A 66,498-nucleotide genomic window follows, 5' to 3' on the forward strand; every position below is an offset into this window, starting at 1 on the left:
AAGATATTTTATCTATTGATTATAAGACGTACTGGTAATGTGGCAGAGCAATTGTGAAAATATTTTCGGATAAAAGGGATCGATGAAGATCATGTAGGTGAATTCCAAAGAGAGATATATAGCAATGTCTACGGTAATCACCACTCTATTTTGTTAATCATCAACTAATATGCTCAAGATTCTTCAATGAAGAGATTCGTTTTGGTTTGTACTTTTATCTTGAAATTTAAATTCATTAACCTTTGACTCACAGCGTGTCACCGTAGATTAGAATTGTAATCACAATGTATGCTGAATGTACATTAATATTCTAAATGGAGTTTACTTGACAGTATGAAACCCCATCCAATCTGATACGGTGCTCACAAGCATAAGCATCTTGAGATTTTCCCTTTGTTTAGACATATTCTAGATTTTTTTTAATTACTGTAATTTGGGTATAATTTTTATGCTATTTAATTTATAGCTTCTTTAATTACTGTAATTTGGGTGCATTCTTCATTCTATGTAATTAACTACTGTACTTTATATATTCTTTAATTACTGTAACTGGGTATAGTTTCTATCTTGTCCTTGTTTTGTTTTTTTTTTAATAATTTTGGATGTATAATCATTTCTTAATTTTCCTATGTATCAATTTTCTTCGATCTTGTATTTTATTTGGTTGATTTTCATTTTTCCTATGTTTCAATTTGCTCCTTTGATCTTGTGTTTCATTTGGTTGATTTTCATTTTATACTGTGTGTTTTCTATTTGTATATCAATTGTTTGTAGTTGTATGATTGAAATTTGATTGTAATATATGTTGTTGAAGGTTTCTTTTGATCGTGCTTTTTTTTTCACATGAATAGAGGAGAAGTAATTTTCACAATGTATATACAAATTGGGCATTGCTGTGTTGGAATGCTATGTTATGAATATATTTAAAATCTATTGATCCGTACTCTTGGACCTTGGTTGTGTTAGAACATTAATCACACCTGACCGTATGACGGGGATAGTCGGCGTAGAGCGGCTATAGTCGGCGGATTTAAGTAGATAATAAATAGCAGTAAGTGAATAGCTGTAGTGAATTTTGTATAAATATATGTGTATTGCAATGTAATGAATAAGCTCATTCCATGAGTCTTCAAGTTTCTGATATGGTATCAGAGCAGGCGTGAGGCTGAGCGAGTCGTTGTTGTGTTCAAGTCTTTAGTCTCTAATTTGGTATTAGAGCTCAGGTGAGCTGTGTTTGGCCAGGGTCGCGAGTGCTCCTTGATGTGAAGTGAGGCGTGAAAGCCTAGGAGTTTTCATTTGAATTGTTGTAGCACAGAGGAGCAAAGTTTGTAGTGGCTATTGTTTGATGAAGCTCTCAAAACTCGGGCAGGGAAAGTGTGGTGTGCATCCAGGGAAGTGAGAGGCAGAGCTGAGAGGTGCTATTCTAAGAGTGGTGCTATTCTGAAGTCAAAGCTCGCTAGAGTTTAAGGAAAATTTAAGCCTAGCTGATATGTCTATCTTTTTAGACTTTTTTTGACAATGATCCTTTCGATGATCATTTTCTCAGGAACCCATTTGGGTTTGGCAGTATTTTTGAGTTCATTGACAAACAGTGTCATGTTGTTGAGGATCATGTTGTTGAAGAAATCACTCCTAGAAGTTTTATTGACTTTGCTTTCAAGATGACTGCGATTGTGGAGGATACCACCATGGATGTTGTTCCGAGGCCACTCATGTTCGAGGATGAGTGCATTTTGATAGCTCCTCATGGAAAATGGCAAGAACATGAATTAGATTACCTTGTTCAGGATCTTGCATTGCATCCAAATCCAGAAGAGGTTGTTGACGATAAGTACGTAAGCAAAGAGCAAAGGAATTTCATAAGGAAACCCAGAAAGGTGAAAATGAAACTGCACCAGCAAAGGAAAAGGAACAAGCATGGACCCTTTAATAAAAAGGCAAAAATGAAATGTTTTGTTGTAAGCCTAGCTGAGACTTAGACCAGCAGGCAAGTTAAATTTTAGGCCGTCGTGATTAAGGGGAGGTGTTAGAACATTAATCACCACTGACCGTATGACGGGGATAGTCGGCGTAGAGCGGCTATAGTCGGCGTGTTAGTCGGCATAGAGCAGCCATAGTCGGCGGATTTAGGTAGATAATAAATAGTAGTAAGTAAATAGCTGTAATGAATTTTGTATAAATATATGTGTATTGCAATGTAATGAATAAGCTCATTCCATGAGCCTTCAAGTTTCTGATATGGTATCAAAGCATGCGTGAGGCTGAGCGAGTCGTTGTTGTGTTCGAGTCTTCAGTGTCTAATTGGCTGTAGGGTGGAAAAATAATAATCGCAAATGTTTGCTGAGAGGAGACATGTTGAAAAACAAAATTCAATTTGGTAAAGCTTTTCATCTGGCAAGTTACAATATTATGTCATTTTGTTGTTGTTGTTAAATCTGATTTTTGTGTTATCTTTCAGATGGACAGAAGAGACTTAATTTTTGTTGTTGATATATAAATTATTGGTGGCTGCGTTTTCTGTTCAGGAGAATTGAGAGGGATATTGTTTCTGAGGAGGAGCATTGCATGTAACTGTGAGTGGTTTTTTGAATGTTACTTGTTTGATTGAACTATGTTTTATAGCCTGTGAAATTGAAAGCCTGTTTTAGATGGTGTTCTTTTTTCTGAAGTTCCGAAAAGTTAATTCAAGTGAAATTTGCCAAGAAATGTTAATTCGAATGATTATTATTGAAATATAATTTATCACTTCTGATCTTTGGTGAGCAATTCTATTTTGTTTGAAGTACTTTTAGGAATAAATAAATATTAATTCAATAAATTACATAAATAATCTACATAGCCGGCCAGAATAGAAAACGGGAAGTTTAGCGTGGCTTTGTGGTGTGAAGGGAGATATACTGGTTAGCGTACTTCCAGAAATCTGACGATATTTATTCCATTTCAAGTTTTCCGAAATTATTTTAGAAATTAAAACAATAGAACTAGCTGTGTAAAATTCATAATGGTAGGGCTTCTTCTTATTTGCGCTGGGAGATCAGCGGTGATTTTAAGAATCTGGACTAGAACAGTAAAGGCCAGATGCTTTCCACAAGAAAATGTTTGCATGGGTCGTTGGGAGACTCTGCTGGTACGGACATCGGAAAAAGCGGTTCCCGCGTGTGCATTCATCTAACAAGGGAGTCCTTCTTAAGATATGTTTGATAGCAACTCACAATGAGCGATGGCAACACCAAAATAGATAGATATGTTTTAGGATGAAATATGCAGCCCTTTTTCCGTGACTACATGTTTTTAGGATGGAATGTCCACCCCTTTTTAAATGACTACAGTAACATGGGTAAATTTTTATTTGAAAAATTATCTAAAATTATTTTTAATTACACCCCCACTCTATAGTCATATGTTGTTCATAATATAAGTAAATCCATCCAGGGAGTTAATTCTTAATTCCTTGGGTTTAGCTCCACAGAAACATGGATGCCTCCCCCTGCCGGTTTATAGTCCTGGATCACTATGGGGATGACCTATTTGATTCTTCTGTTGGGAACATTAACAATAAGATGATACTTCGAGTATTTCTCAAAAAAAACAAGATAAATATTGTAAATTTGTTTTTTCCCATTATTAAATTTATTTTTTATATAAATATTTATAATTATAATAATTTTTATACTATTGTTTATTAGTAATTATAAAGAATTTTCATTCACCAAGTTTGTTTCTAACTTTTTATTGTACTGGTGTTAAAATTCTCAAGGTTATAAAGGGTATATAAATATTAATAAGAATAATAAATTTACAAGATTGTATATTATTTTTTTTGAGATTTTGGATTATTGATATTTTTAACGCATGGCTTGAGTAGCTTTTACCTAAAAGGTATTTAAGCTCTAAATCACTTGGAATTAGGCCACACTATTAGATCACACCAACCTTTAGCATGGTTGAATTTCTGCCTATAAAATTTTAAATCAGTAACACATACACTACAAAATACCTTAATAGAACAACATATAACCATCTGCTGTACACCCTGTAAAATAAAAAATTATATATTTAAAAAATAATAATAATATATTATATATTGATAAAAATATATAATACAAATAATATTAACATTAAAATTAGGAGATTTTTACTATTTACTATTATAAATAAAAATAACAAATAAACTAACTATTTTATTATGTTTCGAGTACACGCTTTCGATTACCATTAGCTTTCATTTTGTCATCTCAGTTGATTAGTCTCGTACAGAAGTAATAATAAGGGGTAGGAATAATAATAAGCAGCCCATGTTCTTTATTTTTTTTCCCAAACTTCCATTTTTGTTTTTACATTCGTTTCTTCATCATTAAAGAAACTTTGGATGATTCACTGTATACAGAGACTCTTTTACTCCTGAAGTACAAAATCTCAAATGCCAGGCTGGTGTCAAGTTTTATATGAAATTATAATTGTATATAGTGATATAGGTTATGGAGGGTCGTTTATATGGAATTGACATAATTTTGTGGTGATATTTAGAAATTTTTTTGCTCACTTGCAATGATTTTACAGACTCTGGAACAATTTTCAAAATTCCTTGCAATTTTTTAATAGCTCTAACAAAAAGCTCCAGAATTTCACATTAGAATCCAAAATTCTTCACAACTTTTTAATAGTGTTAACAAAAAGCTTGCCAGCAAAATTTCTTTCAAACCTAAACCTTTATCAAACCAAAAACAGAGTGAGAGAGGACTACAGAGCCATCACTTTATCATTTGATGTCCTAAAATTTTGGGAAAACTTCCCAACTTCTCATTGGTAATGAGAAGCCTTGATAATTGGAGAACATATGGCAATAGATCAACCTATTAAACATAAGTTTAACATTTGTACAATCTTGCTTATTCACTGGGTATATATATGACAATTAATCTCTGCATTGACAATGCTTGAACCTACATTAGGAAAGAAGGTTTCCGCATCTCGAATCTTCTATAAAATACGTCATTGTGATGTGTAATGCGTCTTAGCTTAGAACTTGCTAATGATGTTACAACTTTTCATCAAATTTCTATAAGCACATGATTCTCTGAGTTCCATAGAACTTGCTAATGATGTTACAACTTTTCATCAAAGTTCTATAAGCACATGATGCTTTGAGTTCCATATTAGTCTACTGGAGATAAAAGTATGATACTATGAGCACTTTTCATTAAAGTTCAGATGCTTTGACCTCCATATTAGTCTAATGGAGATAAAAGTATGATGAGATTTTGTGGCAGATTTCTTGATCCTAAAAAGAATTACTCTTAGCCATCTAACTTTATATGTCTACCTCGAGCACATATATATCAGTTTGTTAATTAACTTAGCATGCATATATACAGAAATTCAAGGTTATAGATATCTCACTAACATGATTTCTTTTAAGTAATTGATAATGATAATCCACTAATTAATGACAATGACAATTATGAAGAAGAGAGAAAGAAAAGAGAATAGACTCATTAATGAATCGATCCATTTCTATGCAATTGCAGCTACATCCCAGGTAATTTACTTCTTTATGCTTTGGAATTTCTGTTGTTCTAAACATCATAGGCGTTGCTACTAAAAGGAATTAAAACTCAATAAATTTGTAAGAAGTATTTGTAATGTGGCAGAGGTACCGTGAAAAGATTTTCAGATGAAAGGGATCGATGAAGATCACGATCTCATGTATGATGTAAGTGAATTCCAAAGATCTGCGATAATCACCACCCTATTTTGTTGATCATTAATTAATATGTTCAAGATTATTCAATGAAGGGATTTAGGTTAGTTTGTATTATATCTTGAAATTCAAATTGAGCTGTGCTACACAAATTGACCTTTAATCCGCAGCCTGTCATGTAGATTGTATTGCAATCCCAATGTATACCGAATGTATATTAATACTTTAAATGGAGATTTCTTGATGATGTGAAACACATCCATCCTAACAAGGGGCACGAGAGCATAAGCATGTTGGGACTTTTGTTTGCACACATTTTAAATTTTCTTAATTAAAAATAAATTAGGTATAATTTATTATAATTCTTAATTAGGTATAATTTATTATAATTTTCTTGTTATTTAATTACTGTTTCATGATTTACATATTTTTTAATCACTGTAATTTGGGTATAATTTTTCTTTGTGATATGTATTGCTTTTCTGTATATATAATTTTGATGTGAAATTTTTTCCTTTCGGATATGTATTGCAATGCATGCCAAATGTAGCTTCCTGGATGATGTGAAATCCCATCCAATCTAACAATGCACACAAAAGCATAATCATCTTGAGATTTTCTTTTGTTTTCATATATTCTAGATGTTTTGTTTTTTTACTGACTGTAATTTGGGTATAATTTTCATGCTATTTAACACCGCGCACACATGCACAGAAGCATAAGCATCTTGAGATTTTTTTTGTCTTCACTATTTAACCTGATCAACTTTGACTCTATCCTGAGTCAAGTTTACTTAATATTCTAGTCTTTTTTTTCACTGACTATAATTTGGGTATAGTTTTCATGCTATTTAATGACTGTTCCTTAATTACTGTTCTATAATTTATATATATTCTTTAATTACCCTAATTTGGGTATAGTTTCTATCTTGTCCTTGTTTTGTTTGTTTTTTGTATTTAAATATTTTGGATGTTCAATCTTTTTTTAATTTTCCTATGTTTCAATTTTTATTTTTATTTTCCCTTGTTCAATCATCTTTGATCTTGCATTTAATTTGGTTGATTTTCATTCTATATTGTGTATATCAATTGTTTGTATTTTTATGGTTGATTGTAGCGTATGTTGTTGAAGGGATTTTTTCTTGATCTTGCTTTTGTGTCCACATGCATAGATGAGAAGTATTTTCACATGGATATACAAATTGTGCATAGCCATGCTGGAATGCTATGTTGTGAATATATTTAAAATCTACTGATCGGTATTTTTGGACCTTGGTTGCAGGGTGGAAAAATAATAATTACTGAGAGGAGACATGTTGAAAAACCAAGTTCAAATCGGTAAGGTCTTGTCTTTTGCAAGTTACTATGTATATATGTTTGTTTGTTTTTTTATCATTAAATCTGATTTTTGTTATATATTCTTTCAGATGGATAGAAGAAAATTAATTTTTGTAGTTGATATATAGATTGTTGGTGGCTGCGCTGGTATGCCATTTTCGGTTCGAAAGAAATTAGAGGGATATTGTATCTGAGGAGGAGCATTGCCTGTAACTGTGAGTATTATTTAAATGTTACTTGTTTGATTGAATTATGGTTTATAGCCCGTGAAAATGGAAGTCAGTTTTACACGGTTTTTTTCTATGTTCCGAAAAGTTAATTCAAGTAAAGTTTTGATGACCCTGAAATTTGCCGAGAAATGTGACTTCGCATGATTATTGAAATATGCCGAGATATGTTCGTTTCATTTTGTTGAATTTGTTTACAGCGTTATTTTTCCTATCCTCGGCCCGGAAAAATATGCGTGCAACAAAGAATCTGGTGCATACGAAGGCTGAGATCTGTGACGCCTGATCCAGACCTGAGTTGTTAAAGATCGCACGCGTCGTTTTGTCAGAGTGATTCTTTTGTTCGTTTTAACGAGGCCTTCAACTCTTTATCTCCAAACTCTTGTTGTCCGTTATTGTTGTCAAGGCCGAAGCCCTAGTTGTCGTGGATCATCGCTGCTAGTTGCATTTAACGTTGCGGATTATTGATTTGCAGAAATTTTTAAAAGATCAGGGTTGTGCATGCATTGTTTGCAGTTTTATTCATTTCACTAAATACAGGGGTGGCATGAAAATTGTGTCTCCGCGTAAAAGATTCAATCCAGTGGGCGTGAGAGTGAATGAAATAGCTAACTATTTTATTCACCACTTATTCTATTATGAAGAGTAAAGTGTGTATGACTTAAAGGAGATATGAAGAGTAAAGTGTGTATGACTTAAAAGGAGATATAAAGGATTAAAGAATTTTTTTATGGTAAATTTTTATGGGGAAATGAATTTATGAGGTTGTTTTGTTAAAAGCAATTAAGAAAATAAGTTTGTCAATGGTGAAAAAGTTTTGTTGGAAAGTGAAATTAACTTATGGTGTGAATTGGTGAAAAAGTTTTTTTGGAAAGTGAAATTAACTTATGGTGTGAATTGATGTGAATTGATGTAGGTTTTTTTTTTTTTTTTTTTTTCAATTTTAGTTGGTGGTTCTTAAATTAGAAGTCCTTATGTCTGAAATATCAATTTTTGTGTGTTAATAAAGTCAAGTTGTTTGATCAATTTTTAAACACATTTACTATCCAGACCTCCATCTTAGCAACTCAAAGATAGCTTAAAGCCAAATATCTCACATAGGATGGTTGGTCCATAGGATTGTACATTACTTCACGACCCTTATAGTGGAAGCTCTGACCAGCAAAGTGTCAATATTGTTGATCTTGCAATGTTCATCAATGATGGTAAGAGGCCGTTATGTTTTAAATGGAGGTCAAGTGACAGCTCGAAAATGTAGTCGTGAAATAGCAGTGTTTGCCAGATTAATGTAAGTGTGTCAATATTGTTGATCTTGCAATGTTCATCAATGATGGTAAAAGGCCGTTATGTTTTAAATGGAGGTCAAGTGACAGCTCGAAAATGTAGTCGTGAAATAGCACTGTTTGCCAGAGTAGTGTAAGCCCTGATGAAAATGAGTCAGACATAGATTATCCTTGTTGTTGTAATATGTGTTTTCCATGTTTACCATGTAAGCATTAAGAGAGGGTATTGGAAGTAATGCTTCTATGTGTTGTCATGAGTTGTGAGTTGTCATTGAGAATTCCCAAAAGTAAATTTAGAAGTTGGTGTTTTCTATGTATGAGTTATAGTCATGATCTAAAAGTGTGGAAATCATATATATGTGTAACTGTTGTGATCAATAAAGATATTACAATGTGTTTGGTGTTGTGTGTAAAATCTCTCTATTTTTTAACGGAGAAGAGAAGTTTAGCGTGGCTGTGTAGTGTGCTAGGAAAATAGAACAATAAAACGTAGTTGTGTAAAATTCGTAATGGTAGGGCTTATTGTTATTTAACCTAGGAAATAAGCGGTGATTTCAGGAATCTGGATTAGAATAGTAAGGGTCAGATGACTTTCGCAAGAAAATGTCTACATTGGTCATTGGCGAGACTCTGTTGCGAAGGACGTCAGAAAAATGTCTGCGTTGGTCATTGGCGAGACTCTGTTGTGAAGGACGTCAGAAAAAGTAGGTTGCAAGTGTGCATTCATTTACTGCAAAGTCTTTGTGAAGATAAGCTTGATAGTGACCTAGTCAAGTTAGTGTAGTTTATGTGGTGGAGACTGTTAGTTTTTTTTGATTTAGGTTAGTGATATATCTGACTATGTAATCGAATTATTCAATTTTCTTATAATAACAAGTTATTGTTTTTCCAAAACTAATAAACTACGGATTATCTACCTTGATTCTCCCGTAATAATAAATGATTTTCCAAAACTATCTAATACCAAATTGGTATAGTGAACTATTTGAGGAAAAAAAATGATAATGACTAACAAAGAAAGATAGCAACACAATGAAATGCTTGCGTTGGTTGTTGGTGAGTTTGTGTTGCGATATAAGAAAAACTGGGTCACAGATGTGCATTCATTTTCCGAGAGAGTCATTGTTAAGATAAATTTGATAGTGACGTGATAAGGAAAGGTGGTCACACCAACAAAATAGGTATGTTGTGTGGCGATTCCTAAATCCACCTTTATAGAAAAGTTAATGCTCCGTCCTTACACTCACCTGACAGGAGCTTGACGTCACCGGGACCATTGATCATGGGCATGCATCCATGCATCCATCTCTCCTCACCCAGTTCCGGCGATACGTGTTCATGCCCGCCTCCAGCGCCGGTGTTCCTGCCCGAGTTGCCGAACGGTTCAGCGTAATCAATGCAAGTAGTGCGCTCCGATGCACTGATAGTAATCACGGCATTAATGTTATTCAAATAATGAGCCCATTTGAATTCAAATTCAAATTTGAATTGAAGTGCCCAAAATTCAGCGCTCATCTATATTTCAGCAACTACATTTGAATTTCTTCAGAGCTTCGTCAACCGGAAAAATCGCACATTTGTATCTCCCGCGGTCATTTCAAATATTTTCAAAAAGGCCGGCCCGCTCTTTTGCATATTGATTCTCTGTTCAGTTTTGTTTTGTCAATGAAGTTGCAGACGATAGAATATCATGACCTCGCCCTTCAAATTCGGTCTTCCAGAGATAAAACTCAAGAGCAGACAATGAACGAAGCAATGAAGGCTCTGTGCTCCACAGAAAACAGGCAATATGATGACGTTGAGAGCGCTATGACCGAAGAATTAAACTCTTTGGCCATGGGGATCTGAGAGAGCAGATGGCAGTGGAAGAAGGGTGAAGTTATGTTGAAGGATTGGGGTTCATAGAGATCACTGGAAAAAAACCTTCTAGAGCTGGAGATAATGGGGAGCGAAATGAGCGTGGTGATGGAATCTGGCGGAGACTCAGCGTATTTGAGGATCCGAGAAGGTAATCAATGGAGAAAAATGGGAAGCTGTTGTCTTCTCAGTATAAAGGCGTGGTTCCTCAGGGGCAACGACAGGGGGATAACAAATGCACTGGAAAATATTGCCACTTCATTAATACACCGAAAATTGGCACTCTTGGTCTGTGCTGGGTCGGTCGTAAACATACATATATACATCGACTCCTTTAACTCTAAATCCCAAGAAGCTGAGGAGAGGCCTTTCTCCTTTTCTAATGTTCGGTTGATTTTTATTCTTGGTTCTGTCTAAGACGACGATTCTTCTGAATCATTGGTCTCTCAATTTTTTAGCGGTGAATTGAAATGTACACAAAAAATTTAGCATGTTAAGACCCATCGTTGTTATGAACCACCTGCAGTGATGGTTCAGTGTGGACAGGGTTACTAGAGTCTTATGGAATAGAAATGATGCATTAAATTCGATATCGCCATGATGCCTTAGCTTTTGAGGTTTTCCTTGTATATATTTTGTAGTTGGAATTTGTTTTAATTTTTAGCTATACAAGATTTTCAATGTTTTCCCTAATATTTGATATTTTTAACTAGTTATTTTAAAGGCATAATATTTAATATTTTTTAACTAGATATTTTAAAGGCATACACATTTTATAGGTATAATTTTAAGTATTTTTATTTTGAGTAGAATGTTTAGAATTTTAGTTTAATTATTAAAGATTTATTTTTTATTAAATATTTTAAAATGGTTTTAATAGTAATTTTGGTTTAAAAGTTAAGGTTTATCTTAAAAGTACTTATGGTATTTTTGTTCTTTTAATTAATTAATTTATTAAAAATAATGTCATAAGAATATGAATTATGATTGGTGGATATTTGGTATTAATAAGCCATGGTATTGGTATTGGCACACAGTATTATAATAAAAGTTATTTGCAAATTAAGAATTTTCATGGTAAAATAGAGATGAATCTCCATGGCTAATAATTTTGGTATGTGTTTTTTAAAATAAATATGTTTAACATACATATTAATTTGTTTTTATATAATTAATAATAATAATAATAATAAAGTTTTAATTTAGTCAATTTTAATGTTTTTTTAAATGTTGGTAATGTGATATGTATCATGAGCTTTGAGGCTTAGCTTAGTTCTGTGCATCATAAGTTCAATTCTTTCGACACTATTATGTGAGGTTCTTATTAAAAAAATTGAAATGTATCATAAGATCATGTTTAAATGTTTATCAACTTTTATTGACCATTTATTTTATATAATTATCTTAGTTTTATATCACATATAAAATTTTCAAAATAAAATTTGTAATTAATAATGTTTTTTTATGTTAGGATTAATAATATTTTTTATAATCTTTAATAATTGACATTTTATATATGCATAGTATAATTAATTTTAATGATTAAACTTTTTAAGCAATTATTTTTCAATATAATTTAGAAAATTAATTTAATTAATTGTTGTTAATTGAGTTACTAAGAATTTGATTTTATTATAATATCTATCAACATCTTTGTTGAACATTTATTTTATATAATTATCTTAATTTTATACCATATAAAAAATTTCCAAAGCAATATTTGTGATTAATAATGATTTTTGTTTTAAAATTAATAATATTTTTTTTAATAATTAACTCATTTTATATATACGTTAGTTGTAATGATTTAATTGTCATTTTTCAATATAGTTTAGAAAAATAGTTTAAATAATTATTGTTAGTAGCTCTATGTAAATTCTTAGTAATAAGAATTTGATTCTATTTTTTCGAAGTGTAATTATCCATTAAGTTTAAGCTGGAAAATAGTTATCCACTTCACTCACAATTAAATCAAACACTTATATTGTGAAATTTAGATCATAAAATGACAATTTGTTTTTTTATAATTAACTCAAAAATGTTTTCATATGATTTACATGTTTAAAAATGTTAAATTCAAACCATTTTAAAAAAATATTATGAGATTATACTCATTTATAGAGTGGTATAATTAGTTGTATGATTTTTTTTTAATCATAGTGAATTGGTAAGGATCAAAATTAACACTTGGAAAAATATCGAGAAGTTTATGTGATCGGCTAGGATTTTGGTATGAAAGCCCTGACGCCTCTACAACAATCCCTCAGCAGCGGCGATTCCTTCACCTGTACCTACCTCACTTTGGCCTTCTGATAGAGGCATGAGTACACCTACGAGGGGGGCGAGAGATCCCCTCCTACCGAAACGTAGCGGCTGGGGAAACAAGTAGTCAAGGAGCAACGACGACAGGCAATCATGGCAGCACCAACAAAGGCCCTCCAGTTCTTGGGGCCCTGATGAGCACCATTATTGCAGCAAGGACGCTACAACTCCTGGGGCTACCAACTTTACTTCATCAACCCGGGGTTCGTACAAACTTGGAGGTGGCAGTGTTGTATACACAAATAGATGTAACTGGTCTACTATTTGTCACTATTGAGTTAGGGTGATAGACCACTAGGGTTTCTCAAACCAACCTTCTATTGACTAGAAGAAGTCTGATTACCAATTTGGAGAAGGGAAACTTACCCTAATTGGAAGAAAAGAAATGTTGTCTATTGCATGAAAGAAAGACTGAAAGAAATGCTTGCAAAACAACATGAAATCCTCTATCTACTTGCTAACATACTTTTCTTGCAAAAGAACCATATTTTAACACATGTGAGGTTTTAACTAGTCTAAGCATGAAATTTGATCTAAAGAGTGCTACCTGTTGTGTGCAAGAATAAATATAAAAGAACTTTTTCTTTTTATATTTTTGCTTGAAAAATGTAAATGCTAATCTTTCTTGGTTCTTTGGCAGGGGAGACAGGTGTGAAGGAAAAAGAGTATAATGGTTTAAATGACTTGGAGGGCAAGTAGGGACCTAATCTAGGCTTTTAGTGATGATTTTTCTCGATTCGGGCTCTAAACAGGCTACTACATGTCTTCCTACAGGATGTCTATGAGAAGTACTAGTTCACCTATAGGATTCCTTGTTTTACTATAGGAACAGGCTGAAATCTTATGGAGTGGTCTAGAAGGTGGGGTGGAGCTTGGAAAACGTGAATAAGGTGGAAATAAGGCATGGGAGTGGTAAGCACTTACTTAGAACTCAAGCCAAAGCTTTAATATGGTTGGATTTTCTCAATGGAGATGGCAAGCTTTCCTCATAAGATAAGAATTTGAATTGAGACCTTAGTGACTTTTGGCAATCATGGGTGGATATGGCTTGGCTAAGGTTGCTGAGATGAGGTATCCCTGCAATTTAGAAACTCCTGCAACAACAAACATCATTCTTGGAATTCATATATAAACTCATCAAAAACAAGAAAGTGTATTCAAGTAAAAGAAAACAGAGTTATCACCATTTACTTAATAAGCCAATGCACGGAAATGCTTGGAACCAATATGAAAGAGAGATCAAAGCAGTGAAAAACTTAAGAGATCATAAAATACCAATTGCAACTTATCTATGAAACTGCAAGATAATGACCAAATTAGCAAGAAAACCCTAAATTACACAAAAAGCAAGAATTTTGTCTTTTTGGGCTGTATGTGAAGTGTTCCTCAAACCATGATCCCTAAAAGGGAGAAATGAGGTGAAAACCACTTGTTGTCAGCCTTTTTGGAATATATTCTTATCACTACAATGCTACTGTTAGAACTATCCACAAATGGAAGCAAACTAATTAAATCTACCGATGCTTGCAAATTAACAACACCAAAATTAGTGTAACTCTAACTATGAACCTAACCTAAGCATACATATACAACAAAGTAACCTTTGCTGCTAAGCTTGAGCCCTAACCCAAGAGCTTCAGTTCTCTGTGTCAACTGAGTGCTAGATCAAGGGAATGCTACTCATTTTCATTAAAGAAATCATAAATACATAAGAGTTCTTGGTTACGATGCTTCAACTCGAAAAATTCTTAGCTATCTTGAACAAAAAATCCAAATCTTAATGACGTCTTAGGTCTCTCGATTTATACAGCTGAATTTACCAACAAATTCCTTAAATTTAGGGGGCCTTGGCTCCAATCTCAAGATCAACTGGCCTTCAACTATCACTGGCTTGGCTGGCAATGAACTTCATGACTCGGTTGCTTACAACTCCAAGTTGATGAGATTTGATTGAGGAATCTTCTGGTGAGTGAGGAGTTAAGGAGGAAGATCATGTCTCCTAGAATTCCTCTTGCTTATCCCCATTCAAGTTCCTGCACTTTAATTAACCAAAATTTACTCCAAAACCTACAATCAATGCACATTAGACCACTAGACATGACATCTCATCTTTACTCTCCTCATTAAGCAAAACATAATTAAAACATGTAAAGAATGATGAGAGAAGTTGATTTTAGTAAGCTGGAGGTGCATTAAGTTACATATAATTTACTCATTGATGAGCCTCATCATCACACCCCTACTAAAAATGTTGCTCATCCTCTGAGCAACTCAATCTATGTCCATGTCTTTCATTGCTTTGGTGGCCTCCCTAACATTCCAAGCTTTTGTTGTAGTCTTCTCCTCTTGTGGATAAAACCCCGCATTCCTCTCTATTACTTCCCACTTCTTTCTTTCTTCTTCTTCCTTTCTCCCATATAACATACCTAAAAGCAATGTAGGCCAATTTTTAATCCAATCCAGTTGACCTTGAGTCTCTATAATGTGTGCTTATACATTGGGACTCTCTCTAGTGCATCCCTCATTCTATCAGGAGAATGAATTCTTTGATCTTTAGGCTGTAAGGTAAGGTGTTCCATCTCCTTTGGCAGGCTTGTTGGCTGTCATCTCCTAGTAATCTTAGCATGTATTCAAAATGAGTGACTGCTTGTTCTTGCACATCAAGGTATCGTGGTGCAAGCTTGGGATCATTTGCAATGAGGTTGTGAGTGTCAATGACAGTCACTGGTTTAGATTGTTCTACTAATGAAAATCACACCTGCGAGGGCAGTATCTTCCACAAACTGCCAAAAAATTGAGATTTTTCATACCCAACAACAAATTGGAGACTTACAGGAAGTATATAAAATACCATACCTAATATGTAAATTTATTGGGGTTTGGCCAACAGAAAGGGTCTTGTTCAAATGGATCCAGAAAAAAATGGCAGCCAAAAGGCCATATTGAGCCGAAGCTGGGGGCTAAAGGCTTTTTTACAGTGATTTTCACCAATCTGGAGGATAAGAAAAGAGTTTTCGAAGATGGTCCATATGTTTTTAACAATGCAAGTCTCTTTATGGGACACTGGGAAGAATGTTATAACCCTAATAAGGAGAAACTCTTAGTACCGCCTGTTTGGTTCCAATATTCTCCCTACTCGATGACTTCTAGGATCTAGAGATTTTATAAGGGATTGGAAACTCCATTGGAAACTTTTTCAAGGTTGCAGATTCCACGTGAAAGGGAAGGTATACCTCTTATGCTCAGATCTGTGTCTACATGAATATAACAGAGCCATTACCTAAATGCATAGAGCTTGAATACGATGAAGAGTTTTGGTAATAGCCCTTGGACTCTGAGCATATACCTTTTAGATGTCATAGATGCCACCACTATGGGCACATGTTTCATGAATGCCCTCTGAACCAGTTCAAACCTCAAGAATCACCCAGCGCAAATGGCTAGACCAAAGAAAAAGAAGACGCATAGGTTTTCTAGGAAGTTCAAAGAAAGAAACGAAATGAAAGGAACCAAAAAAATTCCAACCAGTCTCCAAGCGGTAAAGGTTTATGAAACCATAATTGATATGACATTCTTTAGGAGGAAGAGGAGGGTGTGGAAATCCTTAATGGAAATACGGGTTTGGAACACCACCCAACCCCTTAAAAGGGTGGGAACACCACTAAAAGAAAAGAGGAAGAGCAACCCCAGGAAAGAGAAGTCACCATACAAACAGTGGATCAAGCCAACATGGAGATCGAAAGCCAAAAGGAGGATCTTAGAAGAGAAGAACAAGTAATGAAAAGATTATTGAATGAATGACGACATCTAGATTAGTGATTCATCTTGGAGGATCGGAAGCAACTCTACAAAGATACCTTTCAACAATACAAATCCAAGCAAATAATGACAACCACTGACCAATTGGAGCATTTGGGATCCCAAGCAAGCCAAGTTCTGGAACAAGGATTGGAATAAGGACCACAAGGGAAAGGAAGGAAGAAGTGAGAAAGGAAAAACCTGAGTGAATCCATCCAGATGGTAGGAGAAACATTGGTAAACTTTGAAAGGGTGGTGTCATTGTCAGCGATCTTCGACCAACTTAACAAACCAACAATGTAAACTTTGAAACGGGAACTGATACTGTTACCCGTTTTGTAGAGGTGGCAAAAAAATGACCCGATTTTCAAAAGTGTTGATGCAGAATACACATGTTTTTTTAAGAACATGCTTTTTGGAACTTTAATTTTTTTCATGTGCATTAAGTGGGTGAGGCTCGGTGAATGGTAGTGATTTTCATCCTGATTTTAAAAAGTGTGTATTCTGCATCACACCCTTTTTTTAAAAGACCTATTTTTTGACTTTAAATTTTCTAGTGTGTGAAATGTAAAAAATTATTTTCTAAATTTGATAGTTTTTGAAGTCGTCATTGTATTCATATTTTCTTGTTCTCTATCTTAATTTTTTATTTTTTTTTAGTGGGCTTTTTATTGTTTTGCGTTTTTAAATTATAAAGTCGATAGTTTGAATTTTAGATAATCTACATATTTAGACATCTTTTCAACCCCCTTAATTAATTTTTCAATCGACATGAAATAATTGTTTCTAAAAAACAACATTTTTTAACAATGGACATAAAAAATAACCATTTTTAACATAAATATAACAAAAAAACTAAACGTTTTGATAATTTTTTGCTAGAATTAACATGTCAAAATCACAAATTTTATACAAAAATATTAACTAAAAATGGTCAAATAATAGTTTTTTTTATGAATTTCATGTCAAAAGGATAATAATAACTACTTTTTTTTCAAAAAAAAATGATTAACTTAAAAATCAATGCAAAAATCACATATTACCAATATTGAACGTATAACAACCCTAATTGAGTGTTTATTCTTCTCATAAAATGTCAAAGTCAAAACATTGCAAAGCTTGAGTTACGAGCATAACTTAAATTTAATCAAGAATGTCACGTAATCCAAACTCTTCGTCCTCTAGAGTTTCATCATTGTCCTCTTCCACAATATTTTCTGTTTCATTTTGCTCATTTTGCTCTTCTAATGGGTCTTTCATGTCTGCAAATCCCCCAATATGTGTCTTTCCATACATTCCATGTAATGGTGGTTGGGGTTCCTTTGCCTTTTTTGCCACACGTGATTCACTAAAGTCCCCTTTCTTCAACCCAATTTCTTGCATTGCATCTGGAAGAAATTGGAGAGCATTAATTCTTTGCTGAATGAAATTGCATTGTAATGGATCTTTCTCAATTGCAATGCAATTTCTTCCTTTTTGAAGGCAGCATGCTAGTGTTGTACCTAATTATCAAGCAAAAAAAAATAATGAAGTAAATTAGTACAATGACATATTAATTAAAAAAAAGAACATATTGAAATTCAATTCCATGTGGCAAAACGTACCTGAGCCAGAAAATAAATCCAGAACCCAATCTCCTTCATTTGAACATATGTCTATAAGATAGTTAATCAATAATTGTGGTTTCTGATAAATGTTAACTATCTCTCCTTTCATTTCTTTGTCTTCATATGTTAGTTTTCTCACAACAGCATCATAAGACAGTATTTGGCTATGACTCTTTTTGTCCACCCGATTAAAAATCATAGACATATGGCTATCATCTTTTGCCCAACTATCAATATGAATGAACTCACAGTCATTTATAAACTGTTGATCTTCATTGTCAAGAAGATTTGACTTTTGCCTATAACATAAAATAGTAAAATTTCAATTAACTTGTACATAAATTAATTTTTCAACATTAATCAAATATACCTTTAAACATCTTACCATGTAAGATGCATCCTTGAATTTGTTTTCCCCTTGAAGCTTGACAATAACATTGCCAACTGTGTGTCTGAATGAAATGTCACAAATCTCCATAATGGTGATGACGTCACTTCCTTAAATCCCGCCACCACTTTATTAAAAGCTTGATAAGTATAAGGGTCATTATCATAGCAAATGTTTGGAATATTGAAACCATGGGGAATATCTGCAATAACGAGGGCATAATCCCTTTTTGGTATGAGTTTCGCAATGTCTTCACAGTCGCCTTGTATTACTTGATATTGAATAGTGTCTAGCCCATTCCAAATGAAATGATTAAGAGTTGGATCAAGTTCAACATTCTTAATACGTTGCTTTCTCAGTCTTTCAATCTTTATTTTTTCAATAAAAGTCTTGAAACTGTCTGGTGCTCCATTATCTTCTTTCTTCATCTTTTACCAAACAAACAAATGTATGTGTAAGTTTTAATTTAAATTAAAAATAGTACACAGATGATTAAAACTGAATGTATAAATCAAGTTACCTTTTTAAATGCAAGATAAAAAGCTTTCAATGTTGATGTAGAACTTGAATCTGGATAGTTGCGTACAACATCATCCCAACTATCTTCATTCAACAATTTAACCATTTGTTCCTGAATTTTCATGTAAACTTTGTGACTGCATAGATAAAGTAAGAAAAAGTTAATATACTGATATGTATAACAAATACTACCAATAACAACATGTTTTAGTTAAAAGATAACTATAATCCTGGAAATAAGTAAAAATAATTCAGCAAACTTACTTTTGAAATTCTTCAGACATTTCTTCCAATGATAATTCCCCCGACTTCACACGAGATAATATTGTTTTGACAATTTTTTCATCTTTCACTCCTTGCATCGCCCTCCAAGGCGTGATGGTCATATCGTCTGGAAGTTGCTTCAGTTCAGGCGCTGATTTATTGTTGCTACATATCAATGGCTTAGACTTTCTGACCTTCTGGTTTTTAATGCCAATGTCTTCCCACATGCTAAAAATGTCATCAATCAAATTCCAAATATCTCCAGTTCTAAATGCCAATTGGAAAATGTTATCAACACCTCTGAATAAATCGCTAGATCTGTTGTCTTTTCCATTTTTTGAATTGCCTTTATCTTCAATTTGATAGCCTATTTCCATACAACATTCCTTTCGGAAATCTGTAGTAATATTGATCTTATCCCCACCACATTTTTCTAGGAATTCACTATGAATAAATCTAACCTTTTGGACCAAAGTCATAGACATCCTATATTCATTATCTGAATTATGATCCCATGCCACTAGCTTTGCTTCTGTTTCATTTAAACCAGCATAAATGATACATTTCATCGTTTCAAAACGTGGGTTATTAGGATATTCCTCCATCAATTGTCTTTGAGCTTCAACAGAATGGTTCCCCCCAAGCACATAATAATTGTATTCAAAACATTTTGACTTATCAAATGCTTCTTTGTTGGGAACTTGAAGTGGATCAACAAGAAGCACATAACTAACCACATGAGCATATGGATTGTACCTCATCAATGTCTTCAAGTTGTGAACATGCAGATGGTGCGGCTTTCTGACTTGATATTGGCATTGTCCTTCACTTGCCTTATAGGTTTGTGTCACATTTAACTGAAATGTACGACCACCATCAACTAGGTTTCTCTTTGTCAAATTCTGTCGAATGGCATTTTGTTTTGTTTTGATAATGCCATCACCTAAATCAGCTCCTGGTGTAATGATTTCTCTGCTTTCTTTTGAAGTTTCACTAGGTTCTTGACTGCTGGTAATGACTACTTCAAGATCTTCAACTCTACTTTTTTTCGTCTTAACATTCTGAAGAGATCTATTCTTGGCCATTGTTACTTTTGGTATTTTACGACCTTCCACAATTTCAATGTCATCTTCAGTAATGGCAACATATGCTTCATTGTCAACTTCATCGTCTTCAAAAGTAACTTGTTTACCCTTACTAGATTTATCCACCAGAGGCCTTTTTTTCTGATTCTTTGGATGTAGTTTTGTAGCATCATCAATTACTACATTTTCCATGTTTTGCATATCTTCCTCTGACACTGAGTAAAAATGGCTGACAACGTTCATGATATCATTCTCTATGTAATGAATGCCTCCCACCATAATTGAACAGCTTTCAACAAAATTCTGCCAAACAAAATATCATATGTTAATATAATCAAAGTTAAAAAATATAGCGAGACATTTTCAAAACGCAAAATAAAAATACAAATAACAATACTTACCGTGTTTTGTGTCATATCATTTACGATTTGTTTACACAACTTTGTAGATACCTCTCTCCTATCATATAATGAATATGATAGTCGGTATTTAATCCTTTCATGTGACTTGGCAGTTTTTGTAAGTACGTAAACAACTTCAGTGTTTGGTACCGAACACATATCTATGACTTTTCCCATCACCTCCAAATTTTCAGTATTATTGTGTGTATCAATGTATAGATATATATTCACAGTTGTGCTCTCTCTTTCTTTCACATACCAGGCTCTTGATGGAAATTTCACCTCTTTTGAACTTTTCCAATCTGAGATTAGCTTCTTATCACTTAAAACAGTTGACATATTTGTAGGTATGAGCTCAGGTGGAGTTCGTTCACCAACGTTTTTTGTAGGTATGAGCTCAGGTGGAGTTCGTTCACCAACGCTTTTTGAAGATACACCTTTAAGACTCCTTGCTCCAGAAAGATTCACAGAAATTTTTCTTGATGCCATTTTCCTAAAAAAAAAACACATAAATTAGTAAAAAAAAAAATTGCTAGGCGGGGCTGGGCGGGGTGGGCTGGGCGGGGCGGGCCGGGTGGACGGGGCGGGGTGGGCGGGCGGGCCGGGTGGGCTGGGCGGGGCGGGCCGGGCGGGCGAGGTGGCTGGGCGGGTTGGCTGGGCGGGGTGGGTCGGGTGGGGCGGGCGGGCCGGGTGGGCTGGGCGGGGCGGGCCGGGTGGGCTGGGCGAGGCGGGCGGGCGGGGTGGGCCGGGTGGGCTGGGCGGGGCGGGCGGGCCGGGTGGGCTGGGCGGGGCGGGTGGGCGGGCCGGGTGGGGCGGGCGGGCGGGCCGGGCGGGCGGGGGTGGGATGGGCGGGCGGGGCGGGCGGGCGGGCTGGGCTGGGCGGGGAGGGTGGGCGGGCCGGGTGGGGCGGGCGGGGTGGGGCGGGCGGGGCGGGCGGGCCGGGTGGGGCGGGCGGGGCGGGCGGGCAGGCGGGGTGGGCGGGCGGGTGAGATGGGCGGGGTGGGCGGGCCGGGTGGGCGGGGCGGGCGGGGGGGATGGGCGGGGTGGGCGGGCGGGTGGGATGGGCGGGGTGGGCGGGGCGGGCGGGTGGGATGGCGGGGTGGGCGGGTGGGCTGGGCGGGGCGGGCGGGGTGGTCATTCTTGATTAAATTTAAATTTAATCAAGAATGCCCAGCCCACCCGCCCACCCCGCACATCCCACCCGCCCGCCCCGCCCACCCGGCCCGCCCACCCTGCCCATCCCACCCGCCCGCCCACCCTGCCCACCCCGCCCATCCCACCCGCGTGGGCGGGGCGGGCGGGTGGGATGGCGGGGTGGGCGGGTGGGCTGGGCGGGGCGGGCGGGGTGGTCATTCTTGATTAAATTTAAATTTAATCAAGAATGCCCAGCCGACCCGCCCACCCCGCACATCCCACCCGCCCGCCCCGCCCACCCGGCCCGCCCACCCTGCCCATCCCACCCGCCCGCCCACCCTGCCCACCCCGCCCATCCCACCCGCCCCGCCCGCCCACCCCGCCCATCCCACCCGGCCCGCCCGCCCACCCCGCCCATCCCACCCGGCACCCCCGCCCATCCCACCCGCCCGCCCACGCCGCCCATCCCACCCGCCCGCCCGCCCACCCCGCCCATCCCACCCGCCCGCCCACCCCGCCCATCCCACCCGCCCCGCCCGCCCCGCCCGCCCACCCCGCCCATCCCACCCGCCCGCCCACCCCGCCTGCCCGCCCACCCCGCCCGCCCGCCCATCCCACCCGCCACCCGCCCATCCCACCCGGCCCGCCCACCCCGCCCATCCCGCCCACCCGCCCACCCCGCAAATCCCACCCGCCCGCCCCGCCCACCCGGCCCACCCACCCCGCCCATCCCACCCGCCTGCCCACCCCGCCCATCCGACCCGGCCCGCCCGCCCACCCCGCCCATCCCACCCGGCCCGCCCGCCCACCCCGCCCATCCCACCCGGCACCCCCGCCCATCCCACCCGCCCGCCCACGACGCCCATCCCACCCGCCCGCCCGCCCACCCCGCCCATCCCACCCGCCCGCCCACCCCGCCCATCCCACCCGGCCCGCCCGCCCAGCCCGCCCATCCCACCCGCCCGCCCACCCCGCCCGCCCACCCCGCCCCGCCCGCCCATCCCACCCGCCACCCGCCCATCCCACCCATCCCGCCCGCCCACCCCGCCCATCCCACCCGGCCCGCCCACCCCGCCCACCCCGCCCGCCCGCCCACCCCACCCACCCCGCCCGCCCGCTCGCCCGCCCATCCCGCCCGCCCGCCCGCCCCGCCCCGCCCACCCCGCCCGCCCGGCCCGCCCACCCGGCCCAGCCCGCCCCGCCCCGCCCACCCCCCCCCGCCCACCCCGCCCGCCCGGCCCGCCCATCCCACCCGCCCGCACAGGGCCACCCCTGGGCCGCCCCGCCCCGCCCGAGGGCGGAGCGGCCGGGGGGTGGCGCTGCGCCGGCGGCGCCGCCCGCGCAGCGCCACCCCCGGGCCGCCCCGCCCCGCCCGAGGGCGGAGCGTCGCTCCGCCCTCGGGCGGGGCGGGGCGGCCCGGGGGTGGCCCTGTGCGGGCGGGTGGGCTGGGCGGGCGGGCGGGCGGGGTGGGGCGGGGGTGGTGGGCGGGGCGGGGCGGGCTGGGCCGGGTGGGCGGGCCGGGCGGGGGGGGTGGGCGGGGCAGGGCGGGCTGGGCCGGGTGGGCGAGGCGGGGCGGGCTGGGCCGGGCTGGTGGGCGGGATGGGCGGGTGGGCGGGCGGGTGGGATGGGCGGGGTGACCGGGGTGGGCGGGCCGGGTGGGATGGGCGGGCGGGATGGGTGGGGTGGGCGGGCCCGGTGGGATGGGCGGGGTGGGCGGGCCGGGTGGGATGGGCGGGCGGGTGGGGCGGGTGGGATGGGCGGGCGGGCGGGGTGGGCGGGGTGGGCGGGCGGGCGGGTGGGATGGGCGGGGTGGGCGGGCGGGCCGGGGTGGGCGGGCGGGCCGGGTGGGATGGGCGGGTGGGTGGGCGGGGTGGGCGGGCGGGTGGGATGGGCGGGCGGGGCGGGCGGGCCGGGGTGGGCGGGCGGGCCGGGTGGGATGGGCTGGGGGGGCGGGCGGGTGGGATGGGCGGGGTAGGGGGGCGGGCGGGTGGGATGGGCGGGTGGGCGGGCGGGGGGGGGGATGGGCGGGGCGGGCGGGCGGGTGGGCGGGCGGGGGGGATGGGCCGGGTGGGCGGGCGGGGGGATGGGCGGGGTGGGCGGGCCAGGTGGGCGAGCGGGGGGGATGGGCCGGGTGGGCGAGCGGGGGGGATGGGGGGGGTGGACGGGGTGGGCGGGTGGGCGGGGCGGGGCGGGCGGGTGGGATGGGCGGGTGGGCTGGGCGGGGCGGGTGGTGGGCGGGGCGGGGCGGGCGGGGTGGTGACCACCCCGCCCGCCCCGCCCAGCCCACCCGCCCACCCCGCCCATCCCGCCCGCCCCGCCCCGCCCACCCACCCACCCCGCCCATCCCACCCGCCCGCCCCGCCCAGCCCACCTGCCCGCCCGCCCAGCCCCGCCCATCCCACCCGGCCCACCTGGCCCGCCCCGCCCAGCCCACCCGGCCGGCCCGCCTGCCCCGCCCACCCAGCCCGCCCGCCCGCCCCGCCCAGCCCACCCGGCCCGCCCGCCCGCCTCGCCCAGCCCACCCGGCCCGCCCGCCCGCCCCGCCCAGCCCACCCGGCCCGCCTGCCTGGCCCGCCCAGCCCACCCGGCCCGCCCAGCCCAGCCCACCCGGCCCGCCCGCCCGGCCCACCCAGCCCATCCGGCCCGCCCGCCCCACCCAGCCCGATTCACAGTTACCGATTCACCATGTGGTATAAAAAAAAAATTTGGCTTGGAAAATTTTTTAATTTAAAAAAAAAAATATTTTTCATTAGCGTAATTTAATATGAAAATTTCGAAAAAATAATTGTACTTGCCTTTCAATTGCGACAATTCTTCGTTGTATATATTTTTGATCGTTGTATATATTGTTGATAGCAATATCGCTGCTCCACAAATTCACGAGTCTTTCAAGGAATTTCAGAAAACCTAGATGTGAGGCGAGTAATAGTGATAGCGAAATTTATTATATAAGTGAAATTACGAAGATGTTTTTCCATACGATTAATGTGGGATAATTTGTTTTACATTAGTATAGAGAGAATATTGTAGAGTTGTTTTACAACGGATTGAATGTGGGATTAATATGTTTGAGAATATATTATAAAAATTAGAAAAAAAAGAAATTGTTAAGTAAATATGATATACTTTAACTATTAGAATAATTAATGTACAAGTTGTGATTTACAATTTGAATTTTAGTGATTTATTTCATAAAAATAAATTAGTTTATGTTTTTCAATCAATTGTAGAATAAAATAATAAAGGTAAATAAATCTAACAAACTTTTGGAGGGAAATATTTTCGCGAAAATTTTTGGAGGGAAATATTTTCGCGAAAATTTTTGGAGGGAATAATTTTGGAGGGAATATTTCATTCTTTAAGCTATATAATACGCTCAGGAGACTCCATTTGTGTCATTCAACATTTTCTATTTGAAAGTGATGGATTGCTCTGATGGTGAAGTTTCGGTTTATACACCATCAACATCTTCATCGCGTAACAACTCTATTCATATTGATGAATATAGTGGGAATCCTTCCACTATGAATAGAAAGTCAATTCTTCCACTTAGTCCCGATTCTAAGGACTACGAGAGCAACACTGATGAAAGAGGGGATGGAGAATTTAAAGAGTCACAGATTCCACTTAGTCCAAATTCTAAGGACTATGAAAGCAGCGGTGATGAGGAGCATGATGGTGAAGTTCAAAAGAATGGGGTGTCACAATGTCCACTTAGTCCTAATTCTGAGGACTATGAGAGTAGCAGTTTTGAAGAATGTGATGGTGAAGTTCAAAAGAATGGAGGGTCACGATGTCCACTTAGTCCTAATTCTGAAGACTATGAGAGCAGCAGTTTTGAGGTGCATGATGGAAAATTTCAAAATAATGGAGTGTCAAAGTGTCCACTTAGTCCTAATTCTAAGGACTATGAGAGCAGCAGTGATGATGAGCATGATGATGAATTTCAAAAGTATGGATTGTCACAGTGTCCAGTTAGTCCTGATTCTAAGGACTATGAGAGCAGCGGTGATGAAGCGCGGGATGATAGTTTTCAAAAGATTGGAGTATCACAATGTCCTCTTAGTCCTAATTCTATGGACTATGAGAGCAGCGGTGATGAAGCGCGGGATGATGATTTTCAAAAGATTGGAGTATCACAATGTCCTCTTACTCCTAATTCTAAGGACTATGAGAGCAGCGGTGATGAAGCGCGGGATGATAATTTTCAAAAGATTGGAGTATCACAATGTCCTCTTAGTCCTAATTCTATGGACTATGAGAGCAGCGATGATGAAGCGCGGGATGATGATTTTCAAAAGATTGGAGTATCACAATGTCCTCTTACTCCTAATTCTAAGGACTATGAGAGCAGCGGTGATGAAGCGCGGGATGATGATTTTCAAAAGATTGGAGTATCACAATGTCCTCTTAGTCCTAATTCTAAGGACTATGAGAGCAGCGGTGATGAAGCACGGGATGATGATTTTCAAAAGATTGGATTATCACAATGTCCTTTTAGTCCTAATTCTAAGGACTATGAGAGCAGCGGTGATGAAGCACGGGATGATGATTTTCAAAAGATTGGAGTATCACAATGTCCTCTTAGTCCTGATTCTAAGGACTATGAGAGCAGCGGTGATGAAGCGCAGGATGATGATTCTCAAAACATTGGAGTATCACAATGTCCTCTTAGTCCTGATTCTAAGGACTATGAGAGCAACAGTGATGAAGAACAGGATGATGCAGTTTGTTCTAATTCTAATCAGTATAAAGGTAGCAGTGACAAAGGACAGGATGTAGCATCTTCAATAAGTAAACAGCCACATTTTCAACATAGTCCTAATTCTATGGACTATGAGAGCAGGACTGATAATGTACATGAGGAAGAATATCCATTAAACATCGAGTCAGATTTTCCATTTAGTCTGAATTCTAAGGACTATGATAGTAGCACTGAAGAAGGGGAAGATGAAGGGTATCCTCTCAGTCAAAATTTGAAAATCAGAGCAGATCATAGTGTGGATAACGTTCCTCTTAATGATGAAAGTCCTTATAAAAATGAAGATCCAATGATGGAGATGTTGCCAAGAAATATTGTATCAAGGAGTAGGAGTAGACCTTTTCGTATCAATGCAAGCTATTCTAGTTATACAAGGGGTAGAGCAGAATATCTGACGAGAAGAAGTTCTATCAGCGCTCTCATTTCAAGTGAATGTTGCCAAAAAAATTGCTTGAAACGTATGGATTTCACATTTGCATTAGAAAGCAGGAAGAGATATTTGTCAATGAATAAAAGCATGCAAAACTCATATTTAGTTGGCTGCATGCAATCTACATTGTCAGGTTATGATTATCATATTAGGAATTTTTTATTGTGTAGAAAAGCTTTCAAAATGTTTCATTCACTTGGGAATTTTCGTCTCTCGAGAATTCAAGAAAATTTGGAAAAGGATCCCACATTTTATTCAGAAGTACGTTATAAAAGACAGTTTGGGCCATTATCAAATACTGCAATGTCATGGATGAAAGATTTCTTTTCAAAGCATGGAGAGTGTATGCCAAATAGAGAGACAATACATATTCCAGATAATTTTTCAAGACGAGAAATCTACAACTTATACAAAGAATATGCAGAAAGTGCTGAGGGACAGGGCCACTTTATTACATATCAATATTTTGTGAAGCTATGGAAGAAAGAATTCAATAATGTTCGTATTCCTAAGAAGACAAGGATGGGGATTTGCAGTACATGTGCTTCTCTTAAATCAAAAAGGGACAAATGTGAAGGCTCAGAAAGAGGTAAGTGTTCATAACTTTTACTTTTAAAATTGTATAGTCATCAACTATGAAAACATATTTCTTAATGAATTTCTTTTATGTTGTGTAGATTTAATTGTCAAAGAACTTCAGGAGCATCGCGAACAACAAACAAATGAAAGGAAGAATTTGTACAAGCATCGAAAGAAGTGTTATGATAATCCAAATAAATATTTGGGTTTGATAATTGATGGTATGGACCAGAAGAAAACACTTTTACCACATTTTGTTCGCACACCCAAAAATCTACAAGAGGAAAATTTTATTCAGTTTCACTTGGTCGGTTGTATGGTCTTCAATGGGAAAATGTTGCCAAGGGTATACTTCACAGCTCCAAATATTCATAATGATGCAAATCTGACCATAACCATAATTCATGATGTCATTTCTCATTGGTCTGGTAATCTTCCTAAAGTTTTGTATCTACAATTGGACAACACTTGCCGTGAAAACAAAAATCAGATTGTTTTTGGGTATCTGAACATGCTTGTTGAATTGAGAATTTTTCAAAAGGTAAAGGTTGGTTTCCTTCTTGTTGGGCACACTCATGACCATATTGATCAGATGTTCAGTCGTTTTTCAGTCACATTGAGGAGGAAGGAAGTTGGGAGCTTGCCATCACTAATTCAATGTATTAAGAAATCATACATGCCAGAGCCTGCTTTTAAAGTGTTGGAAGAAACTGTTGACATGCGAAGGTTTATTCTGGGATCATATGGTGAGGGGAAATGCATTGAACAACTTAATGACATTAGCTTCCAACATCAATTTCGTATAAAAAAAATTGATGGGAAAACACTAATATGGGGCAAGAAGTATTCAACTACTACAGAGTGGGCACCATCATCAGGATTGCAATTTTTGAAGTTCATTCCAGATCATCCAATATTTGCATCAAAAATATTGTCATTACAATCAGTTGGTGAAGTTCAGAATGCACGTAGACAGAACAGGGCTATAAATTATTCTAATTGCCTGGAAGAAATTAAAAAATGTATTAGATATACATATGAGTACTTTGACATTGCTGATTCAGTTTGGTGGGAGTCGTTTTTCAATAATCAAAGTGATCTCATTTCGACAACAATAAATGAAGATATACCTTTGAAAAATCCATTTATTTGGCCACAAAATGTGTCGAATGAACATGAGGAAGTAAACATTGTTGAACAACAACAATCTCAGGGTATTATTAATTCTTCACAGGCAGAGGAAAGAGAGATGTATATAGGTTCCAGAAGATCTCGTGCACAACGTGAAGCCATGGAAGACCTTTATAGGGGTCCAGTACAGGATATTAAGGAGGGTTGCATGATTGCAGTGCTAGCAGATGGAGATCCTAATGGCTATCCATTTTGGGTTGCTAAAGTTTTAAAGGTCTTTACAGAAAATGAGGATGTTACAGGTGTTGAAGTACATTGGTATGCCACAAATACACACCCATTCAATGGTGTGTATAAGCCAGAGATGGTAGTTGACAAAAAAAATGGTGGAGAAAGAAAAAGAAAGGGTACAAATATAAATCGCGCCGCACAGACATATTACAATTGAAGGATGTTGACATACTTGTTTATGACTTCAATTTAACAAAGAGAGGAACTCTTCGCTTCAAGACGACAGAGATTCTGAAAAGGTTGTTACCAGAAGGAACAGTGTTGACATGGGACTCTGCTGAAACCAGTCGTAGATCTAGAAGACTTTTGAAACCTGGAATCTTGGGCATGCATGTGGACTCAGATGGGGCACTAGTTGATGACAGAGAAGAATATGGAACATCTTCGTCAGCATCCAGTCACTCATCTGAAGATGTGAATTCTGATGGTGTGCAAGAAAATATGAGTGATTTTGAATAATTGTTTAAGACAGTTTATATAACTGATGTATGCATCGTATCTTCAAATAAAATGGATGTTTTCCATATTTTGTTAAATGAGAAGTTATGAAGCATTTTTATGTTGTTGGATTATGTCTTAAGTATGATAAATCTTATTGTTTAAATATCTACAATGCAATATCAAATTAGAGATATAATGTCTCTTTTATTCAGTGTACAAATAAAGACTTTTGAATTCATTCAGTGAAATAATTTGTTCATAATGTCATGTTTTTTTAGTTTTGTGGTTGAAAACATGTTAAATTTATACTTAAGAAAGAAAAATGATATTCTACCAGAAACATTAATGTGTTTTTCCTTAAAAGTTAACTTTGTTTGAGACATAAAAAATTGGTTTTATTAGCATTGTTTAAAAAGTATGAAAATTGACCCCTAAAAAAAAAATCATTATTCCAGTATCAACACTTTTTTTCTGAAGCTATATTTTGCAGGAAAATTTCGTAGAAAATTTCGTAGTCGCTGCCATTTTTAAAACAACCGCAAAATTGACACCTAAAAAAAAAAAACATCGTTCCAGTATACACACTTTTCGTTTTGAGCACTGTTTTTGTGGTTTTTTTGGGGTTTTTGGGCCAGAGTTCTCGTTTTGAGTTTATAGTTCCCGTTTCAAAGTTTACATTGTTAACCCTTGAAATGACAATTACATCTTAGAATGTAAGCGGCCTCAACAACATGGGCAAACAAAGGTATTTGAAGGACAGACTCGGAAGATATAAGTTGAGTATTATGGTGATCCAAGAAACCAAGATTACTGAATTAAAGCTTAAGGAAATACTGAAGAGCTACAAACCCCATTATGAAGCAGTGACTCAAGATGCTAGAGGCAATGCTAGAGGCCTTTCTATCCTATGGAACCCTGCTGAAATAATATTTGAGGATTGGGTTAGCCTCCCAAGAAATCGATAGCGAAGGAGAAGGATATCTCTCTCAAGAATAAGAATTTGAAATTATCTCTCTCTCTCTGTTACGTGTGGAGTTTTTGAGCTATTGGAGGGGAAAAAATTGCAGTGCTGAAGTTGGGCTGAAATTCTGAGTTGCTAGGGGCTGAAATTTTGGGTTTTTGTTGGGTCATAGATATTGGACGAGAAGAGACTATTGAAGGTTTCCGAACTATATTGAAAGGTTGACTTGGTGGAGGAGGAAGATAATTGGATCTAGGGTCTTGGATCTAGTCTAGAGGTGGGTCATGGGTTGGCCAGTGAGCTGAAGATTTTCATTCCCTCCATTTTGACCCTGGAAATGGGTCCTCCTAGAAGTCCTTAACGCGAACCACCCCTAACTGGGAGGTAAATGCTTGGAGATATTCGAGGGTAAGGTCTTGAGCCAATATAGGGTGTTGTATCCAAGCCTCTTTCCAAATTTGGCCTTGCTTCCATTCCTAAGTTCCCAGAACTCGTGATCTCGAATGAGGCCCTCGTGGTGTTTTGCTCGATTCCAGATCGAGGAGTCATTTGGTCGGCTATGATGGTATTACAATGGATATTTCCAACCCGTAACCCTATATTTTCACACCCAAAGCCGCTTCCATATCTCTTGTCCTCCGTGTAGCCATCACAACTAATATTTTGCACTAAGGGCATGAGATAACAACTCAAGATTTTTCAGTCCTAGGCCACCATGCATCTTTGGTTTACACAACTTATCCCATGCCACTAGGGGTCATTTGTTGGGTTGTGTTATATTCTTTCCACGACTAGCCCATGTAGTTAACCGAGTGGTTAGAAGGGGGGTAGAGCCCCCCCTTCGTTGCGCCGATTGCGTAGCGGGGGGAGTCACATGGGGTTTGAGGGGTGTAGTTAACCCTATATTAGGTTGGGCAGACCTACCTATGGTTTTGTGCATGATTTTTCGCACATGGTTTTGGACATGATAGTTTTTGGTCCATGGTTTTGGACGTGATGGTTTTCGGTCCATGGTATTGGATGCTTCGGCACGTATAAATATGTATTGTAACATTGAAAGGAACATAATGAAAAATCAAACTGGTAGTCTCGTTTTGGGATCAAGGCGAAAATATTTGTGTATATGTTTTTTATGTGTTATGCTCTCGCATTGTTTATTTTTTGTGTTCTAGAATCATATGCAGGTAATTTCTATACGGGGTTAGAACCTACATTTGGTATCATAGATGTTTTGGCTTCAAGGGGATGCATTTATTGCTAAGGGGTTTCACTCGAGGTTGTGGTAGACCTTGTTCAATGGGAAATCTGCGAGATCGATTCTAATGGTGAAAGAAGATGGCGAGCAGTGGAAAGATAAAGATCGAGAAATTTAATGGTCATAGTTTTGAGTAATGGAAACTCAAGATGGAGGATCTATTGGTGGATAAAGACTAGTGGATCACAGTAGATCTGGGTACTAAACCAACGAGACTGTCTGATGAAGAATGGAAGAAGTTGGATCAGAAGGCAAAGAGCACAATACTATTGTGCATCTCAGATTCATTTTTCTAAATGTATCTGGGGAAGCTATGATGAAGGCTTTGTGGGACAAGTTAGGGACTTTGTACCAATCTAAGTCTCTGGTGAATAAACTGCTCCTGCAGAAAAAGCTATATAACCTGAGGATGAAAGATGGAGACTCACTGACAGAGCATCTGAATGCATTTAATACTGTGGTAAGTCCGTGATTATTTGTTGATATCAAAATTTCAGATGAAGATAAGTGAATCAGTTTGTTGTGTTCTCTACCAGATTCGTGGGATAGTCTGATTATTGCAATAGGTAGCAATACAACTGCCTTGCAATTTGATGAAATAGTCTCATCCTTGCTGACGGAGGAGATGAGACGAAAAAATATGGAGAGCCAATATGGTGATGCCTTGTCTATACGAGGACGGTCCCAGAACAAAAACAAAAATAAGTCATCGAGTGGGAGATCTAAATCTCTAGGAAAACTTGTAAAGGTGGTGTGCTGGAAATGCAGAAAGGAAGGGCACTACAAAAAAGACTATAAATCTAAAGCTCTTGACAAAGGAAAGGGATCTGATGATGCTCCTTCTAAAGAGGCGAAAAACACCTCTGATGAAGGTGGGGATGTGTACTTCGCTTCTTTAAGTACACATGTAGATCATGAGGCATGGTTGATTGAATCAGGTTCATCCTTTCACTTCACTCCCTGTAGTGACCAATCTAGGGTGCTAGATTAGACTATATTTATTATCAACCAGGGTCGGTAAACTTCGAGGCATGTGTCTACAGTCTATAGACATAAAGGATCCCTAACTAAGTGTTTATTGTGATGGGTCACAGTACTTCTTTACAGAAGATTAAGATGTGTTTCCTCTCACCTTAACACTTAGATCATCTAACTTGTCTAACTGTCCTAAGGATACAGCGTATCACTAGACTGAGGTTTTGATCCCCTTACAAGGATGATATGCATAAAAACAGTGTCTAGTTAACACTTGAGCACTCATGAAAGATCAAAGGCATACTACAAATTTAAATACATGTAAACAGAGTCTATGAGGATGCTTTAAAAATATAACGATGGATCAGATCTCTTACAAGATATGGTTCAATGATCTTAACGATAAATCCTTTAAGCTATCACCATAAACACCATTCATAAGGATTGCTAATTAAATCAACAAAATTATAAGCATAACTATAATTACTATGCATGCTATTCAATATTCAAAAGCTGCTAATGAAATGAAAATGACAGTATACCAGTCCACGTAGGGCTCGTCCGCATTTCAATGGTACACTGGAATACGCTCAAGCAACTAAGGTATTAAGGCATGAACATTGTTATAATAAAACTGTGACTATAATCGAGTTCTGGTATTAAGTTCTGAAGATCTTACAAAAAGCTCTGTTCTCAAAACAATACACAGAGATCACCAACCCCGTAACTGTAACTATATCTGTGTTTCTGAAAACAATTAATGCATCGTTTTCATTTGGATTGAATGTACATTCACTATGCAATTGTTTCCACTTTTACTATGGAATGATTTTTGGGTCATTTCCATTCTAAACCGATTTCCAAAAAGAAACAAAATGAAACCGGTTTGGGAAACCTATGGCTGTTGCTGCCTTTGTCACCAAAAGGTTGGGGCTTTGACCAGCGTTGACCGCATAACCAGGAGTGTTTGATTTGCTATAGGATCGATGTTTCTCCATGCTTGTACATTCCAGTTTTCGTTCCTATCCATTGCTTTGGCTTGCCTGTCATGCCACGTGTCAGATGATGAACCATTTACAGGATGTTGTGACTTCCTGTAACATTTTTATTAAAAATTCCTAATTTCTAACATAAAAACTCATAAATTAACTTTAATGCAAACTAACAACTATAATGCTATTAATTAATCAATTTCAAGGAATATAAGGGATCTATGGAGGAAAAAGGTAGATGCGCAAATTCCATATACGGAAATTGGGCATATACGGAAATTGTGCATATACGGAAGACACGCGCATATCTTCCGTATATGCCCAGTTTCCGTATATGCACAATTTCTGTATATTGAATTTGCACGTATACAATGCAGATACACGAACGACGTGCATAATCGAGAGGCATGCACATACAGGAAAGTTAGGGATATACGGAAGACATGTGCATGTCTTCCGTATATGCCCAGTTTCCGTATATGTGCACATCTTCCGTATATGCCCAGTTTCCATATATGCGCACATCTTCTGTATATGCACACTTTCCGTATATGCGCAATTTATGTATATGGAATTTGCGCATATACGATGCAGAAGCATAAAAGAAGATGTGTACAAATTCCATATACAGAAATTTGGCATATACGGAAACTGTGCATATACGGAAGATGTGCGCATATACGGAAACTGGGCATATACGGAAGACATTCTGCATCGTATATGCGTAAATTCCATATACATAAATTGCACATATACGGAAACTGTGCATGTATGGAAGATGTGCGTATATACGGAAACGGTGCACATCTTCCGTATATGCCCAGTTTCCGTATATGCACAATTTCTGTATATCGAATTTGTACACATCTTCGTTTATGCTTCTACATCGTATATGCACAAATTCCATATACATAAATTGCGCATATACGGAAACTATGCATATACGGAAGATGTGCGCATATACGGAAATTGGGCATATACGGAAGACATGCGCATGTCTTCCGTATATGCCCAGTTTCCGTATATGTGCAATTTCTGTATATTGAATTTGCGTGTATATGATGCAGATACATGAAATTTCCTGCATGTTCATATCTTCCGTATATGCACGTCATTCACATATCTTCGTTTATGTTACAGAAACTGTGCGCATATACGGAAACTGGGCATATACGGAAGACATGCGCATATACGGAAACTAGGCATATACGGAAGATATGCGCATGTCTTCCGTATATCCCTAACTTTCTTGTATGCGCATATCTTCCATATATGCACGTCGTTCATGTATCTGCATCGCAGATGCGCAAATTCCATATACAGAAATTACGCATATACGGAAACTGTGCATATACGGAAGACACATGCATATCTTCCGTATATGTCCAGTTTCCGTATATGCGCACATCTTCTGTATATGCACAGTTTCCCTATATACGCAGTTTCTATAACATAAACGAAGATGTGTACAAATTCCATATACAGAAATTGCGCATATACGGAAACTGTGCATATATGGAAGATGTGCGCATATACGGAAACTGGGCATATACGGAAGACATACCCATGTCTTCTGTATATCCCTAAATTTCTTGTATGTGCATACCTTCCGTATATGCACGTCGTTCGTGTATCTGCATCGCAGATGCGCAAATTCCATATACAGAAATAGGGCATATACGGAAATTTGACATATACGGAAGATATGCGCGTGTCTTTCATATATGCACAGTTTCCGTATATGCGCAATTTCTGTATATTGAATTTGCGCGTATACGATGCAGATACACGAACGACGTGCACATACAGAAGGTATGCACATACAGGAAAGTTAGGCATATACGGAAGACATGGACATGTCTTCCGTATATGCCCAGTTTCCATATATGCGCACATCTTCCGTATATGTCCAGTTTCCGTATATGCGCACATCTTCTGTATATGCACAGTTTCCGTATATGCGCAATTTATGTATATGGAATTTGCGCATATACGATGTAGAAGCATAAACGAAGATGTGTACAAATTCCATATACAGAAATTTAGCATATATGGAAACTGTGCATTTACAGAAGATGTGCGCATATATGGAAACTGTGCATATACGGAAGACATTCTCCATCGTATATGTGTAAATTCCATATACATAAATTGCGCATATACGGAAACTGTGCATATATGGAATATGTGCGCATATACAGAAACGGTGCACATCTTCCGTATATGCCCAGTTTCCGTATATGCGCAATTTCTGTATATGGAATTTGTACACATCTTCGTTTATGCTTCTACATCGTATATGCGCAAATTCCATATACATAAATTGCGCATATACGGAAACTGTGCATATACGGAAGATGTGCGCATATACGAAAACTGGGCATATACGGAAGACATGCGCATGTCTTCCGTATATGCCCAGTTTCCATATATGTGCAATTTCTGTATATTGAATTTGCGTGTATATGATGCAGATACATGAACTTTCCTGCATGTGCATATCTTCTGTATATGCACGTCGTTCACGTATCTTCGTTTATGTTACAGAAACTGTGCGCATATACGGAAACTGGGCATACGGAAGACATGCGCATATACGGAAACTGGGCATATACGGAAGACATGTGCATATACGGAAACTGGGCATATACGGGAGATATGCGCATGTCTTCCGTATATCCCTAACTTTCTTGTATATGCATATCTTCCATATGTGCATGTTGTTCATGTATCTGCATTGCGGATGCGCAAATTCCATATACGGAAATTGCGCATATACGGAAACTATGCATATACGGAAGACACGGGCATATCTTCTGTATATGCCCAGTTTCCGTATATGCCCACATCTTCCGTACATGCACAGTTTCCCTATATACGCAGTTTCTATAACATAAACGAAGATGTGTACAAATTCCATATACAAAAATTGCGCATATACGGAAACTGTGCATATACAGAATATGTGCACATATACGGAAACTAGGCATATACGGAAGACATGCGCATGTCTTCCGTATATCCTTAACTTTCCTGTATGTGCATACCTTCCGTATATGCACGTCGTTCGTGTATCTGCATCGCAGATGCGCAAATTCCATATACAGAAATTGGGCATATACAGAAATTTTGCATATACGGAAGACGCGTGCATATCTTCCGTATATGCACAATTTCCGTATAAGCGCAATTTCTGTATATTGAATTTGCGCGTATACGATGCAAATACACGAACGATCATGTATGTGCATATCTTCCGTATATGCACGTCGTTCGTGTTTTCCGTATATGCACAGTTTCCGTATATGTGCAATTTCTGTATATTGAATTTGCGCGTATACGATGCAGATACACAAACAACGTGCATATACGGAAGGTATGCACATACAAGAAAGTTAGGGATATATGGAAGATGTGTACAAATCTTCCGTATATGCTCAGTTTCCGTATATGCGCACATCTTCCGTATATGCGCACATCTTCCCTATATGCAAAGTTTCCGTATATGCGCAATTTATGTATATGGAATTTGCGCATATACGATGCAGAAGCGTAAACGAAGATATGTACAAATTCCATATACAAAAATTTGGCATATACGGAAACTGTGCATATACGGAAGATGTGCGCATATACGGAAACTGGGCATATACGGAAGACATTCTGCATCGTATATGCGTAAATTCCATATACATAAATTGCGCATATACGGAAACTGTGCATATATGGAAGATGTGCGCATATACGAAAACGGTGCACATCTTCCGTATATGCGCAATTTCTGTATATGGAATTTGTACACATCTTCATTTATGCTTCTACATCGTATGTACGCAAATTCCATATACATAAATTGCGCATATACGGAAATTGTGCATATGCGGAAGATGTGCGCATATACGGAAACTGGGCATATACGGAAGACATGCGCATGTCTTCTGTATATGCCCAGCTTCCGTATATGCGCAATTTCTGTATATTGAATTTGCACGTATACGATGCAGATACATGAACTTTCCTGTATGTGCATATCTTCCGTATATGCACGTCGTTCACGTATCTTCGTTTATGTTACAGAAACTGCACATATCTTCTCAAAAACTTAGCACTATGTAAACTAAAAAGCTAATTAGAAGATTTTCAAAATATAAATATAAATAAATTGAAAAAGACTCATCGGATAGATATATAATGTAGACCATTGAAATTTCAGTGGAAATTTCATTATGATAAAGTTTGATAGATATATAATGTAGACCATTGAATTTATTGTTAAAATACAGAAAATGTTTCATTGAACTAAAGATTGTTAATTTTCACATTTAAAAAATTACCACATGCTGTTTTTGGAGAGGACAACCAAGGCCTTAGCTTAGGGAAGAAAAGGAAAAAATTCCATATTTATAATCATTAATAGAGACAAAATTCGAGAGGAAAAGAAAGATAGAGTCGTTGTTAGTGACTCACCATTTGGGGCTCTCTTGTAAATAAAAAGTTTTTGTTGAATGGCGTCGTTACATATTTGCAATAACATCCCCAATCCTCAAACAATGGAGAGACAATGCCAGATCCATATAATAGACTTGTCGAGGATGTCGTTAAACTCATTCGATGGTATTCCCATTCACCTTTGTTGGCTTTCATCGCCAAATTGCATCGGCAGGGCTTTAGAAAGGGATGTATGGATGTAGCCCAGAGGATGCAGCTCATTTTCCATTTCAGAAATCAATATCTTAAGCTCATGCTCAGCTATACCAAGGCACAAAATGTCACATGGGAAAGGAGAAACCTCCTGGCACATATCTAACAATAGATGATTAAATGGAAAGCTTTGAGCATCTCTTATCTCTGTCATGTAGTCGAAAACTCCCTTCAGCACACACAGCGGGATCTGATTCTCCAATTTAATAATATAGTGCATGATACGCATGTAATAAGCCACACAAAAACCTTTGTTTTAGAGTCTAAGCTATGTATTGATATAGAAGAGGAGGATGCAAGGATTAATGATTGTAAAAGGAATGATAAATCTACGAACCATCATTAGAGTGAAGTTTTGAGAATACTCACCGAAATTGTTAGAGTGAAACGAACTTGGCACAGGTTATGTGAGAATGTGGTCACGAAGTTTATCTTGTACCTCTTCACCTGTGAAAGCTATGCACAAGGAGAGTCAGTATCTTTCTCCATCCTCCAATGGTGGTAAGGCCCAAGGGAGATTAGCTATGGAATATAGGCACCTGGTTTCATCATTAGTAAATGAGTCACAGCGCGCTAGTTCACAACCATGTTTAGTCGAGGATTATCGATTCAATTTCAAATTCCAAACCGGCAATGGCACGGATTCAAGCTCTATGGGCGAGCCTTATACAGTCTCCAAAGTATGCTAGCTGGTTGTCATCCTCGGCTTGCCTTCCATACTAGAATGAAATAGCACACTTCGAAATTCAAATTTGAATTCAAATCAAATGGGTAGATGAGTATTAATTTCGACGGACTGGATTATGTACTATCATGTATGTTATGTCCATGAAGTAGTATTATATGGTCATGGAGCAGTCGCCGGAAATAATCGCGTTATTTGTTGCCAAGAAACAAGGGAGATGGGAGTCCCCATATCGAGGCGGCCAAAACCCACTGTCAAGGTATTGTCTCTCGTACCCTTAAGGTGTAATAAATATCCTATAGGGGTGGAAATAAGGCTTGCCGAGTATATGACGTTTCCAAAATATTTGACTAATCACATGGCCGTCATCAATTCATTAATAAGGACCAAGTATAAAAATAATGAGAATAGCATGAATGATTCAAATTGATGCAAGAATTAAGAAATGCTGCTAAGAGTATTTAGGTTGATAGATGTCGGTAGAGTAACTTTTTTCAATATATATATATTAGATATATATTCGATATAATTTTAAATCACATTTATTTTATATACTTATAAAATTATTATTTAAATTATTAAATAACATAATATAAATGTAAATTAAAATAATCAATTAAAAAATCACAATAATTTAGTTTTATCAACTATATTTATTAATATAATTGCAATAATAATAAAGAAATTATTAATAAACAAGTGTTATATAGTAGTTATTATATGTTGTTTAGTTTTAATATAATTAAATTAAACTAAAAGTAAAAGTATTAAATTTAAGTTAGTGTTAAGGTTTAGTATCTAGTTAATTTAAGTTTTATTGATTGGTAAATTGAGTATTTTGTTAATAGCTGCATTATGGTGGTGGAGAATTCAATCTTACCCAACAATAATAATGGCTTATTGTGCTAGTAGTACATTTGTCGTGAAGGTTGTCTAGAAGGTTTTACATTTTCCACAAAGAAGTTAGATAGATATATTTTAAAAGGTATTTGTTCTTGCCAAAGTATAAATAAATATTGTTCTTGCGAGATATATCTATGAAACATAGATTGAATATATTCCTTAAAAATATATATATTAAAATTGAAGTTGATTTATTTACTAAGTTATTTCTTATTTGAATTGAAAATTATTTGAATTTATTATCAATAATTTTATACTTATTTGTTATTAATATTAAGTAAAATCACAACTTTTTCTACTATAAGTAAAATTATTTGTTAAAAACAATTTTTTAAGTGTCAAACTAGTTGTAATATATATTAAATAAAAATTTATTATTTGAATCAATTTTCATTTAATTATTGATGAGTTTATGAATATAGTTATTTATTTCAACTAATAAAGCCTGCATGTACCAATATTTATTAATATTGAACTTGTTAATTAATAATATTTATTATAAAAGTAGTTTGAATATTATAAAATAGTTAAGTAATGTTTTAGTTAATTAATGGTTGATAAGATTTTATTTTGTTATTATATGAAACTGAGAAATTTTGTTGGTTAGTAATCACTAGAAACTTTGTACATTTACATATTAATCTTATTTATTTTATGCAAATATTTGATTAAATTATGATAAATAGTAATTGATAGTATTTAAGTGAATATGAAAATGAGCTATTTGCAAGGATTTTAATATAGTGATTTTTTATGAAATTTAAATATGAAAAATTTTAATCCTAAAATCATGACATAAATATTACAATTGTATCTAAAAAATTATCACACAAATATAAGTCAATTACCAATATTATGTTAAACAAAAATTGCAAGAGAAATATTACAAAATGAAACTTGAATCGATAAATAATTTTAAATATTACAGAGAATCTGCAATTTTCTTTTTATTATCAAACACAAAGTAATAGTTAATGAAAATCATACTTTTACTTAAAAAAAAAGGAGCACACCTCTCTTAACAACATTTACTATAGTTGTGGAATGCATTGATTGCCACTCTACTTGGTGGAAAGTTTCAGATTGAAATCCCTAAAATTTTATTGGCTCCATTCCCTGTCACGGGATTTATTCATGGTGTTCCAGAAAAAAGTTTGTCCACAGCTCATTCCTTCCGCACGATGTTGCAGCCCAACTTTGTCTAAAGCTCTCTCCACCCATGCGTAAGTGATTGCAACGGGCTTCATGTCTGTAAATAATTGAATTCATGAATACATTCTTTGTCTTGTTCGTTATTGTAGTTTTTTTCCATTGCTCTGTACAAGTCTTCTGATGTAAAATCTGTTGAACAGACGAACAGAGAGGGAGCAAATTACAGTATTGAGACGACTGCTTGTTAGAAACAATGAACTCTCGGCTAAACTAACTGCATCTCCCCCAGAATAATCGTAATGAGGAGATTGTTGGTAACCTAAACTCGACATAGAATAGAGAAAATGTGTAGCTGCTGTTTCGACGGCATTATCAGCCAATGGCAAACCAATACGCTCAAATTCTTCATTTCCAATGGAATCGTTCACAACTAGGTCGCGCCATGAGAATTTCCTGGTTTCTTGAATGTTCCATAATTTGAAGGCTTCATCTGATATATGATTATTGCAGCCCTCATCGTTACAGCCATTTGCTCTTACAATTCCACAGTGTCGCACGACTATTTTTATTTTAACGGTAGTGGCTTTGAACACAGGATTTTGAACAGGAACAGGAGATTTTGATCTTGTTCTTCGATTTTCTGAAGTCCTGGGTTGAGATTTGTTCATTGAGAGGCACAACTTCTTGCCCATATGAGTGTTCCAATAATTCTTGATTTCGTTGTCTGTTCGACCAGGCAGTCGTCCTACTATTAGAGACCACCTGCAAATACATTGTATAGTTGAGATTAACTCAATGGAAGATTTCCAAAATATTTCAAAACCTAAGAAAACCGAAAGTGTCATGTGCACTGATTTTCTACATACCGATTGCCAAGAAGACGATGCAACCGAATAATGAGCTCCTCCTCGTCGGGAGAAATGTTACCACGTTTAATGTCGGGGCGAAGATAGTTAAGCCACCGCAACCTGCAACTCTTTCCACATCGCTTAAGACCTGCAAAACAAAACCTACCCGCTCATTTAGCCTCTCAATGCGCATTTTGTTTGCAATAAAAATTGCAATTAGAATTTTACTGAAACTCACCTTCTTTTTTAGGGATATTTTTCCATCCATTGCTACTATGAATTCGAATGTATTTAGAGAGATTCATATCCTCCATGGCAGACCAAGCCCCACGGCTAAGACCCTTTGGACAACTAGGGGATCTAACCATCTTCAATATTCTTCCGTAACCCGTTAAGGCTAACTCAAAACAGCTGATGGTCTGCTCTGACACGGGACTGGCCTCCTCGCTTCCCTTTGAAAATAGCGCGCTTCGAAATTCAAATTTGAATTCAAATCAAATGGGTATATGACACGGGACTGTCCTCCTCGCTTCTCTTTGGAAATAGGGCACTTCAAAATTCAAATTTGAATTCAAATCAAATGGGTATATGAGTATTAATGTCGACATACTATCATGTTGCGATCAAGGCCGAGACTGAGGTAAATGTGCCGGAGGTTGGTAAATGTGCTCATCAATACGCCAGAGGGAGGCCAAAGTGGCTGCGGGCAGGGTCGCCGTTGAGGGGCAGGAGCACGACAGCCGGAGAGGGATGGATGCGCCGGATGGATGCCATGATGCATGGTCGAGGATGAAAGGGCGCCATGACGTCAACCACATCATCTGCCGCTGTCAGAGGGGTACCTCCATAGCATTAACTTTGCTATGGAGGTGGAAATAGGAACCGCCATGTTGTGCACGGCAACTCTTAAAAACAAGTCACTAAGCCATAGTGCATGAGAGGATTAACATATGTGTCCATGCATCACCATGGTTTTTTTTGGCTATACATGTCCATGCATCACCATGGTTTTTACATCGGCGGTCACGGATCGACTCTGGCATGTTTTCTCCAATAACGTTCACGGCTCGACGCCAGAAATCATTGCAACTTTATTTACTGCTTGGACTTCAACCCTTCATTCAATATGTTCACGGTCTACGTACATTCATTCAATGCCCCGGTTCCCTTCCAACATTTCAAATTAGTAAGTGCCACCCAAAATTTTGAATTCAAATTGGGTAGTTCGGCCCGAAATCTTTTATGAAATGAATAGTCGTGCACTGAGGTAAACTGAACAAGATGGAGTACTTGTATCATCATTTCCCTTCTTCAGATGCTCCTCTGAAATGGTCACTCTTTGCCGTTCCTCTTCCTCCCTGCGCTGTCGTTCCCTCTATACTTCCCGTTCCTCTTCCTCCCTGTGCTGTCGTTCACTCTCTAGTTGTCGTTCCTCTTCCTCCTTGCATAGCCGTTCGCTCTGTAGTTGATATTCCCGTTCTTGTTGTTGTGCCGCAATGTCGTTGTATGGATTGCGGGGGATTTCTTCTATCCAATAGCCATGCTTAAGGTAATAATTATGGTGGATGCGCTCACACTACTCCTGAGTCATCCGAGCAACGTCCTGCGTGCGGATGAAGAAGGGACGACAAATGGGTCCAAAGTGAGGGCCAACTATTTGTCTCTCTGGTGTTGAAAAATTAGTGTTATTATTGACGTTGTTATTGTTATTTCCTCTATTCACACTAGCTCTGTCTTCTTCCATGGATTTGAATTGAATTCAATGAAATTCAAATTCTCTTTTATTATAATTTACGGTGGTTGAGAGGAAGGAAAGAACGAAGATTCAGAATGAGGAAATGCATAGTGAATCTTTGGGCTTTATAACATTCTAGTGGGTGCTCACAAGAGTTAAATTTGACGGGTCCCCTTGCTCATCATGGATTTTTTTGATGACGATCTTATTTTTACACAACCCTTCATATTACTTTTAATATTTCATTTTACTTGTTTTTTCTAACTTAAAAGCAAAAAAACACAATGTATACATGCAAACCCTGAAGCAAATGCAATTAAACTTTGAAGATAATAGGGTAAAAAACAACATGCCATTGCTAAAAATAAATTTCCAAAATTTCTTTTTTAATTAAATTTATTTTTGAGAAAATGGAACATTTTGGTTTAAATTGCAATAAGATTTTGCTGAAATGATGTCTAACCTGTGGATATTAGATATTTTCAGTGAAAGTATTCAAATTCAAGTAAAGGGCAGTTGAATTGCTACTTAGATAAAGGAGGAGAGAGCTTCCTCCCGTGAGAATTCCATGGAGAAGGGAAAAGATTCCATGAAATCGAACACTCTCAGCGAATTACAATAAGCTTTTGTTAAAAAGGATGTCTATGCTCCAGATATCAGAATTTGCATGTATAAATTATTCAAATATATTAAAATCTACTCGAACTTACCCGAATTTAGGCGAAGCCTCTGCTTGAGGAAAGTCTAGTACTAGTGAGGGACAATATGAAGAGGGGCCTTCTCGTATTAGAATCCACACCTTACACTGTTGGTCACTCTCCAATATTTTAGGGAAATACCATTTCACATGATACTTTGTCCTTTATTTTTTTTAATTAGAATCCACGCCACACATTGTTGGTCACTCTACAATATTTTATAGAAATACCACTTGCTAGGATACTTTGTCCTTTATTTTTTAGATTTAGAATCTACACCTCACACCTTTGGTCACTCTGGACTCTTTTATGGGAGCACCACTTTACAGGATACTTCATCTTTATTTCTTTAGTATGGGAGCAATATTTGATGTAAATACCATGTCTTCACAAGGAAACTTCAAAGAACCTCTATTTCTATGGGAGCAATATTTGATGTAAATACCACTTCACAAGGAAACTTCAAAGAACCTCTATTTCTAGGAGGAAATTGTAGACCATTTTACTATAACATCAGGTAAGTACTGTATCTTTCAGCGTTTCTGACTTTAACTTGAATTCATGGTCGAATTTTGAGAGGCCTCATCATCTCGTTGTCTTCGTGATCCACAATCTGCAGTTACACACATAAATGATTTTAATAAACTGTTTCATCCACTATGAAAATGAAAGTTTACATGAAAGTGATAGAGATAGTGGGACTTTTCCGTCACTATTTCTCTATATCGCTCAAATCATGCAGCGCTTTAATTCCTGAATCTTTAACATTGGAAAGAGAACTGAGTGCCATGGAGAGGGTGCTCATATGACAGTGTGGTTGAGGTTTCGTCACTACAACAGGCTTGTAGATGGCTTCTCTATACTTTAACGAAACCTTGGGAGGTCCAGTGGTGTAAACCTCTCGAAGGCCCATTTTGATTGCCATCACTGAAAAACTTCTATAAATTTGATTTTGAGAAGCTCTGAGTCATTCGCCCTGCGACAATCGTGGTCTCTTCTTCCTTTGCAAGTACATATTTACTTTAATCTTGTCTTTAAGGAGAATGAACATTCAAAATTGCTCATCTACCGCCCTCTTTTGCTTTTGTTTTTGCTTTGTATTTAATTAGGATGCCTCTCTCCAACAGTCCCACTCTTTAGTTCTCATGATTCAACATTATAAACGCAAGAAACATTAATGCAAACCGCCATTTAGAAAAGGAATACAAGATTTTGTTGACACAAGTTATCTGGAACGTACCAAAATACACTGCATTGCGTGTTTTTGACGGTAAGAGCTGACCCCAGACAAACCGAAGTAGTAAGGTGAAGTAGGGGTTATACACACGTAGGGTGTCAGAAGAATCGACCACTCCACATATCCCAGTATCAGCTAGATATACATAAAAATATATATAAATTTTGAAACTTTTAATTTTTTTATATACCCGTCATTTTGACATTTTAAAAAATTAGCTGCGGGTTAACTTGACGTGTTCATTTCAGAATAAACTGTATTTTACTGGTAAAAAGTGGAAAAACGGGCATATGGGCGTCAATTTTAAACCCTGGGTGCTGACGAGCCAAAAACAATTACACCTGCACCACATGGCTTTTAATTAATTGCAATTTTGTCCTTCAATCTTTAATTATTACTTCCTATACTCACTGAGTTTAATGCAATTCTACAAGTAATGACGAAATAATAATAAGAGTGGGTGTTTTTAATAAAATTAAGAAATACTATACTCAAAAAATAAGAAATAAGTATATTTATTAAAATTTAACGAGAATTAATATGTATATTTATCAAAATTTAACCATAATTAAAAGCTATACACCATATATGTTTTATATTTCTCACAATGAGATGTCATTTTTTCTATCTAGTTTAAAACCCATTGATGAGGTTGAAAATTTGATTTCGAAAAAATATTTCATTTCGTTTCAATCGCTTCAACGTCTCCATTGCCAAATCTATCGTCATCTTCACCCGATGTGGATTTGAATGGTGTGGAAAAGCTTGAATTTCTCAGATCCCTGTGACTGGACGTGTATAAATGAGTCGTCAAATCTGATCTGCATTTCAATAGTAAGTCCGAGTTTGATATTATCTATCATCATCTTTAAATATCTATAATAAATTAAAGTTAAAAGGGATTCCAATTTAAATGAATCGTTATGCCTGAACATCGTTTCATTCCGAGATTAAAATTAATTTATGGACAGAGCGGAGAGCATGTCTTAACTCAATGATTTTTCACAAAAATTCAATGTTAAGTTAAATTAGTCTTTCCTCTCCTCTGTCAATGTGTAATTAAAATAACATTGATAGCCTTCATGTGATCGTAGGTAACCTTTAGTATTTGCACATGGTATATGAAGATACTTACTTTGGGCGAGTTTAAGGGATATAGTATTCAGTAACCTTAGTATTTACCCATGGAATTTCCGGTGATCATGCCTTTTTAATAACTTCATGTGTTAAGTATTATGAGGTAAGGAGGCTTGTTCAGTGGCTTGCTTCTGCTTATTGCAGGAATATGTAAAATCACTTACTTTTGTCTGATTTACAGTTATTTATAATATTTTATGTAAATTTTAATATATATATATATATATATATATATAAATTTTTAAATATTAAGTATTATAAAAAGGCTGTGATTTTTTTTTTCATTTTTTTATAAACATATTTTTCTTTAAATTTCTCTATGTTTTTTTTTTCTTTTTATGCCAAAATTTTTTATATTTTGTTGTTTTTCTTACGTGGTTGATGTTGTTACCATTGTTCCATTCAATAAAGAAGAGATGTTGTAATGTCTTATCTTCTTAAACATTTTGACTCAGTCAAATTATATAAAAATAAAAGCAAACAAAAAATGAAAACTCTAGAGCTTAGTATGGGAGAGATATTGTACCTAATTCCTCTCTAGAGCTTAAGAAGAAACATATTAACAGAGGCTACCTCATCACACCAAAATATGACCAGACCACAGAAGGCTAGAATCAAAACCCAAATTGAAAGTAGCCAAATGGAGCATGGAGAAATGAGTTAGAAGGAAATTTGGACTGAGCATAGAAGAATATATGAATCAAATTCCTGAAAGTGAATCGATCTCAGGGCTGGAGAGCATCCACTCTTAGACAAAACATCAACTTCTCTGTTTTGCTCACGAAAAATGTGGGAGAAAGAGATCTAATGGAAGGACAAAGTCAAAGACCTATTTTTTTGTTGCCAAGTAAGGAGGGCCAGAGTCTAAAGATTGTTGTGATCATTAACCCAATCAATAATTACCTTAGAGTCCCTATAACATCCTCCTCCCACATCTACCCAAGTAACTGACCAACCGGGGTAAACATGTGACAAGAGGCTACTATGATTGGATTCAACCTCTGATTTTACCTTAAGGAAGAAGAATTGACGGAAACACAACATACAGACCTTCCACATCAGCTTCAGAACTCATATGAACCATTCGAACCACTTAGGTAGCTAGCCCCTGGGTCCCACTGAAGTTTTTGTCCACTTTACCTCTGGACGCTTTCATGTTATAGGCTTTCCAGTTTCCAAGAGGCTTTGGACGCTCTCATGACAAGGCATGCCAGCGTCTAGGGACTATTTTTCTCAGTGCTGTGTTAGCGTCCCTAGGATTTGAGAAGCTTTTTCAGGCCCAAAGCCCAGGTCACTGCCCAGAATTGAATGACACCTTCAGAATAGTAAGATAACATTGAAACAATGATGAAAAAGTAAATAATTGAACAAGCCCTTGACCAAAACTTGAGTAGCCATGACATACATTTCGCCAAAAATATCACAATTATGTAATCTACAGGTGTAAGCAATAGTTTTAAGCATAGTATCTCATACTTATTTGAGAATCGCTAAGAACCATTGTTCCCTCATATAATTTGTTGCATTATAATCTATTAGGTCATAGATACATTATCCATTCATTTATAAGTAAAAACATGATGAGAGCCATACATAGCCACTGCCATAAAACATATATATAACCAACATAATAGCAATAGAAATACTAATGAAATCACATCCATATGATCCACATATAAACCATTATAATACTCATAGAAATACAAGGAGAAATAACCTCATATTGATGATGCAAAATCCAAACCCAGAATGGGACTACCACATTCCACCCGTCCATAGAATGGCTGAGCCAAATCTCTCTTCATACATTCACCCTCGAGCCATATTCCAATCATGAATGTGAGACTCAAACCAAAAGAACCAACCAGGATATCCTGAGGCTAAACCACCTCACCCTCATCAATAGAAACTAGGATTAACTATAATACATCCCAGATCACTAGGTCAACACAATGAACATGTAATAATAGTCTTTACCATGATATCCACCCGATGACTAGGCAAAATAAGCATGGATGCCACCAGATTTATCCACCTACACAGTGAGGAATTTTCCTATCTCCTAGTCTCTTAGGCTTTACCGCAAACCACACCACATCACTAGGCCCTAAACCGAGACCCACTCACTAGGATTTACTGCATATCCCAACCTGGGATTACTAGGCCCAATGGAGAGCAAACCACCTCTTGGTGTTACCGTATATCTTGCCATTCACTGGCAAGGATTCCTAGGCCCACCGAGGCAATACAAAATATGGCTTTACAACAATCCACAGTCTAGTTCAAGGGTTACTAGGCCATGTATTCTATCATTCAGAGATCCACCTCACTCAGCTTCGAATCAATTCCGCAATCCAGCTCAACCAAAACATGAGAACCCCATCACACCATTGTTATCTGGAATTGGCAAGGCTAGGCTCAAAACATTGTCACACCTGGAAAAATCCATGGCATAACATCAAAAGAACATGCAATACCATGCATGCCAAATATAGCAAGGAAAATATGCATACAAATCGATACTTGTAATAATCATGTTTGTTATAGACATATTTGGGCATTGCAACCCCAATCTTATATGTCGATAAACCAAGGGCTCTTTAACCCCTAAAAGTGTTGTTTCATACCCTAAAGGATCATGGTCAACTGATTACATCATTCCCCAAAAGTTCCACCTGAAAAACCACTCAGAACTGACCAAAACTGGACCATATTGACTGCTCCACTATCAGGGTGCGATGCATACTGACTTCTACACTAGCCAGGTGCGATGCATACTGAAGAGGCCTTCTGTGGGGTGCGATGAGAGAGGATGGACAAATATCCGAGATAGTTTGCTAAGTGGATGTTCATGGAATCTTCCAAAAACTTCTCATATGACACTTGCCTCTGAATTCGCCCAGGGATGAGTGAGATATCCAAGAAATCTCCAAGTGGAACCAAGAACAACAAGTGGAATGCCACTAATAAAAAAACCCAGAGATGACTCACACTTTTGCAAACATCTATAAATGGATCCCTCATCTGAGAGATTTAGAGGATGGAATTTTGTAATTTGCAAGGAAGTGCTAATAGTTTGTCTTTGAGAAAGAGCATTGTATTGTTGGGTAATCTTGCTTTTCATGAGGTGAAGAGGGCTTTGACGCCGGGAGGATGACGCTGGATTAGATAGCTGGGTTGTAATTCTCCCTTCTATTTTAATAAAGTTCTTTGAGTTTTCCTCCATACAATCGTCTATTTGTGAATCCTGTTATTAGTGAATGCTATTGTATGTTTAATTTATTTTTGATTCTGTATTGTTTATGATATAATAGATTGAGATGCTTTGATGGTGATTTTTTGCTTTGTTTCTACAGATATTCTCTAAACGGGACAAGTAGGAAAGGAGTTGCAAACTCTATCAAGGGGGAGAGAAATCAAGCAAGGAGTCAAGCGAAAAATCCAGATTGGTCCCTTTGTTTCTCTCTTATCTATCATACATAAAGGAAATCACAAATTTCTTTGATTGATTGTTTCTAGGATAGCTGTCAATCCTAGTGGGACTAGCAGATCGAAAAGACACTAGTTTTCCCGGAAACAATGTTGTAGCTTCTTGATCCTACTCTTCCTTGCTTGATCTTTGCTTTCTCTTAACTTCTTTTCCTTTCTTGATCTAATGCCAAAATGCTCCAAGAAAACTCTATGTGTCTGAGAGTGAGAGAGAGAGAATAATGAGAGAGCTCCAAAACAAAAATGGAAAAAGGTTAAAAATTGATCCTTAGAAGCCTTTTTATCAATTATGCCTCTATTTTTTTAATTTTCCATTATTTTCCTTCAATTTCCTCCTCACATGCAACTTGTGACCTTTCCCCTTCCCTTTGTCCTAATTTCCATTATTTTCATAAATAAATGTGGCAAAAATGCCATTTTTCCTTTCCAAAGCCTTAATCATTGCCTTTTTCAATTTCCTTAGCCATTATAAATCGATGAACACCCACACTAGGATGTTTTCCAAACATTCCTCTTGGAATAAGTGTCCCATCAACCGTGGTTATTATTTTGCCTTTTTTTTTTTTTACTTTTATTACATGGAATTTTCACCAGGGCTATTACAGAACCCTCCCCCTTGGGGGATACCATTCTCGTTGTTCAACCACACCTATACCTCAGCAAAACCGCTGAAAAAAATAAAAATAAAAAATCATACTGCCCATGGAGCTTTATAACATAGCTCGATGCAATATTTACAATGATCACCCTACTGAGAAGCAAACCAACATGACAACATAACAAGCATAACATCATAATGCTATGAAACAGATACAAATTATTGGAGATTTATAACATAAATCATGGTGGTATTTACATCCATATACATATGTACATATACCAAACATGTACGAAAACATATACCAAAACACCATACCAAAACTACTTTGCCTAAATCGACAAGAAAGGAAGGATAGATACCTGAATCTAATCCACCATATACCATGTAGCTTCATTGGACCCAAAGTGCTTCAACTGCTTTTTAACCTGCTCAATTTCTTAGTTCAGGAGCATGAACACCTTTTTCTACAATATACACTCAGGCTTCGACTGGAATTCTCCATCTAGTTCCACCTGCAATATAGACCATTCAATCATGTGATCAAAATATTTAGCATACCTCTTAAGTAATGGCACATGGAAAACATCATGGACTTTCACTATTGGAGGCAGTGCAAGACGATAGGCTATTGGCCCAATCCTCTCAATAATACTGAAGGGTCCACAAAATCGCAATGCCAACTTGGCACATGATCCAATCCATAAGGAACTCTTTTTTGGTTTGATGTGCAAGTACACCTCTTCCCCAACTTGGAACTCCTTGAACAACCTGTTTCAATTTGCATAGCTCTCTACCTATCCTGTGTTGCCTTTAGATTCTTCTTTATAACCTGCATTTCCTATTCTATGTCTGCTAACATGTCTGTTCCAATCAACACCCTGTTAACTAGATCGCTCCAACTGATAGGTGTATTGCAACTCCATCCATACAATGCTTCAAACGGGATCATATTCAAAGATTTTTTATACCCATTGTTATAAGCGAACTCTACCAAGGGAAGATACTCTTCCCACTTTCGATGTTGATGCATCACGTACATCCTCAACATGTCCTCCAATACCTTGTTGACATAACAATTTACCTTGGTTCTACGAAGGTACAACGAATCCATGCCCAACAACATACTGTATGATCCCAATGGAAATACATTCAAATGTGGTGTGGTAGACATACCATTCAAATCAAATGCACAAGTTGTTACCCAATGATGAACTCATTTCTTTGTACCTGTAGCCAACTGCACTAACCAAGATTCTGCATGCAATTCCTTACTCAAACCACACTTATCCACCAAGTTAGGACTAACATAGATATTATTATATCCATGGTCAATCAAAAGAGAAATAACTTGATCGCAAAACTTATTATCCATCTCAATGATAGATGCCTGATGGTCTGCCTATTTTTTATCCAATGCTACATAAATACGAGAAACGTTCTGACAAACATCCCCAACAATCTATGCCTCCTGCTTACTATATATATGAGGCCTACCACCCTGATTTTGTGGAAAATATCTCTTAAGGTGCTCCTTTCTGCGTGTCCAACACTCCGACCGATGAGTACCCTCACCTCTATGTTGTTGTTGCTATGACCCATGTCCCTATCTAGCTACATTGGACCTCTTTTGTGGTGCCACATTTTCTTTCTCATCTGCATTCTGAGGCCTTGTTCTTTTCGGCTGACATTTACCTTTACCTTTTTCTTTCCCTTTCCAACCTTGCTGAGATTCATTCTTACGCTTTGACTGTTCATAGAAATGCTTCAATTTCCCAATAACTTCCTCAAGTGACCAAGGCTCATCATACTTAACCCTATCTCTAAATTCCAATGGAAATCCACTAACAAATTGTTGAACTTTATCCTTATCACCTTTAAGATATGGTACATACCTCAATAGCTCAAGAAACTTGGTCATGTACTCTTCATCTATCATTAATCCCACCGTTAGCTCATAAAACTCTTTGGCCTTACTATCGTATTACCTTTGTGACAAGTACTTCTTCCTGAAAAGCCTTTTGAACTCTTGAACTCAAGTCATCGGTCCTGATGTCTCTAACCAACTTCACATCTTCCCACTATATGTTTTCTTTACCTCTCAGGCTGAAGATAACTACTATGGCCTTCATATTATCTGTGTAACTATGCAACCCAAATAACTTCTTCATCCCCATTATCCAAGCCTCTGCATCTTCTGGCTTCTTCACATCTCCATCAAAAGTAGGTGACTTTTATTTCTTAAACTCATCTGGAAAGTATCCCTTATCACTCATCCTGTAAGGATGATAACGATGACGATCATGATGCCCGTCAGAACTAGAACTAGAATAATACCTGCATCCATCACCTCTCCTATCCGGAGTATCCAACAACTTGCCATCTCTAACAGTGTCATCTCTATCCAACTAGTAACCACCATGAGACCTACTTCCATATACCCCATTAGTTTTTTCCTCCTATCCATGGTTGATCTGAAGTGGCCCTTGTCACTGCAATTTTGACAAACTCTAAAGAAGTATTACATTAACCTCTCCTTGTTTCTATTGTTCCTGTATGATCCTGTCATTGTCTTCCTTACAACTCCTTATTTCTTCCTTCAAGCTTCTCAAGGTGTCTTCCAAATCAGAAGAGTGCCCAACACCACGCTGCTCATCTGACTCATAGGGAGATTCTTTGTAGTCTACCATCTTGCTAGTCATTTTGATCCTTCTCCTGCAAGGCATACTATGTCAACTAAACCAAATCACAATAAACCAATGTACCTTAGCAGAATTCGGGGAGGATATCTCATTTGCAAGATCATCAAATCAACGTGATACAAGTATAACATAATCATACCAGCATATATACATATGATACATAAGCACATAACCATGTAACCATCAGTCTAACTAGAGTTCAATCATCAATGCATGACCATATCAATTACGCATACCATGAACTTATGCATGAAAACAACAAACATACCAGCGTACACTGACAATATGCAAGCATCACAACATGTAACCAAGCATACACTCATGATGACATACTTCATAACAACAACATCCTCTTTCACGTGGCGACATCACTACAACCATGATTGACACCATGCATATACAACAAGAACATATACGACAAGAATGATTAATGTTAGAAAATTATATCTTACAGAGAAATGGAACACATAAAATATTGCAGAAATATAAACACAGAAAATGCATAAAATAAGAGAGACAAAGATATACGTGGTTCATCCAATTTGGGCTATGTCCACGGATAAACAACTAGTCCTTCCTTTTATATTATCGAGTAAAATGAACAGATATAACTTACAACAGATCTGTTGTAATTCCCCCTTCGCTCTCACACAATCTCCTCTCTCTTTCTCGTTCATAAATACACATCTACATAGCCACAATACAATTCCCTCATATATAGTGAGGGTTTCCTTATAGGGAAAAAAACCTAAATTAAACATAACTTCTACCGTCAGATTTCCGCCTAGTGAATGACTTAGATTGACTAAGAAATTACAACAATTTGCAAGGCAATTTTACATCTATTTTTAGCTTCGGGGGCACTGCCCCCCGTGGACCCCCCTGGTGGCGTGCATAAACAGGCAGCATTGCCGGCACATTATGAAATGGGGTCCAATTCGATGATGCCTTTGAATAAAGAAGATAATCAGGCTCCACACCCAACAATTAATACGTGTGCACATGACATGAATGCATGACCAAGACACTGCCCATCCCGTCCGAGGGGTGAACCATGCTCTGATACCACTTTGTAACACCCTCCTCCCACATCTACCCAAGTAACCATCCAACTGAGGTAAACATGTGACGATAGGCCACTATGATTGGATTCAACCTCCCATGTGACCTTAAGGAAGTGGAATCGACAGAAACACAACATATAACCTTCCACATTAGCTACAAAACTCCTAGGAACCATTCCAACCACTCAGGTAGCTAGCCCCTAGGTCCCACTGAAGTTTTTAACCACTTAACCTCTGGACGCTCTCATGCTATATGCCTTCCAGCATCCAGGAGGCTCTGGACGCTCTCATGACAAGACATGCCAATGTCCACGGACTATTTTTCTTAGTGTTGTGCCAACGTCCTGGGATTTGAGCCAGTTTTTCAAGCCCAAAGCCCAGGTCACTACCTAGAATTAAATGACACCTTTAGAATAATAAGATAACATGGAAACAATGATGCATAAATAAATACATGAACAAGCCCCTGACCGAACCTCTACTAGCCATGACAGGCATTTTGTCAAACATATCACAAATATGTAATCTACAAGTGTAAACAACAGATTTAAGCATAGGGATCTCATACTTATCTGAGAATCGCTAAGAACCATTGTTCCCTCACATCATTTGTTGCATTATCATCTATTAGGTCATAGATACATTATCCCTTCATTTACAAGTAAAAACATGATGAGAGCCATACATAGCCACTATCATAAAACATATACATAACTAGAATTATATCAATAGAAATACTAATGAAATCACAACCATATGATCCACATATAAACCAATGTAATACTCAAAGAAATACAAGGAGAAATAACCTCATATTGATGATGCAAAATCCAAAGCTTGGATGGGACTACCATGTTCCAACTGGCCATAGAATGGCTGAGCCAAATCTCTCTTCAACCATTCACCCCTATGACATATTTCAAGCCTGAATGTGGGACTCAAACCAAAAGAACCAACCAGGTCTCCTGAGGCTAAACAACCTCACCCTCATCAATAGAAACCAGGCTTTACCGTAATCCATCCCAGATCACTAGGCCAACACAATGAACATGTAGTAACATGCTTTACCATGATCTCAACCCGATCACTAGGCCAAACAAGCATGGATGCCACTAGATTTCTCCACCTACACCGTGAGGAATTTTCCTCTCTTAGTCTCTCAGGCTTTACCGCAATCCACACTGGATCACTAGGCTCTAAATCGAGACCCACTCTCCGGGATTTAGCGCATATCCCAACCTAGGATTACTAGGCCCAACGGAAAGAAAACCACCTCTTGGATTCACCGTATATCCTGCCATTCACCAACAAGGATTCCTAGGGCCATCAAGGCAACACAAAATCTGGCTTTACCGCAATCCATAGTCTGGTTCAAGAGTTACTAGGGAATGTGTTCTATCATTCAGAGATCCACCTCACTCATCCTTGAATCGATCCGGCAATCCAACTCAACCAAAACATGAGAACCCCATCACACCATGGCTATCTGGAAATGGCAAGGCTAGGTTGAAAACACTATCACACCTGGATAAACCCATGCCATAATAGCAAAAAAACCACATGCAATATCATGCATGCCAAATCTAGCAAGGAAAATACACATGCAAATTGATACCTGCAAAGAATCCTAATGTAGCTGCTTGATCCTACTCTTCCTTGCTTGACCTTTGCTTCATTTTTCCTTCTTTTCCTTTCTTGATCCAATGCCAAAATGCTCCAAGAAAACTCTAAGTGTCCAAGAGTGAGAGAGAGAGAATAATGAGAGAGCTCCAAAACTGAACTGACAAAAGGTTACAAATTGATCCTCAGAATCCTTTTTTATCAATTAGGCCTTTATTTTCTTCATTTTCCATTATTTCCCTTCAATTTCTTCCTCACATGCAACTTGTAATCTTTCACCTTCCTTTTCTCCTAATTTCCATTATTTTCGTAAATAAATGTGTGAAAATGTCATTTTTCCTTTCCAAAGCCTTAGCCATTTCCTTTGCCAATTTCCTTAGCCACAATAAACCGATGAACACCCACACTAGGATATTTTTGCCAACATTAAGCTTGGAATAAGTGTCCCATCAACCGTGGTTATTATTTTTGCCTTTTTTAAACTTTTATTACATGGAATTTTCACCAGGGTTGTTACAGTCCCCAAATATGACAATATCCAAGAAGTGCAGAAGAGGGTGCCCCATAATACCAGAAGCTCAGCCCTGGTGTTTAATCCCTTACCACTGTAATAAAAGAATCTGAAATGATGAACACGGTCTAGGTAGATAGCCATACCATAACCACATAACCCCAGTGAGTTGGCGCCATTGAAGAAGCCAACAAGCAAATGAGTCCAGAGGTCTATAGAAGAGCGGGTTGAGTGAGGTGAAAAGGAGGGCTCAATAGAGAATTCCTTATAGAATGCCAAGATCGAAGAGTTAATCTTGAAAATTTATAGCTGAATGGAATCAAAGATAAGGGGATTACGGGCTCTCTAGATGCCCCACATAAGAAAAGAGGGGAGATTCCTGAGGTTTTTATGAACAACAAACCAATGATGGAGGTAATCAGAGATGTGTGACTAGACCGAGACAATGTTGGAATCGAGGAGTCTAAGCACTTCAAGACAAACCGATCTGGAAAAAGGGCAATCAAGGAAAGGGTGTGTGGTCTCCTCACCGTGTTCCCTGCAAAGGCATCAACATCTCGTACCCAGAAAACCCCTCTTGGAAAGGTTATCCAAGGTCAAAATATGATTATGGGCCACCAACCATAGGAAGCATTTGAGATTTAGGGGCACCTACTAGCTCCATGACGTGGGTAGCCAAGAAAAGGACAGAGCCAAATCGACTTGTTGATTAATGATGTTATAGTCTTCTTTTACAATTATTGCCCTTTGTGAAATATTCCCTTCCAATTTAATTTGTCCTCCGAAAGAGATAGAGAGATCCCAACTAGTTGCAAATTATGACTATACTCTCTCCATTCTAGAGAAAGATGTGCGGGAATGTTCAACATTTGGGCATTCATTCAATGTATTGTAGAGGCACTTGCTTCATGAAAGACTGCTATATCCTTGAGCACTTGAATGTTATTTTCCTTTGATTACGTCAATTTACCTATATTTAAACTAAGTTGTAGCTACTGTATAACATTTGTTCAATCAATCTTTGATAAGATCTAAATGCATAGCATAACAAATGCATTTATTTCAGACTTTTATGATCCATATTATTATTGTAATTGTCTTTTAGATAAATCTTTGTCCTGAGGATGAACCACACTAGATGGTTTGAAACATTGACCAAAAACTAATGATGTGATTTATGCAAAAGATATTTACAATAATAATAAATGCAATTATCTCGGAAAGCATAAATCTTTCTAGTAACGAAAATGCACACCTCAAACCAAAACACAAATAGTAGCACGAATATATCTCCTAGATCTCAACCTTCACATTGTCAAACTGAGCCATTTGAACTGTGCACATGGCCACTAATTCCTCATCCTGAATTCTCAACTTCAATTACTATCCCCTTCCTAAAGTGGTTGGGATCAATATAGAAATCCTCACAGGTCCTTTTAACCAGTGCCACATGAACACTTTGTTTCCACAATTTCGCAAACATAATTTCCCATGCGGACATCACTCAATTGCACATGGGGTCTTGGAAAAGGTGTCCAAGTTTGTGAGTCAGTGGAAGGTGGGTGTGTTTTCCACACAGATATTGAAGGATCTTGACTTAACCCTCGGGATGGAATTTGACGGGCAAATTGCTCCATCACTGGGTGTTTTTCCCATCAAATATAGTTTAAAAAATCACAAAGCCATCAAGTTCCTTTCTTGAAATTGCAAAGAGGATCAGGTAGGTGCGAAAACCATCAAATTTAACGAGCAAGTTTGTTTTCAAATTCCAACCCTGCACAACCCCATTGCCTAATGTAACACAACCTTGCAGTATAAGCCCCTTTGCAATTGGTTACCCATCATCCTTAACATGACGTTAGAGGCCGAAATTGGGATTGTGGTAGGTATGCTGATTGTAATCACAAAAAAATCTATAATTTTGTTTAAATATTTCTAATTTAAAGTATTTAAATTTTTATTGTAAATTTGAATTTTTACAAATTCTTATTTTATAATTTTGAATATTTTATAATTTCATTTGAAATTTTACTTCAAAATTTTAACTATTTACTTTTAATTGTGATAAGTATGTCAATTGCAGAGCAATATTGATTTTGGCAGGTGCCTTTACCCGTCAATTTTTTTTTTTTATGACGGTTTTACTTTTAAATTGCCCATCACATGACTTTTAATATTTATTTGTACAAGTTTCATCTAATTTTTTGCAAATTGTATTTATAATTGTTACAAAAATTCCATGCTTTGTTGTACCAATCAACTTAAATGTCATCGCTACACTTTCGTTTGAGAGGTGTTGATGAAACTTTTTTGTGATTTTTCCATGTTGTTGAAATATTCAACGTTTATGTATCTTCAGTAATTTGTTTTATTTCTAAAAAATAACAAAAATATGTATTATAAAGTAAAAAAAAAAATATATTCATAATTACTCTCACTTGAATATAGTGAATGTAAATATTGACAAAAAAAAATGATTTTATGATATAAGTATTCACTAAAATAAGCAACTAGTGATTATTGGCATCGGTTCTGTGCTTAATTATTGCCCAACCCAAATCCTTTATAACACCCTCGTGTAATATAATTCCTATGTATTTATATATATCCTAATCTAATTATTTTTTATTTTGTATTATTATTTTTTTAATTTTAATTAAAAGTAAATTTAAGATATATGATATATAAAAATATAGTGTTTTATAGATTTATTTTAAAAAAAGTTTAAAATGATGAAAAACACCATTTTAAAAAAGAATCAATTTATCTATCTCCAATGACTTCCTTGTCTTTTTTATTCTCAACATTCTTTAAAATGCTGCTCGATCTCTAGATCTAATCAATCAAGGTGCCAATGGAGGAAAAAGGGTCATGTAAGTAGTATATGCCATTTCTGATAACAAATTCTATTTCAAAAGAAAGATCAGAAGAAGAAGAAAATGAACGCTGAACGCTGAATCTGAATTAATTTTCTGACCTCAGATTGGAGTCTTTTGTTCTCTTCCAGCAGAATATGATAATGAGCCTTGAGGAATCCATAGTTTTGTTTGAGAACCCAAAAGTCTTTCTCTAGCCGCACGCTTTTCCATTTGGCTCTTCTGTCCTGGAACCAGATGGAGATTTGCCTTGGGTGCAGTCCCAGAGCCCCCACCAGCTCCTCTTTCCTCCCAGCGTCCAGTATCTTTCCCAACTGGAAACTCTTCTCCAACGCCCTCGTTTGTTCCGTGGTAAGCCTTCTTCGCTTTTTCATTCCATGGGAGTTATGGACGTTCTCTGAAGAAGAAGTCTTCAATGATTCTGCTGCTGTGCCAATGTCAAAAACTGAATAAGAGTTTACATCCTTGTCCATCATATGAGATCTCAGCTTTAGATCCTCATTGAAGTGCCTCCAAAACCTTAAAAAAATAGTATATGAAGGATACAAGAATCTCTGCGAAATGAAGCCGAGCCTATTTACTTGGTGAGAGAGGGCCAATTCCTCCTATAAAGCAATTAGTATGTTGGGTTCTCCACAGAAACGTCGGTGTGGGTCTCTGGTGCGCATCGATCTAACAGTGGTTTTGTGTTGGAGAGTGATGAAAGATTACAATTAGATGAAAGATTACAATGTTCAAATAAAGTAGGTTTATGAGCGGTAGCTGCATGAAAATATATTTATCAATTTCCACTGTATATTCGAACTAAATTATTTTATTTTTTATCAATAAATTTTGAAAGGATAAAAGTCTAAAATTTCATTGAAATTTGAAAATGATTTTTATAATTAAAATACGATATGTTTTATTAAATTAATGTAATAAAAATGATTTTTAATTAAAATACGATATGTTTTATTAAATTAATGTAATAATATTGATAACCATATTGATAACCATCAGTAATATTTTAAAATATTTCAGAAGAATAAATTATTATCATTCATATTTTAGAATCCATATTCCAAAATAAAAACATCTATTGACGCAATTATATAAGTGCCCTAATTTACTATACTTGTAATTTTATGCCTTAATTCAATAAAAGAACAAAAAATTTAAATATGTATGTATAATTTAAATATTAAATTTATTTAATTATTTCTACACTTAATTAAAAATAACATCCAAAAAATTACTAAAATTCTAAAGTATTAAATTATTCCAAATAAATAAGTCTTAGTCTTTTGATATTTACAGCTATATCGAGAGTGAGATTGATTGATGCTCTACGAATTTCGTCATCTTTTTCTTTAACAATGTTATGCAAAAATGCAAAACAATGCTTATGTTACACTCGAAGAAAAAGAGGAGTGATTGAAGTTTATATCATTTTGAGATTTTTTATCCCGAATTGAGTTTACTGTTGCGATTAAGTGGTTTGAAATGCTATTAACAGTTTATGTTTTTTTCATACCATGACTTAGCTATTGGTTTGGCTTTTTTTTTTAAGTTGTCATGTTGAATGCCTAAAAGAAAATCATGTGCGGAATGTGGTTCATATACATTGGCTTTGTAATCTTTGTCCCTTGTGTTTATTATATTTCCCTTCACTTTACAATGCTTTGGGATTTTACAGTGGCTCCCTTTATTTAATTATTTCATAGATTTTCTGATAATTTTTGTATGGTTTATGTACCTTGTTTTATATTATCAATATTACAATTGATTTATGTACCTTCCTTTATACTATCAATTTCTTACATTTATTTATGTAACAATTTCTATTTGAATGGTTTAATGTTTCTGCATCGCTTTGAGAAAGAGATGAATAGTTTTATATAGTTTTTGTTATTTCTGGCAAATTATGCATGGCTTTGAAAAAGAGATGAATAGTTTTATATAGTTTTTGTTGTTTTTTGCAAATTATTTATGTTGCCTGATAATTTCTCTATCTTTCTTTCTCATCATTTGAATATATTTGTTCATTGAAAAAGAGCACTTTGAAAATATCGAATGGGTCTTTCATCTTCGGTTATTTGATTGGTTTAATCTAACCTTTTTTATGCTCTCTTTTCTCCTTTTCATTTTAATGTTCTTATATTTATGTCGATTATTAAGTATTTTCTTTTCAAAAAAATATCTAAGAGTTTATATAAGTTGTTTTTATAATTTTAGTGTCACGTTTGATTTTTTCTTTCCATATTTTTTTTAATGTCGTTAAAGAAAATGGAAAAATGAAAAAAGTAAAAGTTATTTTTTGTTTCTTTATATTTATTTTGTTTTTTTGTTTATGTTGTGATTTCTTCTTATCTTTTTGTGTTTGAAATGAAGATATGGACAACCATGATGACATTTATTACATTGAAGCAATCAAATCTATTGGTGCAACCTTAAGTTTTGTTTCATATATTCAAAAAATGCTAGAAAAAAAACGTGGATTCCATCCTATTTTTATTGATGAGCATATTCGTGTGTTGGTTGTAATGAAATCTGATGTCCAAGCACTATATCATTTGTACGTAAGAGAAACTAGGAGGAAAACTAAAAGGGATTGGTCGAAGAGTGTTAAATATCGTGGGAATTATCTTGTTGATTTGACATGGTGTTGCTTTTGTCACCCTCTAGGGTGTTTTGAAAAAGGCTTGCATGAAATAGTTGTGTTATCATTGAGCATATGAATATCAATTTTTGTATTGCAATTTCTACATTTGAAGAGATGTGCAAAAAATCTCTATCTATATACATATTTGAATAAAATGTCAATATTTTTTTCAATTTTTCAAGTGAAATTTGATTTCCTTGTCATTGTTGTTCCCATGTGTTTTGTTGTATGTGAATTTCATTTGATGTTTGATTTTTTCAAAGTTTGTTTTTCCATGGCATTTGATATTGTTCCATTATATTCAATATTTTATTCATTTGTTGACCATGGTTGGTTTTCATATTGAGACAATCATTGTCAAAATGCGACATTCAAACATGGATAAGCATGGTTCAACAAGCTTGGCTCTGGTTAAACATGGTTGACCATGATTTATAATATATACCCAAGTGATTGATATTATAAATCCAAGGGAACAATGAACCAAAGGGATTATTACTAATTGTTAGGACTCCAAATTGACCATTTTTGACCTTGTATTTTTGCTATAATATTACCCTTTTTCAGTTCATAAGTTGAAAGCTTTGATTATATAATGACCCAATCATTCCAAGGTATGAAGTAACTCTCCGCATTACTATATGTTTAATTATTCATTACATATTCATGTTATCTTTATAATTATCTTTGGAGAAGTTAACCAAGTTGCTAAATAACTGCTGAACTGTCTAAAGTCTGCAGAAATTATAATTCGTAGTTGTTGTAACACCAGAAACAACAACTACGTAGTTGCTGCAACACCAGAAACAACAACTACGTAGTTGTTGCAACACCAGCAACAACAACTATCTAAATTAGGGAAAACGTTACACCGGAAAAGACAAACAACAACTATTAGAAGTTCAGCCGAGTTCCATGCTGACACAACACAACCAGCAACTGTCTAGAAAAGGTAAAACACGGTTACAGTTGCTAAAACACCAGGAACAACATGAGTTTACTAAATCAGCAACAATGAAGCGGCAAAGGACAGTACAAGGATTCCAAGAAGACGGTTGAAGTTTGTTTACCAGCTGTGTAACAGTAAGAGCCCAAGAAGGAATACATAGTCACACTGTTGTAACGGCATCCTGTAACAAGGATGGATTTAATATTTTTGACAAAAAGGTTTAACTGAATGAACTATAACGGTCTATTGTAATAGATGTCTCCTCTATAAAGAGGAGACATCTACAGTAGAAAGGGGGGGGGGGAAGAAAACAAGTTGTAAGGGAAATTTTGAAAGAAAAACAACAAGTCTGAACTTTTATTGTAACTGGACATTTTGGCAGATGAATAGAAGATTGTTCTGAGCACCTAATCCAGCATTTGTGTTCTGGGGAATCTTGTGAGAGGGACATGGCCCACCTTCTTCACAAGATTCACCCATTTATTTCCTGTCAGTGTGTAAGTGTGTTTGGTAATTTCCTTTTTGCTGGTACTCTGTTTGGATTCTATAGCATTACCTCTGATAATTTCCTTTTTGCTGGTACTCTGTTCGGATTCTGTAGAATTACCTCTTATAATTTCCTTTTTGTTGGTACTCTGTTTTGTTAATCGCTTGATACTGTAAAAGAATACTTCACCGGTGAATTAGAATTGCAGTACTCTGTTTTGTTAATCGCTTGATACTGTAAAAGAATACTTCACCGGTGAATTAGAATTGCAGTGTGTATTAGCAATCTGGTTACAGGGGCAGGTGCTGAACATCCTTACCCTGAGGATAGGGTCCTGTTCCTCTGCTAACAGAGCAGCCATTACTTCTCTTTTCAGATTTGTATTCTTAGTTAATTGCTTTCATTTTATCTTTGCAATATACTGTTATAACATAGAGTAAGGAGTTTTGACAGAAACAGAATCGTGTATACTACAACTTTTAATGCTTTTAGAATTAAGTACATACAGTACACGGTCACCTTTGAAATAAAAGGACTTTCCCAGGTTGACAAATTAATGTGGTACTTGATTGTTTAATCAATAAACAATTCAACTAGCCAACATTTTGGCGCCGTTGCCGGGGAAGGCGACTAGAGATTTTTAAAAGCATTAATGATTTCTTTTTAAGAATAACAGGTGCATGAGAGGATGCAGGAAACCTAATTTCACAAGCGGCAATGACGGAGGAGGAAGAAAAACCTTTATTGACGAAATTATCTCCAAGGCCGAGACATCACAGAGGACGAGTTCCCGGAGACCTCAGATCCAGCATTCCTCACAAACAGATCGACAGACAGAGGAAGTACTAGGAACTGAAAGGAAGCTGGAAGTACCAGAATACACTGAGGAACCAGTAGAAGAACCTGAAGAAACAGAAGATACAAAAGATAAAGCAAGCGATTCAGGAAAAAGACCAATGGAGGATAACAGAGCAGAACGAAGGGGGGAAAACTCACTCTCTACCCTAGAGTTCCCTATTGGGGAGCTCCCGAGAGGAGCAACCCCTATGAAGAACATTCCACTTTCAGCATTACCCAACTTTCATGGGTTATCCTCTGAAGACCCGGATGAATTCCTCTTTGAATTCAATATACTATGTAGGAGTTATGATTATGTGAGCCCTAATCAAAAACTAAAATTGTTTCCAGCAACACAGAAAGGGAATGCGTTAAGGTGGTTTATGAGCTTAGGAGCTCAGGCAATCACTACCTGGGATCAGATGAAAGAAAGCTTTCTGGCCAAATATCAGGATTACTGTTGAACAAGAGAAAGGAAGGAAGAATTGTTTAAAATGGTTCAGAATGAGGACGAGAATTTGGAGGAATTTGTGGAAAGACTGTAGTATAATCTGCAGCGGTCTGACCACCCTACCATGAGTAAAGATATTCTGAAAACAATATTGCTGAAAGGGGTATGAGATGACTGCTTGGACATGTTGAATATGCTGGGAAAAGGGGACATTTCCAAAGAACCATTTGATGAAATTATCAACCTCTGCATGAGATGTTCAAGAGGAGCAGTAAGTAGATCAAAAAGCAGGGACAATGTATATTCAAGAGTCCAGAAGTCAGCAAGTGGAGGAGCAACAAGGGCTGAAACAGGTAATTTGTTGGAAAAATTTAAAACTGAGATGTTAAGCTCCTTTGCTTCACAAATTGATGCTCTACAGGTAAAAAAGAAACAGGCAGAAGCAGAAGCTGCCCTAGCTATTTTTTGTTCTAAATGCAGAGAAAAGCACCCACTCAGAGAATGCCCACAAGATAAGATACCAATCTGCACGATCTGTGAAAAGGACCATGAGACCCAGCAATGCTCCTCTCTACCGGGAATAAAAGCAGCATTGCAGTCAACCGAAGAAGAGGCTGAAGCAATGCACCTAATGACACAGAGGAGGAAATGGCCACAAAGACAAGGTATGAATTCTAACACAGCGTTTAATCATTGGAATAATCATTCTCCTTTTCAAACAAATTACCCACCCATGAACCAAATGTAGTACCCACCCTTTAATACGATGAATTTTCTACCCATGCAGCAACCAAGTCTTCCTTTTCCCGATCCTACCATATTGAATCCTTGGGCTCCCCAGCAATCGTATTTTAATCAGTGGAATCCAAACTGGGCAGCCCAACAGATGCCATTTCCTCAACATCAACAGTCTCTTTCCTTACCATCCAATACTCCTCCGAATAACCAAGCAATTAGACCACAGCTGCCTGTGCAACCCAACCCCAACCCAAATAATAATAAAGCCCTACAAGCAATTGATATTCAAAATCAGCCTGTCTCCCCCATGCAATGTAACGATATCCATCTTCGCTCAGGTAAAGAGGAAGTTGGAAAAGAAAAACCAGCTAACAATAATGCTGAAACAGTCGAATCAACATCTAACAATAATACTCAAACAGCAGATCCGCCATTCCCTGAACGTCTGGCTCTCACCAAAACACTTGAGCAACCTGCTTTTAACCTTTTAGGTGAAATACATAATTTATACGTTAAAATTCCATTGTTGCAAGCGTTAAGAGATGTTCCCATTTATGCTAGGACTGTTAGAGATATTTGCATAAAGAAACCTGGAAGAAAAACTAAGGACCCCTTCACAGTTCATGTGATGGGTGAGCTGACTACTTTAGTGACAGAAAAAAATCCTCCTGTGAAATATGGTGACCTTGGTCACCC

General features: G+C 37.9%; 1 protein-coding gene and 1 pseudogene across 1 annotated transcript; both read right to left on the bottom strand.

The window, feature by feature from the left end:
* Nucleotides 1-41,321: 41,321 nt before the first annotated feature.
* Nucleotides 41,322-42,397, bottom strand: LOC149193535 (uncharacterized). Its single transcript, XM_089407348.1, has 3 exons — nt 42,268-42,397; nt 42,048-42,177; nt 41,322-41,943 (listed from the first exon to the last, which is right to left on the bottom strand). The coding sequence occupies exons 1-3, from the start codon at nt 42,395-42,397 to the stop codon at nt 41,322-41,324; spliced, it is 882 nt and encodes a 293-aa protein (XP_089263474.1).
* A 17,346-nt stretch (nt 42,398-59,743) lies between these two features.
* On the bottom strand, nt 59,744-60,169 carry LOC149193536 (homeobox-leucine zipper protein HOX21 pseudogene; annotated as a pseudogene).
* Between the last annotated feature and the right edge of the window lie 6,329 nt (nt 60,170-66,498).

The sequence above is a fragment of the Pinus tabuliformis genome, chromosome 2_2 (genome assembly GCF_031772625.1).
Source record: "Pinus tabuliformis cultivar Carrire ecotype Pingquan chromosome 2_2, CPIR1, whole genome shotgun sequence".
Taxonomy (NCBI): domain Eukaryota; kingdom Viridiplantae; phylum Streptophyta; class Pinopsida; order Pinales; family Pinaceae; genus Pinus; species Pinus tabuliformis.

Excerpts from the sequence above, each read along its gene's own strand:
- LOC149193535 (XM_089407348.1), bottom strand. The coding sequence starts at position 42,397 with ATGGTTAGATCCCCTAGTTGTCCAAAGGGTCTTAGCCGTGGGGCTTGG. Across the intron at positions 42,178-42,267 it reads AAATATCCCTAAAAAAGAAG|GTCTTAAGCGATGTGGAAAG; the intron begins GTGAGTTTCAGT and ends TTTGTTTTGCAG. Across the intron at positions 41,944-42,047 it reads CATCGTCTTCTTGGCAATCG|GTGGTCTCTAATAGTAGGAC; the intron begins GTATGTAGAAAA and ends ATGTATTTGCAG.